Source organism: Triticum urartu, chromosome 4A, assembly GCF_056163025.1.
Source record: "Triticum urartu cultivar PI428250 chromosome 4A, HENAU_Tu73, whole genome shotgun sequence".
Lineage (NCBI taxonomy): Eukaryota > Viridiplantae > Streptophyta > Magnoliopsida > Poales > Poaceae > Triticum > Triticum urartu.
In genome coordinates, this window is record NC_141876.1 from 483,199,909 (window position 1) to 483,271,997 (window position 72,089).

The window sequence follows — 72,089 nt, forward strand, 5'->3', positions numbered from 1 at the left end:
ATGTAAATTCAGTGTTTCCTTTTTGTAACTTTTCGGTCTCACCGAAAGAGCAAATCGGTCCCACCGAGTTTGCCTGACCAACTCTCTGGTTAGCTAGTTACCAAAATCGGTCTCACCGAGTTTGTGTAATCGGTCTCACCGAGATTACGTTATGCCCAAACCCTAACCATATCGGTCCTACCGAGTTGCATGTCAGTCCCACCGAAAATCTCTAACGGTCACTAGGTTTACCTTTTCGGTCCGACCGAGTTTATTGATTCGGTCCCACCGAGATTGGAAAACTGTGTGTAACGGTTGGATTTTGTGTGGAGGCTATATATACCCCTCCACCTCCTCTTCATTCGTGGAGAGAGCCATCGGAACACATACACAATTCCAACTCATATGTTCTGAGAGAGAACCACCTACTCATGTGTTGAGACCAAGATATTCCATTCCTACCATATGAATCTTGATCTCTAGCCTTCCCCAAGTTGCTTTCCACTCAAATCTTCTTTCCACAAAATCCAAATCCTATGAGAGAGAGTTGAGTGTTGGGGAGACTATCATTTGAAGCACAGGAGCAAGGAGTTCATTACCTACACACCATTTGTTACTTCTTGGAGAGTGGTGTCTCCTAGATTGGCTAGGTGTTACTTGGGAGCCTCCGACAAGATTGTGGAGTTTAACCAAGGAGTTTGTAAGGGCAAGGAGATCGCCTACTTCGTGAAGATCTACCGCTAGTGAGGCAAGTCCTTCGTGGGCGATGGCCATGGTGGGATAGACAAGGTTGCTTCTTCATGGACCCTTTGTGGGTGGTTGCTTCTTCGTGGACCCTTCGTGGGTGGAGCCCTTCGTGGACTCGCGCAACCGTTACCCTTCGTGGGTGGAGCCCTCCGTGGACTCACGTAGCCGTTACCCTTCGTGGGTTGAAGTCTCCATCAACGTGGATGTAGGATAGCACCACCTATCCGAACCACGGGAAAAACATCCGTGTCTCCAATTGCGTTTGAATTCTCCAAACCCTTCCCTTTACATTCTCGCAAGTTGCATGCTTTACTTTCCGCTGCCAATATACTCTTTGCATGCTTGCTTGAATTGTGTGATGATTGCTTGACTTGTCCTACAATAGCTAAAATCTGCCAAGAACTAAAAGTGGGAAAAGGTTAAGTTTTTATTTGGTCAAGTAGTCTAATCACCCCCCCTCTAGACATACTTTCGATCCTACAACTGCTCCGAGCGCGGAAAGAGTTCGGGGGCACGTAGCTGTCATCGCTCGTCTCCCGAGTCTCGTAGAGCTCAGGGGAGCTGCTGGACTCCCAAGGGCTGGTGCTGCTGGAGTGGTCACGAGCGGAGCGCGCATCAGCCTCACGCCCCTCTCCGGAGTAGCACTCCAGGCGGCGGCCCTCGACATCGAAGACCTTGAAGAAGAGCGTGGAGACGCCGTCGTACTCAAGATGGATCGCAAGGGTGCCCCTCACATGGCAGACTCGCGCGATCTCGCCCCAGGCACGGGTCATGAAGATCTTGCTGGAGGGGACCGCTTCGATCTCCACTCCAGTCGCAGGAGCACCGCTGTCGGAGTAATGGGCCACGGGTAGGCCAACCCGAGCCCCATAACCTTTCAAGACATCGGGGCAGGCTGCGCCCCTCAAGACCACAAGGCGAAGAGCCGCCTCCTGGGGAGTCTACGGCAAGGCGGCCGACTGCCCGCTCACGGCCGAGTCCCAGGGGCGACTTCCAGAGAAGCCAGATTTGGGGAGTCGGCCGGCGACTCCAACAAACCGTGACCTCACCGAGGGGGGCGGGGCAGGGGCATGGCTACAATGAAGCCCACTCCCCGCCCCTTACCAAGGGCAGGCATGGCTACAGCACGCCGTACTTGGGAAGATCTCCCTGCGGCGTGCCACTGTTGCGCGGCCGGCCCTGACATCAGCACCACTGTACCTAGTCCTGCGCCCACGACGGCTTGTCTGTACGGCCTGGAGGCAGCAGGGCCCACCAGTCAGCGAGACCTCGGGAGACGGCGGGAGAGCCGCCAGTCGGACCCGTCGGGAGTCGGCCCGGGGGAGTCGGCCGAGCCCTCCCCCGGGGCCCACGCACCATTAATCAAGAAGAGATGGGGAGTGGCCACAGTGATCGCCCGCCAGGCGGCGGGGCTGTTGCCACGACCTCATGACCAAGCTTGCGTTATCAGGAGCACGGCTACAGTAATCAGCAGCCGGCAAGACCTGCCCGCGGCGGACGCGGCCTGTCGGCTCCGTAACAGACCAGTCGGCAGGGCCCACCAGTCGGCGGGCCCCAGCAGTCGGCAGAGAAGTCGGAGGTCGGAGGCACTAACGGCTGGGCCCGCGCCCAGTCGAATTACCCTTGTACCCCTAGGGGTAGGCCTATATAAACCCCCCAGGGCACCCATGCAAAGGGTTGGATCCCAGTAGTTCTACACCACACCAGATAGAAGGAGAGAGCTAGCCTTGCCCTCTTCTACCACCAGACGCAGCTCAAGGAGCAACTGTGTAAACACTTGACCATAGTGATCATGCGGAGACCCCGTAGAGCAGCAGTAGGGGTATTATCTCCCCGGAGAGCCCCGAAGCTGGGTAAGATTCGCCGGCGTGCATGTCTTCGCCTCATCCCGTTTCCAGGCACCGGCGACATTCTACTCGCCCCCACCATGATAAGCCATCCGTTGGCATATGTCGCACCAAACCCCCGACATTTGGCGCCCACCATGGGGCCTGTTGCACTGCCGTCCAGAGATCTGTTCTGGACGGGAACCCTTTTCCTCCATGGCGAGCGCAGCCAGCCAGGCACGCCAGACGAACTTTGTGTCGACGCGCTGCGCGGCATTGAGATCGCCTGCGCAGCCAGCTCCTTGGCCGAACTTGTCGGCAAGGTCCGCCTCTCCGACGAACCTGCGTCCGACGCAGGCGCAGGCGGCCCGAAAACCTCCTCGCGGGCCTCCTCTATCAACTCCACGTTTCCGGCGAGCCTGCCGTAGACTTGGAGTCCGTAGGCTCCACCGACCCGATGCTGGTCGACTCCGACACCCATGCGGAGAGCGACGGAAGCACCGTCACTGAGGTGCTGGTCATCAGTCATGACGAGTTCCCTGGCGGAGGGGCGCCCGACTCACTTGGCGCGGTGCTACAAGACCTAGCTGCGCCCATTCCGGAAGATGCTGACGCAGAGACGTTAGAAGCGCGCCGCCTTCAGCTTGTTGAAGGCGCGAAGAAGCTGGCCAGCATGAGACGCTTTTCAGAAGCTTACCAGCGGGAGATGGATCGCGCTGTTGGCGGCTCGCCGGCCCCGGCAGGGCCCAGCCGCCTTCGCGCGGTTCAGCAGCGCGGCGTAGCCCTCGCCATCCTGTTTGGGGCTAGCCGCCCCATGTATGCCATGCCAGCGGAGAACATCCGAGCCGCCCAGGCAGCGGCGGATGAGCTGGACAATTTCGAGGACGAAGAGCGCCGCCTCATGATGGAGCGAGTCCAGCGGCTCCTCGACGCGGCCGCCGCGCAGAACGAGGCCGACTGCCACACGGAGGCGCCGCAGCGGCCAAACGACGACCTGCATCGAGATCAAGGCGCGACGTCTCGGACACCGACTGGCGGTGCCCGAGGAAGAAAGGACAAGGAGCCGGCTGTCAGCCACAGTCGGACTCGGATTACCATAGAGCGCGACCGAGACGGCCGCCCGAGAGCAGTGGAACAATGGGACGACTGTCCGCCTCCCCCTCCCCGCAAGGAGAGGCGAGTCTCCCTGCCGCCTGTTGACCATCCAACTCTCGGTGACCGCCTTGGCCGCCGAGAGGGAGTTGGAGAGAATGACGCCCGCCACCGGATCGACCGACTTCACCGGTCCCTGGACGCTGGAAGAAGAAGACGAGCTGGGTCCGCCTTGTTTCGGGCCCCGCATTCAGGACGAGCCCTTTCCCAGAGGGTTCACGCTCCCAAGAGACACACCCAAGTATACCAGCTCCGTGAAGCCGGAAGACTGGCTAGTCGACTACTCCACGACTGTCAGCATAGCAAACGGCAACAAGCGTGTCGCCGTAAAGTACGTTCCGCTCATGCTCCAGGGCATGGCCCGGACATGGCTGAACAGCCTAAAGCCCCGCAGCATCAACAGCTGGGTCGACTTCACCGAAGCGTTCGTCCGTAATTTCACTAGCACGTACAAGTGTCCTCCCAAGCCTCGTCAGCTCTCCTTGTGCGTGCAAGGTCCTGACGAGTCGACCCGCGACTACCTCACGCGTTGGGCTGAGCTCCGGAACTCCTGCGAGGGCGTACACGAGGTGCAGGCCATCGAGTACTTCACAGCCGGGTGCCGAGAAGGCACCCTCCTTAAGCACAAGCTCCTCTGCGACGAGCTAGAAACCCTCGACGAGCTGCTGATCATAGCGGACAAGTACGCTACGGCCGACTCCTCCATGAAGACGGAAATTCAAATCAGCACGGCTGGCAAAGTAGCTCCTCAGGCTCCAAGAACTCCAGCCGCAGACGCCGGCCGGCAACAACAGCAGGGCGACAACAAGCGCAAGGCCCCGCAGCCGGCTTCCAGCAGCCGGCAGGTCCCGACCGTTGAAACCCAGCAGCTAGAAGAGCAGCCTCCGCCCAAGCGACAGAAAGGCGGCAAGCCGAACTGGTTGCCGGCCTTCTCCTACGAGCAGACTTTGGATGGACCTTGCAAGTTCCACAGCGGTGCGAAGCCGTCGAATCACACCACCCGGAAGTGCCACTGGCTCACCAGGATCGCCAAGGGAGACGGCCTCCTGCCACCCCCGCCTGCTGGGCAGCCGCCTCTGCCTCCGCCCCAGCAGTCGACAGTCAGGCCAGTCGGCGCAGTACAAGACGAATACCCTGAAGAGCATGGAGCCTACGTGGTGTTCACCAGTGTGGCTGATGATCGACGCAGCAGGCGGCTGTAGCGACAAGAGGTGAACGCAGTAGCCTCAGAGACGCCAGAGTTCATGCACTGGTCTGAGAGGCCCATCAGCTGGAGCAGGGCTGACCACCCAGAAGTGATGCCGAGTCCGGGCTCCTACGCCTTGGTCCTAGACGCCACCTTTGCCATGGACAAACGGGCCGCGCGTTTTCGCGAGTTCTGATAGATGGAGGCAGCAGCATCAATATCCTGTACAAGGACACCATGGAGAAGTTAGGAATCAAGCAGAGACAGCTTCAGAACAGCCGGACTATGTTCCACGGCATTGTTCCTGGGCTTTCCTGCTCACCAATCGGCAAGATCCTGATTGACGTCCTCTTTGGGGACAAAGATCACTTCCGAAGAGAGTCTGTTTGGTTTGAGGTAGTGGACCTTGAGAGCCCATATGGCCCGCCTTGGCCAAGTTCATGGCGGTCCCCCACTACGCCTACCTCAAGATGAAGATGCCTAGTTCCAGGGGAATTCTGACTGTGGCCGGCGACTACCAGAAGTCGTCCGCTTGCGCGGCCGAGAGCAGTCGGCTGGCCGAGTCCCTGGTGATTGCAGCCGAGAAGCGACTCCTTGAGCGAGTTGTGGCGATGGCCGGCAAGCAGCCGGAGATATCACCCGACCCGAAGGAGTCGGAAGCCGAAGATTCGTTCAAGCCGGCCAAAGAGACAAAGACGATACCCTTGGATCCAGAGCGCCCAGAGTGGTATGCCGTCATAGGTGCAAACCTCGACAGCAAATAGGAAGGCGAGCTCGTCGATTTCCTTCGTGAGAATCGGGACATCTTCGCATGGTCTCCCAAGGACATGCCAGGTGCACCGACGGATTTCGCCGAGCACAAGTTACACGTCCGATCTGATGCAAAGCCGGTCAGGCAGCCCCTGCGCCGCTTATCAGAAGAGAAGAGAACAGTTGTCGAAGAAGAGATAGCGCGACTCCTAGCAGCCGGCTTCATTATGGAAGTTTTCTTCTCGGAGCGGCTGGCAAATCCGGTCCTGGTGCTAAAGAAGAACAAGCAATGGCGAATGTGTATTGACTACACGAGCCTCAACAAGGCCTGCCCCAAGGACCCATTTGCTCTACCAAGAATTGACCAGGTGATAGACTCCACAGCCGGATGCGAGTTGTTGAGCTTCTTGGATGCATACTCAGGATATCACCAGATCAAGCTGAATCCGGCTGACAGATTAAAGACCGCCTTCATTACGCCATTTGGAGCATTCTGCTACCTCACCATGACGTTCGGCTTAAGGAATGCCGGCGCCACCTTTCAGCGTTGCATGCAGAAGTGCCTCCTCAAGCAGCTCGGCAGGAATGCCCATGTTTACGTGGATGACGTGGTGGTGAAGACGGAAAAGCAAGGAACACTGCTGGAAGACATCAAGGAGACCTTTGAGAACCTGCGCCGGTTCCAGATCAAGCTCAACCCCGAGAAGTGTGTCTTCGGAGTACCAGCCGGCCAGCTGCTAGGTTTCCTGGTCTCTGAACGCGGCATAGAATGCAACCCAGTAAAAATCAAGGCCATCGAGAGAATGGAGGTACCTAGCCGACTGCTGGATGTGCAGAAGTTCACCGGCTGCTTGGCGTCCATCAGCCGATTCATCAGTCGGCTGGGCGAGAAAGCTCTCCCCTTATACCAACTCATGAAGAAGACCACTTTTTTCGAGTGGAACCATAAGGCGGACGAAGCTTTTCACCAGTTGAAGAAGATGCTGACTACTCCACCCGTCCTGGTGGCTCCGACTCCCAAGGAACCTATGCTCCTGTACATCGCCGCTACCAGCCGAGTAGTCAGCACACATTGTCATAGAGCGCAAGGAGGAAGGCAAGGCGCTACCGGTCTAGAGACCAGTATATTACCTGAGCGAGGTACTGTCGACCTCCAAGCAGAACTACCCCCACTCATTCCGTCTCCGCCACCTGCTCATTCCGTCTCTCCCAAGGGTGACGATGAGGTGGTGTCACAAAAGACCGTCCCCAACCAGGGGGCTTCCGGAGATCATCGGGGTGGTGCCCCGGGACGATTCCTCAATTGCCCTGGACGCATGGGGGAAAAAGCCCCTGTGGGGACTGGCGACGGGGCCAGGTTCCCTTTGGACCTAAGCCGGATACCATTCCGGAGACCTATAATGCTCTGGAGTCCAGCGAACGGCATGCCCCGAAAGGAGGGAATGTGCCTGTTCCGCCGGTGACCTCTATCCAACTAGAGGCACCGGATAACCTGCTGGAGGCTCTACGAGGTGCCTCTATTGTGGATGCACACCACACCCTTATGGGCACGGTAATAGAGAAGGTCCAGTTCGTGAAAAGCGGACTGACCAAAGCATGCACTAGCCTTCTATCAGGCTTTGAGGTAAGTAATGCGTTTGTAGGAAGAATATCATAGTATAGACAGTAGCTCCTGATGCTCTATTTGGTGTTCAGAAAGAAAAAGCCGAACAGAGGATCAAAAAGAGATATCGCATGAGTCTAACATAAGTTGTCTTTGTGAATAAGCAGGTGTCGCTGTAGGCTGCCACCGCTCATGCTGTAGAGGTCTCCGGACTGAAGCGGAAACTAGAGCGGGCTGAGGAAGAGCTCGGCCTCGTAAAGAAGCAGCTAGAGGATAGCTAAGGTATGTGCTGACATGCTGGTACCTTTTTAAGAAAAAATTAATAGTCCATCCAGACTGAGTTGTCATGACCTTTACTAGGGGCTACGACCGAGGTGGCAGCCCTCAAGAAGGCCTTGGCCGAGGCCGAGGACAAGGCGGCCAAGGAACGTGCCCAAGCATGAGTCCCAGGTCGGCGAGGTGCAGCAACAGCTCCAGGACGCGATCAAGAGATTTGAGTCCTTGGAGCGCGATTGTAAAGCCCAAGAGTCCGAATGAGCGAAGGCCCACCGAAGCGCACAGGATGCACGAGCCGAAGCCCAGAACGCCCTCCAGGAAATTCAGGCGGCCAAGGAGATTGCGGCGGGTAATTCTTTCACCATGCAAAGCAAGTATGTAAAAGAAACATTCCATGTACTCAAGGTTGTTAGAATCGTGATTTTGAATCGGATCGGAGCTCCGATGGTAGGATCGTAAATCATAGAATCTTCACTATCAGGATCGTAGAAACGTAGATTCTATGAAGTAAAATCATAGAATCGGAGGGGTTAGTTTGGATCGTAAAGTCGTAGAATCATATAACGGAATCGCGATTCTGACAACCTTGCATGTACTTATCCGAATTCGGGTTTTCCAGGGGCATTTGCGGATCTACCGCGCAGTATATCGGATGCTGCCGAGCATTACAGAGCCGAAGAAAGGATGTCTACGGAGAAGCTATTCTGGTCCCAGTATCTTGGACCCGAACATCCGTTGCCCTTCACCGACCAGCTGAAGTAGTTGGTCGAGCTACACAAGTCGGTAGAGCTAGCCATGAAGGACCTGATAGTCCGACTGTGGCCTGCCGAGCCTGTACCTAGCAGTTATTTCGGACTTGTTAAGCGGCTTGTAAATGCTTGTCTGCGGCTCGAAACCGTGAAGTGGTCGGTCTGCATTGAAGGTGCGCGTATGGCCTTTGCCCGCGTCAAGACGCATTGGGCAAAGCTGATAACCGAGGGCCTGCCGGAGGGCAAGGAGCATCATCGACCCGAGCTCTATTTTGATGGCGTACTGGAGGGGTCCCACCTTGTGGCGGAACAATGTTCGAAGGATATCATTTTCCCATGAGAACATTTGTATTATCCTGTCCTGTAATATGGAACAATGATGTTATGTATTATAATGCTTGTGATTTACATTTTACCTCCTGTGCGGCCGTTTATGAAATCTGATGGTTGACCAGTCGTCGGCTTCTGCCCCCACGTAGATAGTACGAGGGTGTTCGAGATAAATCTAAACACTCGTTACTCCGCATTCTGGCCCTTAAAGGAGGCGTTTAGCGCAACGAACAAGGCATTCAGACTATGCGGCCTTTACCGCCCTCACTTAGCGTCTTAGCCACAGGACTTTGACAATTGAAAAGGTTGGCGAAGCCCCTGGTATTCGTAAGGCCGAACTAGGGGCGTTATACACTACTAATCGGAGGGACCGATTCTTCGCACGAAGCGGAAAAAATCTCTAACGATTTGGAACCTCTCGAACAGCTGACCGGCTCTCGCGGCATCATGACAGTCGTCAGTTTTCGGCTTTCTCTACTAAGGTGCTCGTCCGGAAGAACTGGGACACAATCGCAGTAGTTCTCCCTTTACTACCCTAGCCGATATAGCTGAACATAAGGTAGTAAGCATAGGAGCCGGGCAACCCAACTATTGACCAAAGACATGATTCTGAGCCGATGCATATAATGCTATAAGTTTGGGGTGCCGAACTATACTGAAAAAGTGTTCAGGATTTTATTGCCGTAGAACGGGGTGTAATGAAGCCCCTGTCACACTGATACATACCATAGTGTACCATGTAATAAGTAATATGCACAAATGTGAGGAAACAGGAAAGATTAAGTAAAAAGCTGACGCCACCATTTATTCATCATTGTGGTGTAATTGGTACGTCGAGGCATACTTTGTGCGAGTAATGTGATAAGCAGGTAAAGCTTTTTAACATGTCGCAACCAAGGGCAAGCTACGTGCAGGTATGTAAAAAAAGTATGGCAATCGTTAATAGAGACCACCTGGGGATTCCCTTGTATGTTGGAGCTTCTTGCCTCCTTGGTGTGTTCTGCAAGCGGGTCGTCCATATAGACCTCGAAAAGAGAAAAGACCTATGATAATAAAAAGAAAAAATAAAGGCATGCGAATCTCAGGGTCGGTCAAGCCGCACTGTGGATCGTGTCGGGTTTTGGGTTCCGACAGAACCTTGAGGTTCGAACACTAGGGTGCGCGCGGAGATCTCTCCCCTACCGATCTACGTCTGATCCTCTCGTGCAAACTAAGATGAAAATGATGAAAAACACAAGAGACATGGGGTTTATACTGGTCCGGGCCACCGTTGTGGTGTAATACCCTACTCCAGTGTGTGGTGTGGTGGATTGCCTCTGGGATGATGATGGACAATACAAGGGAAGAACAGCCTCGCGAGAGGTGTTCTTGAGCCGGTGCGATGAACTGCTAGGGTGAGTTCAGTCGCCTCTCTCTCTCTCTCTGCTGGGGTTCTACCAGATCTTTCCCCGGGGGTCTCCTGGGGTGTCTACCTGTCTCTACTCTATGGTGGCTAGCTCTATTTATAGAGGCCCTTGGCCTCTCCCCAAATAATGAGCGGGAAGGGCGCTGACAATTAGCCATTTCGAAGGGGAAGATCTAGTAGAAGTTATCCTGACCAAAGGTGGTCTTCGGCTGCCAAAAGCACTGGCGATGACGCCGTCTTGGGCTCCACGGTGACCTCCGTCCTGCCGTTCGGCTGGTCTTGCTCTCATTGCACCGGAATGGTAACCTTTGCCTGATGCCTTCGCCTGTGCTTGCCCCCTTTGCACCAAATGGGAAACAAGGACACTGCGCAGGCCGGCGCCCGCCTGGCGCCCGCCTGGTCTTGATCGTCATGGCTTGCGTCACGGGTTCCTTGCGAGGTACCCCTGCCTTGATCTCTCCGCCTCCTCGCGAGCCTGCCTGATGAGGCTGCCTCTGAGGAAGCTTCCTGTCTCCGCCCCGCGAGGCTTGGCCCCTCGCGAGGGTCTTTGAGCTTGAGCTGATGAAGATGGGCCGCGCTGGGGCCCTGCTTGAGCCACGCCGCAGGCCGTAGGCAGGCAAGTCTGGGGACCCCCGTTCCTAGAACGCCGACAGTAGCACCCGGGCCCAAGGCGCGCGCGGGCTTGGCTTAGCAGAGAAGTGAAGGGGCAAGCGCGAAGCGCCGTGGGCCCTAACAGCCTGCGGCCTTGGGCGCCGCGTGGAGGTTGATTGGGCGTGGGCGTCTGCACTTCCCACGACGCCTTGCTGCACGCCCGGCTAAGCGGACCCGTAGTTGCATACAGTTGTTCCTCCTTTGGCCACCCGCTCGCCTCCTACCTTTCCTCTTCTCCAAGCTCCAACCTCCGCCGCCAATCCGGCCCGAGCTCTTCCCCTTCCCCAACACCATGGCGCCGACAAAGAAGGGAAGGGGGAAGAAGCTCGCGCCTTCGTCCTGCGCACCTCCAGCGGCGGCCCCCGCCGTCGATCGGTCAATCATACTCAACCTGGAAGCCTTGGACAAGGTCCACTCTGCCCTTGCTTCCATCTTCAACGAGTGCGGACGGACCACAGTTTGGCCCGCATCCCGCACCTTTCTTGCTAGGACCGTCACGGAGGTCTGATTCTTCGCCGATGCCCTATGGGCAGGTCTGGTTCCCTCCTTTTCTGCTTTCTTCAATGTTGTGCTCTCCCATTATCAGATCCACATGATGCACCTCGGGTCGGAGTCCATTACCCTCCTTCTATTGCTCTGCTGCGACACTTCTTCTCTTTGCGCCTGAGCGATCCCACTCAGTGCTCGGGGTGTGTAAGCTTCTTCGCTGTGCCCGAGACGGCTGCTTCAGGGATTGACTTCGGCCTTCCGCCTTCTCAGGCCAGGTTCAGAGAGCGGTGGCTGTACGTGGATGTCAGGGTGCCTAGCCCCTTGCTCTCGCACCTGACCTTGCCTGCTGTTCCCAACCCTGGCTGGGGTCATGAACCGCTCGCGAGCCCCCGGCTCGCTTTCATCCGGCGCCGCTTCGAAAGTTTGAGGGCGCACAATGTGACAGCGCCCAAGGTGGCGAGGGAGTTCCTTCTGTGTTGCATTGCTCCTCTCCAGTGCCACTCTCGCCGGATGTGGGACTTTGTGGGGCGTGGAGACCGCATGCGGCTTCAGGAGGAGGATTTGGCGCCCGAAATGCTACGGACAGTGCTTCAGGTCTTGACTGGTGACCCTTCCCCAAGCAGCCTACGGAGCGGTGGCGTCCTTCTGTACCTTTGTTCTGGCAGGGCCGATTTCATGAAGCAGATGCCCAGCTTCGACGAGTGGGGGCTGCGCCCGGCTGGCCTCACGGGGCCACGCGAGAACCCAGTTGTCGTGGTTGCTGCCCCCGCCGCCCACAGCGGTCCCTCCCCAGGAGGCACAGTGGGAAGAGAGCCGGCGGGGGCCGAGGTAGCTGATGTCGAGGTGGTGGCGCCGTGTGAAGCCTTGAAGGCGGCATCCCCCGAGGCCCGCCCTGGTGTGGCGGTTGATGCAGGGTTTTGGCCTTCGGCTCCTGAGGCTGGGGCTCCCCAGCCCCTAGACGTTCTTCGCGAGGCGACGCCCGACGGTGCCCCCAAAGCTGACTCCTCCGGCGCCGACAATCCTGAGGCTTCTTCTGCGCCCCAGGCCGACCCCCGCCCCAGGCGCTTGGGTCGGTTTCGTGTAGACTTCAAGGCCCTTCGCAAGAGGAAGGAGGCCTCAGGCGGCAGCGACCGCCCTTGCCGCTTGTTGAAGCGCAGGAAGTACTTTGCCATGGACGAGTAAGCCTTCTTCTTTCCCTGCTCACTTGCTCTGTTATCCTTGTGGTTGACCGTGGCCCTTCAGGTCCCGCCTTGCTGAGTCCGTCGAGTCGACCCAGGAGCCAGCCCCAGCAGCTTCGCCCCCTTTGCTGGCTCCGGGTCCGCCGAGCTCAGGTGGCGCCCTCGCCGCTGGACCAGTTCGTGGAGTGATCTGCTCCATAGGGCGCCTCGAGCTTGCTCGCCCGATGCCCTTTCTTCGCGAGTCTTCTTGGGGCACGTCAGGCTTCCCCGTGCCCCTTCTCTGGTCATAGAAGGCGAATGACTGAGGTCCGTCCTTGGCTCCTTCTCCATGGGTGGATCGACACCGGGCCGGACTCTCAGGGCGGTCCATCCGGCGACGGCTGTGGCGGTAGCCCCCTGCCCCACGCCTGGAGGGGGCTTACCGTCTTGGGGCCCTCTGCATGCTCCAGCGGAAGAAGGTGATGTGGAAGAGGTGCTCAGGCGTGCTCGGGAGCGTCGTGCCCTTCGTGAAGAGCTCCTCCAGGGGGCGGCGGATGCGGTGAGCCGAATCGGGGCACAACTTGCTGACGAGGATGCGCGCCTTGAGGCCAAAGGTTTGTGCCTTGTTGAGGAGAAGTGCAAACTAAAGGTTGTTGTAGCCCTCGCGCGTCATCAACGTCATCTTGACAATGCGAAGGCTAAGGCGTCGCTGGCAGCTTCGCGGGAGGCCTGCTCCCTGGCCATTGAGGAGGCTCGGGAGGTAGACCGGCGGTGCAAGGATGCGGAGGAGCACGCACGGGAGCTCCAAGCCTGGAGCAACTCCCTGGAGCAGCAAGTGGAATTGCGCCAGGCGGCCCTTGAGTCGATGGGGGCGGCCTCTGTCGACCGGGTGGAGCATCTGAAGCGCGAGGAGGTGCTGACGCTGGAGGCCGCCGAGCGCAACCTTGACCTTGAGCGGTTGGAGACGAGGGAGCGCCTGGTGGCCCAGGCGGAGGATGACCTTGCCGCGCGCGAAGCCCGAGCCCAGGAAGAAGTCGATCGCCGCGTGGCAGAAGCTTGCTCGGTCCTCGAGCGCGACCAAGGGACGAGGTTGGGGCTGATCAAGGCCGGGGCCGAGGGCAGGACCGCAGCCCTCAGGGCCAAACTGACCGGAGCAACGCGGCGTGAGGACTCCTCCGCAGCCGCCCTCGGCGTGGCGCAGGCAGAGCTGTCCTCTTCCTGGGCCGAGCAGCTTCTTCTTCAAGAGAGGGTCAATGACGCCGAGGCCGTCGCGCAGCAAAGTGAGGACGAGCTCCGTCGGCGGCGGGTTCTGGAGCATGTGCATGCCCCCATGCTTCAAACGCTCCGAGAGAGGGCCAACACAGCTTTGGGCTATGTCTGCGAGGCTACTGCTAGGGAGCCGCACGAGGTTAACTACGCCGGCAACCTCCAATTTTTCACTGATGTGGTGACACTTCTGGAGAACCGGTCCGAGAGGTCCCGCTGGCTTGTCGAAGAGAGGAGCCGAGCCTTGCTCGGGTGTGCCTTCTCCCGTGTCTTCAGCTATCTGTAGGACAGGGACCCCACTTTGACTTCGACGTTGCCATCGCACCCATGCCCATTGCCGTCCGAGGTGACCTGGCGCGGTGGGTGGAGGACAACATGGACGCCCTCGTCAGGGCCTTCGCGTCTGATGACGACGGCGTGGTCGTGGTCGCCAATGAAGGCGACGTTGTGGACGATCCTGGCGATGATGGGGATGCTGGCAGCGGTGGTGACAATGTCGACGACGCCAGTGACGCTTCTGAGGGCGCCCCAGAAGACGTGGTGAGTGATATGTCCGACTGACCGCATGTCTCCGCAGTTTATCCTGCATGAAGAAGACTCGGGCTTGGCCCTGAAGAATATAAGAGCATTTTGGGAGGGGAGGCCCCTCATGTAAAGATTTGTAATCTGTACTCTGGTGAGCACAACGTTATGCGTGAGTTTAGTCGCTAGCCCGGTGATTGTTCGGTTGATTTGTTTACCTTCCGGCCCTGGCGTGCCCTGAGCGGGCCTGCAGGGGGATGCTACGCCTTCGGCGTCCCTCGATTAACCTGCTGATCCTGTGACGAGGACCTCCAGAGAGGGTGCGGAGACAGTGCTCCTGGTTGTAGGCGTGCCTGGCCCGACCCGGCTCACGAGGGGCTCGTGAGGGGGGCAGCTGACGCTAGCTTGGGGTGTAAATCCGAAACCAGAACACGAGAGATTGCTCGAACGAGACTAAACACCCCCTCCCCGAATGCACGCAAGCTTCGAACTCAAATACATCTTAAATCCAAACCAAAGAAACTTGCTGACAAGGAAGAAGCAAAAAAGCAAAAAGGTGGAAGAAAAACAAAAAAGCCGCGTCCGGCGCCTAGTCTAGTCTTCGACGTCTTCTCACCAGCGCGAAGCTAAGTGCTGCCACTGGGCGTGGGCGGGAGCCCCAGGGCCTGAGGCCGGCGCTCCTGAGACTCCGGGGCGTGTACAACCCCACTCATTATTACGTGAGAGTGTCACGGGGTGGCGAGCTTCACAGGCACTGGGCCTTCTTCACAGGTACTAGCCTTGCTTCACATCGCCAGACGAGGGCCCCGCCTTGCGCCTCACTCTGCCGCCATTGATGGCGACCGGAAACCAAGGACGACGCCAATGGGGTAGAGCGGTCGCCAGCGGTTCCCCCGACGACCACGGGTCCTCCGCCGGGGGCAGGCCATGGGGCACCTCCCCGGCAGAGGGCCTACCTCCGGAGAACATCTTGACCCGACCGCCGCGAGGGGGAGCCCGGATCTCGGCCCCTTTCCTGCAGCCCCCTGCACCCTCCTCCCGAGGGATAAGAGGCTGCAACGTTGGGGCAGCCATCTACTGCGGCGACCTGTACCTCCTGTGACCCATGGTTAGCGTAAGCTTGCTCCCGAGGGATGAGTGGTACCCGATAGTTGCCGCTGTCTGCGCGATTGTCGATGCTCTCTTGGGGTTCCTGAAAGAGCTCGGCTTCTGGCGCCTCCTCGTCCCAGCCGTGCCCAAGGAACGAGCCGTGACCTTTTCCAGCTCGCGCCCTTGATCCACCATGCGGGGTACGTAGGCCTCCGGGGCGACCACCTCGTGGACCTCGCTGTAGCGCCCCGCATGCCACGCAGTCTGGCTTGGGGTGTCGCCTTGTATGTGATGACGCGGCGGTCCGCCGAGGCCAAAGGCCGCGGTGCGCATCCCTTCGTTGGCCTGGGGAAGGGCCCACGCGATCTGCCGCCCGGTGCTGGCGGAGGTGTTGGCGCTGGACCGGCCCTGGGGCCCGCCTGAAATCGCGTGGGCGCGCATAATGCCGTCGTGCGACCTGTCCTAGATCTGGGGCAGCAGCTGGATGCAGTAGGGGGGCGCTCCCAAGGCGGCGGCGTCCAGGAGCTCGGCCACTCGCTCCAACAACACATCGCGGCCGGCTTCAAGCAAGCGGCACCGTAGTAGCTCTCGGGCCACCATGAGCGTGGCCCTGGAGTTTGCCTGCTCCCGTCGGGTGTATGGTGCCGTGGCAGCGGCGTGGTTCAAGGCCCTTGCTGTGGCCCGCACCTGTCGTGGCGTGAGGGCAGGCGGCGTCTGGCCGCGTCGCCCGCGCCCTGCAGCGCCCTGTGGAGCACGAGCTGCCTGAGGCGCAAGGTTGAGGTCGCCCTGAGACGGCGACCCGGCGTGGGCAGGCCATGCCGCCCAGCGGTTGGCGTTGGTAGCCAGGTTGCTTGACATCTGGGTGGAGAAGCGGCGGAACATGACGCGGAGGAAGGAGCACTCCGGCACACCCCTACCTGGCACGCCAAATGTCGGGTTTCGGGTTCCGGCAGACCCTTGAGGTCCGAACACTGAGGTTCGCGTGGAGATCTCTCCGCTACCGATCTACGTCTGATCCTCTCATGCGAACTAAGATGAAAATGATGAACAACACAAGAGACACGAGGTTTATACTGGTTCGGGCCACCGTTGTGGTGTAATACCCTACTCTAGTGTGTGGTGTGGTGGATTGCCTCTGGGCTGATGATGGACAGTACAAGGGAAGAACAGCCTCGCGAGAGGTGTTCTTGAGCCGGTGCGATGAACTGCTAGGGTGAGATTAGTCGCCTCTCTCTCTCGGCTGGGGTTCTACCAGATCTTTCCCCGGGGGTCTCCTGGGGTGTCTACCTATCTCTACTCTGTGGTGGCTAGCTCTATTTATAGAGGCCCTGGGCCTCTCCCCAAATAATGAGCAGGAAGGGCACCAACAATTGGCCATTTCGAAGGGGAAGATCTAGTAGAAGTTATCCTGACCAAAGGTGGTCTTCGGCTGCCAAAAGCACTGGCGATGACGCCGTCTTGGGCTCCACGGTGACCTCCGTCCTGCCGTCCGGCTAGTCTTGGTCTCATTGCACCGGAATGGTAACCTTTGCCTGATGCCTTGGCCAGTGCTTGCCCCCTTTACACCAAAGGGGAAACAAGGACACTGCGCAGGCCGGCGCCCGCCTGGCGCCCGCCTGGTCTCGATCGTCATGGCTTGCGTCATGGGTTCCTCGCGAGGTACCCCTGTGTTGATCTCTCCGCCTCCTCGCGAGCCTGCCTGATGAGGCTGCCTCTGAGGAAGCTTCCTGTCATCCGCCCCGCGAGGCTTGAGCCCTCGCGAGGGTCTTTGAGCCTGAGCTGATGAAGATGGGCCACGCTGGGCCCCGCTTGAGCCATGCCACAGGCAGGCAAGTCTGGGGACCCCCGTTCCCAGAACGCCGACAGATCGCGAGCGATTTATTCGTCCATCAGTACCCATGAGGTTTTGAGTGCGTAATTATGTACGCGCGGCACGGATGCCCTTTCCTCCTCGGGGCTGGGATGGAGGCCGAATTAACTAATTTAGCTCTTGACGAACCGAGCTGCCCTTTTGCAGTGTAGTCCGGACCTTCTTGACGATGCCCAGGGGTTCGGCGGCCGGATTATGGTGCCGCTTGAGAAGGCTGCTCTGTACTTCTGCTGCTAGGGCTGCGGTATGTTCCTCTGTGCGGAGGGAACGTTCCGTGTTTCCATTTACTGTAATGATGCCGCCGGGACCGGGCATCTTGAGCTTGAGATAAGCATAATGCGGCGCCGCGTTGAATTTAGAGAATGCGGTTCGTCAGAGCAGTGCGTGATAGCCGCTGCAGAAGGGGACGATATCGAAGATTAGCTCTTCGCTTTGGAAGTTATCCGGGGAACTGAAGACCACCTCCAGCGTGATCAAGCCCGTACAGCGGGCTTCTATACCTGGTATAACTCCTTTAAAGGTAGTTATCATGGGCTTGATTCATGAGGGATTAATGTCCATTTTGTGTACTGTATCCTGATAGAGCAGGTTGAGGCTGCTACCACCGTCCATTAGGACTTGTGTCATGTGAAATCCGTCGATGATTGGGTCCAGTACCAATGCGGCCGAACTGCCATGACAGATGCTAGTTGGGTGATCACTACGATCAAAGGTGATCGGGAATGGCGACCATGGGTTGAACTTTGGGGCGACTGGCTCTACCGCGTAAATGTCCCTAAGTGCGCGCTTGCGCTCCCTTTTAGGGATGTGTGTAGCGTATATCATATTCACTGTTTTGACTTGAGGCGGGAATTTCTTCTGCCGCCCAGTGTTCGGCTGCCGAGGCTCCTCATTTTCGTCCTTGCTCTGCGATTCCCCTTCCTTGTTTCCGCTATTTACCTTGCTGGCTTGCTTAAGGACCCAGCAATCTCGGTTAGTATGGTTGGCCGGTTTGTCTAGGGTGCCATGTATCTGGCAAGGACGATCGAGTATGCGGTCCAAGCTGGATGGTCCTGCACCGTTCCTTTTATAGGGCTTCTTTCGCTGGCCGGATTTGGAGCCGCTGAATCCGGTGTGAACTATGGTGTCGTCGGTGTTATCGCCATTGCTTCGTCGTTTGTGTCTGTTGCGCCAGAGCTTGCTGGTGCTATTTTTGGCCTCGGAGGGGCCTGCTTCGTTGGCTGTGTTTGTACTGCGAGCCAGCCAACTATCTTCTCCCGCGCAAAAGTGGGTCATAAGTGCCATGAGGGCTGCCATGGATCATGGCTTTTCTTGGTCGAGGTGGTGGGCTAGCCATTCGCCACGGATGCTGTGTTTAAAGGCCGCTAGGGCTTCAGCATCCGGACAGTCAATGATCTGGTTCTTTTTGGTTAGGAACCTAGTCCAGATTTTTTTGGCCGATTCTCTAGGTTGTTGAACTATGTGGCTTAGGTCATCGGCATCGGGTGGCCGGACATACGTACCTTGGAAGTTGTCGAGGAAGGCTTCTTCCAAGCCCTCCCAGCTGCCGATGGAATTTTCAGGCAGGCTGTTCAACCAGTGGCGAGTTGGTCCCTTGAGCTTTAATGGGAGGTATTTGATAGCATGGAGGTCATCTCCTTGGGCCATGTGGATGTGGAGAATAAAATCTTCGACCCACACTGCGGGGTCGGTTGTTCCGTCGTATGATTCAATATTGACGGGCTTGAACCCCTCGGGGAATTCGTGATCCAGCACCTCATCTATGAAGCAGAGAGGGTGTGCGGCGCCTCTATATTGGGCCGCATCACGGCGCACCTCTGATGGAGTGCGTCTGCGGTTATCGGCCCGGGTGTGACTAGGTTTGTCACGCCCGAATAGGTAGCCGTCATCCCGAGTCAGGAAGCGTCCTCGCGATCCGTAGATTCATCTGCTGTGTCCTTCTCTGCTGTCCAGCTCCTGCCGAAGGTCGTATGTATGGTCCCGAGCCATTTTGTCCCTGTTTTTGCGAGGTGGTGGGCGGGCTGTTGTTCGGCCTGAGTTGCCGCTTTATCCTGACCGTGGGGTGGTCGGTCCGCCGCACTATCCCGACCGTGTGGTGGTCGGTCCGCATTGCGTGAGGGAGGTATGGGATTTGGTGCCTCCTCATCGAACTGAGGTAGCAGTTTACGGTTTGGGTAACTCTTGACTTGGCCCTCGAGGCCGTATTCTTCGGCTGCCAGGACATCAGTCCACCTGTCAATGAGCAAGTTTTGATCAGCCTGGAGCTGTTGTTGTTCCTTTTTCAGGCTTCTGACGGTAGCTATTAGCTGGCGCTTGAAGCATTCCTGCTCTCGGGGTGCCTTGGGCACGATGAAATCCTCGCTGCTGATGCTCTCCTCATCTTCGGAGACTAGACGATAACTATCATCATCCGAGTTATTGGGCGTGGCTTGTTTATCAGGGTAATCTTGCCCGTTGTCTTGTTCCTCCTGTTCGGATGCGGCTCCAACAGGGTCTTCATTGTTTTCAGCGTTGCCTAGAGTACCATTTTCTCTGTTGCCAGTGTTGTCATTTTTTGAGCGACGACGCTTAGAGCGGTGTTTGGGGCGCCGGCGCTTGGACTGTGTCTCAGAAGGTTTATCCGCGACTGGATCCCCTTTGTCATCGTCGCTAGCTTCTTTAGGTGTGTCGACCATGTACACATCATACGAAGAGGTGGCCGTCCAACGTCCAGTGAATGGAGGGTCTTGGCCTTGATCCATGTCGGCATCGTCGTCCATACCATCGATGTCTTCGGAGCCGTAATCGAGCACGCCAGTTAAATCATCGATAGTGGCTATGAAGTGGGTGGCGGGTGGGAAACAAAATTTCCCATCATCAGCCTCTGGCTCGAACCGAACATAGTTCGGCTGTGAGTCCTTCTCCAAGGACAAGTTCTTTAAAGAGTTTAGCACATCACCCAAGGGCCAGTGCTGGAAGATGTCTGCGGCACTAAATTTGAAAATCGATAACCGATCCAGCTCGGTGTCCGCAGGCGTACCCGATTCAGAACTCATAGCCGAAGACGAGTCGGAAGTTCCATTGACGTAGATATCGCGGGGTGCCGAGCCCGTGTGCGGATCCAACGCCGGGGACTCTGTGGCTTCGGATGGCATGATTTTCTCCAGTTCTAAGGCCGTTGCAGCAGCAGGGACCATCCGCTGGATGTGATCCAGTGACAGATTTTGGTCATGTTCATCGGAGCGAGGGGGAGTGATCACTGCGGTCTCAAATCCATTGAAGATCAAGTCTCCACGGATATCCGTGACGTAGTTCAAGCTTCCAAACCTGACCTGGTGGCCAGGGGCGTAGCTATCGATCTGCTCCAGATGGCCAAGCGAGTTGGCCCGTAGTACGAAGCCGCCGAACACAAAAATCTGTCCGGGGAGGAAGGTTTCTCCTTGGACAGCGTCGCTATAGACGATTGAAGGAGCCATCGAACCTTTCGTGGATGGTATAGTGGAACTCTAAATTAAAGGACCAATATCTGTGTCAAAACCGGTGGATCTTGGGTAGGGGGTCCCGAACTGTGCATCTAGGATCGATGGTAATAGGAGACAGCGGACAAAATGTTTACCCAGGTTTGGGCCCTCTCTATGGAGGTAATACCCTACATCCTGCTTGATTGATATTGATGATATGGGTGTTACAAGAGTTGATCTACCACGAGATCGTAATGGCTAAACCCTAGAAGCCTAGCCTATATGACTATGGTAACACTACAAAAAAATACACTTCTGTGATGATACGTGTTTGTCACAGTAGGTCGCATTTTTTGTCATGCATGTACATCCATGACAAATTTATGACAGAATCAAGATAGTCATACATGTGCTATCGTAGAAGTGTTCCATGACATTACCAAAATTATCATCATGGAAGTGTCCACTTCCATGACGATAAATCGCGCGTCAAAGAAATGCTTTCGTCAAGGGTGACCGACATGTGGCATCCACCGTAACGGAACGCCGTTAAGCTATCGGGTCGGGTTTTGGATCCGATAACCCGTTAACAGCCCCGACCAATGGGAAATTTCCACGTGTAAAATTCTTATTGGCTGGACGAAAAATGTGTCAGCTCGTCAGTGGGTCAGATAGGCGCCTATGATATGTCGACACGTGGCACAGCCCAACAGTGGCCCATTCCTGTGAAAAGGCCGGCCCGTTTGACTTGGTCAAAAGGTGGCGGGCCGGCCCATGGAAATCCTGTTAACGGCGTGTTCACATCTAGCCCATTTACAACACGCTAACCCAAGGCCCGTTACGCCCTATCTGAATTAGGCCCAGTAGCCTCATCTGGGCAATCCAATATGATTCCAGCCCGTTTTCACTTCTGGCCCATGTATGGCCCATGACGTCTTTTCGGCCCATATGAGGCCCTATGTAACTCTTGGCCTATTAACGGCCCATGGTGAAACTGGCTCATAATGAACAGTGTATCACTTTACACCCATTAACGGCCCGTGGTGAAACTGGCCCGTAATGAACAGTGTATCACTTTATACCCATTAACGGCTCGTTATTCCGCTGGGTCGTTTCCAGCCCATGTTATCTTTCGGCCTTCTCAGAGCCCATTTATTCTTGGGCTCATTTCCAGCATTCGTTTACTTATGGCCCGTTACTGTCATTTTCTGCTTGTGGGCCAAATTTAGCCCATGGTTACAGTCGGCCCGTTTGTGGTCCGTTAATACATTGGGCTGTTTTCATAGCATCATCAAATACGGCCTATTAACGATGGCCCATTACGGTCGGCCCATGAACGGACAATTCTAGCTCTAGCCCGTTTACGGCCATAATGCGGCATGTTATTGGCCCATGTTTAGCCAATCGATCGTACGGCCCGTATAAGGCCCATTGATGATACGGCCCGTAGAAGGCCCATTGTTTCTACCGCCCGTAGAAGGCCTACTGTTTCTATGGCCCGTAGAAGGCCCACTGTTTCTACGGCCCGTAGGAGGCCCAGTGTCACTACAGTAAATATTAGCCCATGGTTATTGTGGCCTAGTTTTAAAAAATAGGTTATTGCAGCCACTAGTTAACCGCGGAAAAAGAATTGCAATGACTACAAGCAAACAAATAAACAAGACAACAAGGAAATAAATAAGCAAGCAACTAACGCTAGGCTATCACGGCTATTACACATATTACATCCACTGGGCATCAAAGTTCGCCACCAGTGCAAATATAGGGAACAAAACAGCATATCATATACACTGGCCGTCAAAATTGGCCACCAGTGCAAATAAATGCGCCAGCAAAACAAGAGCATAACTGAAACAACTTCAGAAGAGCTCAAGAAACGTTATCCTGGGTATCCACCATGCTGGCAATAAGCTTAGCAAGTTGATTAGCTTTGTCCTGTTTGGCGCTAAAATCCTCCAATGCTTGTTGTTGCACCAAAAAGTATGCATCTGAATGCTCCAGGGACTTCCGCAGTCCTTCCGCTTCTTGTCGCAGCACAGCTGATCGATTTCTTTCAGCTTGTAGTTGAGACTCAAGAAACCGAACTGATTCAGATAGTGAGTTTGAATAGCTTGTGCAAGCAGTAGTGGCCAGTAACTCCAACACTAAACCAAGACAGGATGTGTCACTATCCTGAACCTTATCTGCATTACTTCCTTTGTCGTTGCTTAATAAGGCACTCTTCCCCAATAGTCTGTCAGCATTCTAAAAGAAGAAACAAGCAGACACATAACAAGTTTAGCATGTACTAGTATATGAAACTCATTTCGGTGAACTAGTTCATTAGTAAGGTGGACAGGATTAAACTATCAAGTCTTCTATTGCCAAGTACTAGTACAAAATAAAAGCATCAAACAAACATATATCTATGTCCTATGGTAGCAATGGAATCTTAAATTAGAACAGTTGTTCTTCAGGTTTAGGCACTTGTTCTACATGAACAGAGTACAGTAAGACGCAAGAATATAATACTTAAAAATAGAAATGAGCTCATAGACCTTACCACATTCTTGGTTCGGGACCAGTACAGAACAAGGCGTTCCCGGTCATCATCCAGTAAATGTGTCTCAGGAGAACGTAAGGTAGTTTGATGTGTTTCTTTGCCGGTGAAGTACGTTTTCTTCAGGTAATTCTGATACTGCCACCAAGCATTCTTGAAGATAGCAGAGGTATTAGCACAGGTTACCTCATCCTGAGTTTCCAAATCGGTCCTTCTCTATAGAGAAAAATGGAAAAATTTGATGTATTATAACCATCATGGAGGTAGGATGTATGGGACGAAGCAAAGTAATTGCCATGAATAACATTACTTACACATAACTCCTGGACAAACACCTGCAACTAGCATTTTCCTTCATCTTCAGTATAATATTTCCAAGATGGGAAGATACGCACATATGATTTAACAACATCAAATGCGATAGATGCTAAACTACGACTAGCTGGTTGTGCTTCCTCCACAGGAATAGGCATACTAACTGGTGGAGTTGGGGTTCGCCGTGATAGTACTGGCCCTTTGGGCAATGGAGCTGCCTTACTAACTGCTCTTGTTTGGGAGCTCTGTGGTGGAGATGGTGCTATGTCAACAGGAACTGGGTTACTATCGGCTGGGGTTGGGGTTAGATTGGGTGAAGCTGGTTCTCTGTCCATCGTAGTAGGGGTACAATCTGTGAGAGTTTGGGTTATGTGTGGTAGGGCTGGTTATTGTGCATGTACAGCCGGGGTGCTATCTCCACCAAGAGGTAGCACTGTTTTATTTGAAGACCGTGTTTTTAGTCTGCTAGATACTGGCATCACCCGCTCCAATTCGAATGGCTGATAAACAGGAAACATAGTTGAATGTACATACATTGTATGAGAGACAAATGCAATAGATAGTGTGGAAAAAAGAGGGCATGAAATAGTTGACATGTTTATTGTTTAACTAAAACGAATAGCATGACATAATTTCACATATATGAACATAATTCAAAGATATGATGAATAACTAAACAAGATCGCATGACATAATTCACCTACATGTTATCTAAGTAATCAGGATTGCATCATTTAATTCACATATGTGATTTATATGCTAAACAGAGGGCATTTGATATGATGTCTGAACTAAGAACATGGTTTTGAATATTGTGTATATGATGTCTAAACTATGCAATGCAAGACACCGTATGCATGATATGAGCAGTATAACCGTGCCAAGTTAGAGCATACACCTCAGTGGGGGAATAGGACTGGTCATCTGTCTCTGAATCCATCTCTGAGGAGCTATCGGGACCCAACAAGAGATCTGCTTCGACAGGTAGCACTGTCTTCTCTGAAGGCCTTGTTTTCACTCCAGATTTTTCCATCTCCCACCCAAATGGCTGATTCACAGGAAAAGTAGTTTAATGTACAAACATTGTCGACAAATGGAAATGTAATGAAGAAAAGGATGGGCAAGATATCATTCAAATATATTATGCCTGGTTAAACAGGATGGCATTGCACATTTCACATATATTATGGCTGGCTAAAAGACATGAGACTGCATAATTCCCATATATGATATAGAAACTAAACATGTGGCATTACAGAACATGTCTAAACTAAGCAGATGACATATATGATGTCAAAAGTAGGCACTTCAAGGCAACATATGCATGATATGACTAACATCATCATGCCAAGGTAGAGCAAACACCTTGGGGGGTAAATAGGAGTGGTCAGCGGCGTCCGAATCTACCTCAGAACAGATATCTTCCTCTAGATTACAATCTGGAGAGGGGTGGGGAGGGTTTTCCATTGAACCCACCATGGATCGATGTCTGCATGACATTGTATTGCCGCGCAAAACTCTTCTCTTTTTCTCTACATGTTCAGCATGATTGTGTATAATATCTGACATGCATACGAAAAAAATATGGTGAGATTATGTAAGGAGAGCATGCAGAAATTTAGAGTGATGGTAACAACCAGTGGATCGATGTTTTTCCATTGAACCAAAATAGCCCTAATGGATCGATGTGAATGTATAGTAATAAGTGATGCAACAAGTGTACAACCTCGTTGCCGTAGCCGTATCGACCTCAGCATCATTGGGTTGGTCGCTGAAGCAGTTGAGGCAGAGGTGGCTGTCGCAGGTGTGGAGGAAGATCTGAGGAATCTGTAGACGGCTTCCAGGCCACTTCTCTGTTGTGATGGATCGTTCTATCGTTGGAGCAGCTCCGGTGAGCCGTAAGACGTCAAGGCTGAAGCAGCACAAGACAGACATCGTCAATCTCAAGTGGGATTCTAATAGCATCTCCAATAGATGATGTAAAATGGATGTAAAATTAACATCACCAAAAACCACCTGACTACAACAGATTAGGTAAAAACTGTTGACTCTGAACTTAACTGCCAAAACTGAAATTTACTGTGGAATCTGAATGCTACTATCGAAACTGAACGCAATGGTAGCAGAGAGGCACTTGACATGTAGTTTAGGGAGGGCCTGCAGTTCATCTTCAACCTGCACCCCCCTGAGCCGCTAGCCACCACTGGCCGAACCGCCGGTCCCAGGGCCGCCTCGCCGCCCCAAAACAACTCGCCATCGCCGCCCCGGCCAGCCCTCTAGGCCCCCCTCCACCCCCACCCTGAACCCTAAGATAGATAGTGGGGTACCTCTCCGGCGAGCCCCCGTCCCCGCTGCTGGTGGTTCTTCGTTAACTCCGGCGAGCCCCCAACCCCTGAAAATCGACTGACCCAAAAGTTGATTCAGTCGACTGAAGTGTGGCTTAATCGGAGCAGAGCAGCAGCATGAGCGAGGGGGAGAGCAGCAGCAGCAGCAGCTGGGCGAGCGAGCGATCGAGCGAGAGCCGGAGCAGCAGCAGCAGATCCGGCTGGTATGGACGCCGCCGCCGAAGGGGCCTTGCACTGGGGGAGAGCCGCCGTGGAGATGTCGCCCGCGGTGCCGGCTTCAAGGTAGCCTCTCCACAGGGGTGCGGGATGGAGCACCGTCGGCGCCGGGAGGTTGAGTTAAGGAGAAGGTGTGATGCGATGAGTGTACAACCTCTTTGGTTGCACCGAGTAGGCCTCGGCTTCGTCCGAGGACTCGGTGAGGATGCTGCATTTCCAGTGGAGCAGGTTAAGGCGACGCTGTGGGGATGGAGCAGCCGCGATAGATGAGGCGATCGTCGGAGCAGGTCCTTGGAGGTGGAGGACGGGGTGGCTGAACCGGCGGGACGGCGAGATGGACGACGGATCCTCATCCGGGGAGGTGGACGAGGGACGTCGAGCTGTTGCGGTGGACGACGTCGTCGGGGAAGAGGCTCCGGCTGGGCAGCGGTGACGTGGCGGACGGAGGAGGGTGGGGTTTCACGGCTGGAGCGGAGAGGTTATGGTGGCCTGGGATTTCGAATGGCGAAAAGGGGGCGATGGGAGGGGGTGAAGCATGACTTAGGAACGCGCTTGTCCAAAATGTAGGGTGTGTTACAAAAGTACCCCCCACCGATTTGAACTAGTGGCACTTTCGGCTCAGGGTTAGAAGGGGGATTTCACGTGTCAGGATTTGGCAGCTGGAGGGAGTTTTTGCGCGCATTATAATTTCGCGATAGCAAGGCGCGGGTTATGAAGGCGCCAGTTTTGGGAGCACGATATCTGAATTTTCGGGATATAACAAGACGCGGGTTGAATTTTAGGGACAAGCCTAATGTGTAGTAATATTGTACTTGTACGTACCAAATCAATTCGCACTTCCCTCAACCAAAAAGAAAACGAAAAAATAAAACTATTCACACCACACAAAGAGAGAGTCTTGCCCCATTTTACTATACAAATGCTATTCAAAGCTACTCCCTCCTTCCATCTATATAGGGCCTAATGCGTTTTTCGATGCTAACTTTGACCAAATATTAGAGCAATGATATATGACATGCAACTTACACAAAGCACACCGTTAAATTCGTCTGTGAAAGGTTCTTTCAATGATATAATTTTCACATTGTGCATGTCATGTACTATTAATCTTGTCAATAGTTAAAGGCGGTCTTAAAAATCTCATTACGCCCTATATAGATGGAAGGAGGGAGTATGAATCCATGTTATGTCCGATTAAATTTTTTCACTTGCTGTATAATGCATGTAACCTACTCATACCAACATTTTAGTGCATTCCAAATGTCTATACTACCACTGCAATTCGAACTAAATTTGAATTCGTTTCTCTATTTCAATAAGAATCTACAATCATGATTGTTGCCAACTTCAACCATCATAGTTTCCTTGCTATCCGCCAGATATAAATCAGACAGCCTATAATGCAGGATGGCAGGCACACCATCATCAACAACTCCGTTTTTTATAAGAGTAGAGATAAAATATATTAAATGTAGTATACCATGTTCATAACCACACCATGTGTATCACCGTTATATATATTCACACATCCGTCGGTTTGAAACACTATGATAAATTCTTCAAATATCCGAATTCGCTTTTTATAATGAAGTATATATGATCTCTATTCGTCTTTTACACCCACACAACCCTCTTATCTTTGTAGCTAGCGCTAACTTTCTCTTGTGCACGCACACACCCGCATCCCTCTCACCCTCCCTCGGCATTCTCTAGCTCCATCGCGCAAATTCGTCTTTTCACTTTAGGTCGTTCACCCACGGTGTGCGTAGGCCCCCCCCCAGCTCCTTCTTTACGGCACACATCGATCGATATGCCTCTCTAGCCAGGTGTGCCTAGCACAAACACAAGCTTCCCCTCTTCTCTTGTCACCATCCATGCCTCACTCCCACCACTCTTTTCATCGTTCTCGTACTCGCACACTCCTCCCCCTCGATATAGTATGCCTCTCGTACCACCTCCTACATGCATCCCTCTCTCTCTATCCTTCTCCTCGTGCCTCATTTGCTTCTAACACACACATGCATGTATACCGATCGATCTCCCAACATATACCTAGATCGACTTTAACTACCCCCCCATCGATCGACGTACCTCACAAGTTATGTCTCTCCTTTCTCTTACAAAGGGCAATTGATCTTCCTATGTAGTTACGTCTGCTTACCACAGCCACATCGTCCCCCCTCATCATTCATGCATGCCTCCTGACCCATCTCTCACACGCACGTGCACAGACAACAAGCAGCCATCTCCTCTCTTATTGATATTGCGGGCGTGCCCTCCGTTTGTCTAGCAAGCCTATCCCACCATTTGTTAGAAGCAACTCCACTACCACCCCCTCCAACACTCTAGATCTGTCTCTCTCCAAACCTTATTCATCTCCTGCACATATGCATGGATGCCGACCGATCTCCCTTAATACATGAGGCAGATCGATCTCCTTAATACATGAGGTAGGCCTCTCTCCTCCTCCACACATATACCAGCATTGTACCTCTATAGTTAATTGGGCCTCCCTCTTCCCCCACCACACACCGATAGTCGAGCGCTGCAGGTAGGTATCCATGCCACAGAGACAAACTGCACATGTCCCATCTCACGTTCCAGTAGGCCAGCCACTCTATATCTTTGACGTGGGCACACACAAATTCGATGGCACTCTTTATCGATCGCGCGCGCGCGCACACACACACACACACATCATCCCTCTCTTCGATTCTATGGACACCTCAAGCCGATGATACCTCCACTCTCTTCTCGTGGATCGCCTCCTCTATATATATGTTATATCCAGGACTCTATTTCACACACATTGGATATGTTAAATTTTTTGATTGACCCCCCCCCCCCACAAAAAAAACTCTCAAGAACCCACACACTATATCTCTCTAGGTTTGTATCTATCTCACACAACCCCACGTAGGTGGTGTACATATACAAGAAGAGAATAGGTGCATCGTGCACGTACTCACGCTTCGTGCCCAGCCACACCCGCGCGGGTACACGGTGGAGCTCATTTCTCCATAGAAGCTGAATTTGTTTTTGAAACATCAAGTGGCCAGAGACTCAAAAACTTATTTGCCCATTAGTGACTTGTCAGGGCAGTGGATTTTAGTTTATACGATAATGCTGCATCCACGTAAAGTAACGAAAGTTCTTACGTAAACTTCCTAGTAATTCCCTCTTCGTAGGTGCAGCATTACTCCTAACATTTGTAATATCAGTTTGAAACTTGTAATATTGCCGTGTCCTATTCCCGCGTTTTCAAAATCCTGCGAATCAAACAGGTCCTGAGTTGGTGATGATGTTGTGCCTCCCATCTTTCACCAATAGCCGTCGGATCTAGATCTGACGCATACAAACCAAGCTTCTCCATTTTTGCAAAAAGATGCCCGCACTTGTTCCCTATTTACAAACAACTCCTTGTCTCTCACAATCTGCCTCATCTCCTCCCCACCACATCTAGGAGTAGAAGGCCGTGGAAAAATCTGGCGTGATGGCCGCTGCCGGAGCTGTCCACCCTCAATCTTGGTGTTTCGTGCAATGCACGGGCATCTACGCACGGGAAATTATGTCGAACAGGGCTAGTTGTAAGAAGGCTAGCTCTACAGCCATGATGATAGTGACTGCAGACGGTGAGGCTGACTATGGTATGCCGAACACGACGCCTATACTCAGGTGTCATCTCCGGCGCAGGGTATTGTCACTTCACTGTGAGGAGCAGCACGTAATAATTTGACCAACGGATAGTACAGTGCTAGTACTCCTACTACTACTCCTACATTGGTACTACTACTACTAGTACTAGTAGTGCCACCGTCTGGATTTAGGACTACTACCACGTCCATCTGGATTTTAGTATTTGACTAGCAATATCTAGTAATGCATGTCACCAAAAATGTACTACTCCCTATGTAAATAAATACATGGTGTTTTATTCCTATCGACGAGAGAACTTAATGATTGTTTGCTACTCCTAACTAGAGTACTAATAGGATTACATGCAATGAACTAAACACTGCATGTCATGTTTGGTAGTCTCAAGTCATTGAAAGCATGCACGGCCCACATGTCTCATAGGTTGATATGTCACGAAATAAGAAACAAGGAGGGAGTTAATGCACCGTGCCTAAGTATTTTGGGATTATTTGGTTTTCGTAAGGTGACTAACACAATATTTTGTTTGCATGCATTAACATTTTATTAGTTAAATCAAAGGTCAAAACCTGGCGCAAAATGCAAAGGGGACCAATAAACCAGTAAACATCAAACTTCTCTCATTTGGCCCCAACTAGAGGTCCGGTGAGATGACTATACTGCACCGACACGGAGGGGGACGCAGCTTCATTGACTTACGGCAACTGTCTTTGGGTGAATGACATGTGGCCCCAGGGGGTGGCTGGCCCACCTATCATACAGCCAAAGGCAGGTGCAGTAGAGGGCCGAGGAGTAGTACGAAATCCTACACACCTACGCACGCTAACCAAGGGCTGAGTGATCACTCGAATCGCAAGGTCGGTTGACTAGAAGCTACGCTAGACCCATGGAGGCGATGAGCGCGAGCATCAGCCGGCTGTGCCAGATGGTCCACGACGCCGGCCTGCGGCCCGGCACCGAGGAACGTCTCCAGGTAGTATTGCTTGAGGCCGCCAGGGCGAGGGACCGCTTGGACGACAGCTTCGTATCCTTGTTCGACGAGGTCCTCGTCGGTTTCCTCGACAAGTTCACCGTCGTCAAGAAGATTGCGGACGACTTTGACGTAAGCCTCCAGCCTACGCGCCCAGGCTCTGCGATGCCCGCCACCCTCAACGACCACTATGGTAACAACCTCTTCGACGCACTGGTGGCCCTGCGACTGCCCGCCGTCGCGCCAGAGAATGTCCACCTCGAGGTCGCGCTCGCCGCGCAGCGCCAGGTGCAGCAAGACACCATCGACATAATCACCCACGTCTACACGCAAATCGTCCACAAGGACTACTACATGCAAGAGGAGGCCGATAGGACGCTGGCCTTCTTGGAGCGCAGGGCAACCTTGGACGGCACTGTTCAGAAGCACATTGAGCTCACCGCCAACGCCGCTGCTCCTCACACATCGGTTGGTGACCCGGCGCACTAGGACGTGAGGATGTCGTTGAACGTTGATGGATCCGTATGTATTTTTATCTTTCCGTCAAATCCATGTAGTAGTATATGATACTACAGTAATTATCTTACCTTTCGCATCAACTTCATAATTTTCGTACGTACTCCATGCATGAACGGCGCCAGAACCAAACTTCTCATTACTCTAGGCAAAATCGTTATTTTCTATCTATCGGTCACGCCATGGAGCAGAACCAAATTTTACAAGTTACGAGTTCAAAAGGAAAAGCCTGCCGTGTTCGCGTCGCACCCCCACACGGTTGGTCCGGCATGCCGCTCAAGCGGGAATGCGTGCGGTGTTGCATTTTCTCTTACAAGTGGGATCGCAGTTGAGAAAACCGACTATTGGCAAACCCCCACCCCGCCCACCGCATGATGGCTGAGAAAACAGGAGGGAGAAGAGATGGTTGTAGCACGGACTCCAAGAAAATTGGTGTCGGATGGGACTCGTGTGGGTGGCGTGTGCCGTACTGCTAGACGTGAATGCTAGTTATGGCCCATGCCACCCCACCATATCGAGCCTATATCGAGGTACGTAGAACAAATTTCCTGCAGTCCGTGCTCAGCCCTCCAGTGGACACGCGGAGCCCATCATCTGTTTGCTCACATGCGGCCCCACATGTCAGTGAAAACGCAAGAGGACCCACTGAACCTGCACATCTTTCACCTCGACGTGCTGGTGATGAAAAACAAATCCAATAAAGATCTTCGGTGGCCGCTTTTGGAGTTACTCAAGAGTAGTAAGATTCTATTTACAGTTTAACCCAAGATGCACATCTCGTGGCTTCAACTACCACTCTATTTTCTTTCATGACATGGCCTGGATGCTGGATGTCCCATGTGTCGGCAAAAGGAGGAAGAACCCGACCAAATCTTCGGTTCTGCTCTCGGATTAGACTAGTTGTGCTAACTTAAAAATTTTATTGTGTACTCCCTCCGTTCCAAAATACTTGACTTCCATTTGTCCAAAAATGGATGTATTGTGCAACGGGGGGAGTAGAATGGATGCAAGTTTTTGTATTGGGAAGAAGAGTACATCCATATGTTGATAAAGCACAATTTAGTAGATGTTCTATCACTTTTAGCTAGCACAGAGGCTAGAGATGAGATTAGTGCACTTGTTGATACTCCTACTAGAATAGAGGCTAGACATGAGACTAGATGCGAGGAAGCAACGTCTACTTCTTTACACTCGAAGAAGAAAGAAGCACGCAAGATCGAGCCTCTGCAGATCAACAATGAATGCATCGAGAAGGCACTAATCCAACTTACATGAGTAGTAAAATGTATTCTTGTGGTTCTTGTTTTCTTTGGTCTTGCTTTTTTAGTCAAAATTATCATTGGAGTTCGTGCAAAACGGAGGTCTGTTTGGGGTCGTGCGTTGGAGTTGGCCTTACAAGTGGGACCGCAGTTAAGGAAACCGACTATCGGCAAACCCCCACCTCGCCCTCCGCGCGATGGATGAAGTTAGAGAAACGACGAGGTTGAAGAGATTGCTCTAGCACGGACTCCAAGAAATAATATGGTGTCAGATGGATGTCATGGTGGTGGCGTGTGCCGTACTCCTGGACGTGAATGCTTGTTCTGGCCCATGCCACCCTACTACTCCTACTACTTAGTCCTACTATATAGTACTAGTATCGAGGATTCGAGGTGCTGGTTACGTGCAGCGAACACATTAACATATGGCTACAGTAAAAACACCCGCCCAACGCGCGAAGCATGTGAAGCTAGTACAAATAGTGTACTACTATTGTTGATTGGCCTCATCCGATAACCTCTTGCAATGCACGTACAATTATGTATTCGGAAAATATTTTTTTGCCTCGTCGCACCACTCACTCAGAGAAGCGACTCGAAAGCCATCATAAATTTAGTAAGTTTATCACAGGCATATCATTTTATTACATACAACAGGTCGTCAACCCACATCGACAACGAGGATACATTATAAATACTAAAGTTTTCACCACACAGCAAATAACAAGCCATGAAATGAACTTCAACTCAACCATCCCGCGGCGTTGGAAACGCTTGCTTTGAACCACAAGTGATTCTCTGGGACGGGCCATCCATTGTCGATCTGGAGAGCAACGCAGGACTGATCATCCAGGCTGAAGCGGCCTACTATATCAGTACCAGTGTAGGGAACCACCCAAATGTCCAAGGTATAGACACAGTTGCTTCTCATAAATGTGTCAACAGCAGTTGGATCGCCTTTCACCATCATCGGATAGTTTTGTCCAAGGAAGAGCGAGTTTTCTCCAAGACTATCAATTCTGTGCCAGGGAGAAGGAGTTGGCGCTAGCACACTAGTATCCATCCCGAATACCATGCAATGGGTGTTGGAATTGGTCCGGAGAGTGCGACCATGGGAGACACCTGCTTCCTTAGCAGTAACATCATCATTGGGCTGTATACACACAAGAAGAGGTGATCCATCGGAATTAGTTGCCAGACGCCACAGAGTATATGGGCGCTGCTCGTGATCATCACCATCGGCATCTCCCCCTTGGTTATAAAAATTTTCAAGTATAGGTGGTGGGATGTTCACAGGACCTTGGAAACATAAGAAGAAGGTTAATTAGTAAAGGGAAACTTGCTAACCCGCATGCATGTGGATGAAACAATTATAATTATGGTGGAAGACAAATGTACCGAAACTACGAGGATACCATGAAAAAAGAGTGCCACGAGTGGTGGCAGCAAACACAAGGCCCTCATATTGAATTGCATCACAATACTCATTCGTGCACAGAAACTGATTTTTGAGCAATGTCCATCGAGTCAAACCACTAAGGATGGCAACAAGCTTGTCGAAGATAGCAACAACTTCATAGTTGTTGTAATTCCAAGAGCGGTTGGGAACTTGACAAATTGCTATCTTCCATAGAAGACAGTCACCATGATCGTATTTGAATGCGCGTACATTACCGGTGTGCTCAACCTCTGGGCAGTGTGCTGAGATTTTTGGAAGTGGAACCCGGTGACGAGTGTACACATTCACAAGTTCCCACTCATAGTTGGACCCAATGTAAACAACCCAATCTCCATTTGCGCCCGGCAAAGCCTTGCCCTCAAACGATGGAATCTTAACATCATGTGTATCATTATCAAGCGGCATCAACTTGCACAGGGCGAGGCCTCCGTTGTGCCGGCACCAGTCATCAGGGTCACGGCGAAGAAGATAGGGGAGATCAAACCGCCCCTTGACTCTTGGGTTCTTTGTAATGATGTTATTAGTTGAGTTGAGAATGGGCTTGAACGAACCTGCCATGCTAGGCGAGGTGATGACGTCGCACCGATCAATGAGTTCCTCCACCATGTCATCTTTCAGATCGTGGCAAGAATAACGGGGTCGTTTGTGGCCTGTTCCCTCCATGGAGAAGACGATCGAACAATGGCAGAAGAAAGGGTGAAGGGCTGAAGGAAAATGGAGGAGGGAGAGGAAGAGCGTGCGACAGCAGTTCCAAATCGAGAGGGAAAGGCGAAGAGTCGGTGGACGGTTGCGAGTTTGCCACGGTTCACGAAGAGGCACCCCGGCCTACACGTCTGTTCAGAAATACTCCTACTACTCGCCGTCGTCTCACTGATATGTTGGAACGGGACCACATGTCAATGAAACATGGTGTGTAATTTCTCGTGCAAAATGCGATATGGCCGCGTTGGCCCGAGGTGCCGCATTAGTTATCGACCTTTATTTTTTTAATGGCGTGCCAATCAGTTTTGATGCATGACTAACTGGTACTGTACGTGGAGAGGATGACAGCAGGGACCCGCCAAGGTCATGGTAGTATGCAAGCAAGTGCCTCCTTATTTCAAGCCAATAAAAAATGGCTCCTCCTAGTGGATTTCTGACATCTGGTCCCATGCCATTGCCAACATAGTCAATAAACGAGAGAATTGCACAACGAGCGGCTGACACCAGGGACCCAGTAGCTCGCCCAGTTATTTTTGTTTTGGGTTAATTTGATAAATGCCACTCCAAATCTGGTGTATCCAAAAAATGCCACTGCAATTTCCAAACTTTGAAAAATGCCATTTCATGCCATTTCTAGTGGCATTTTTCAAAGTATGGAGTGGCGTTTTTCAAAGTTTGCAAACTGCAGTGGCGTTTTTCAAAGTTTGCAAAAATTGCAGTGGCATTTTTCAAAGTTTGGAAATTGCAGTGGCATTTTTATGAATCGCCATAATTGGAGTGGCATTTATCTAATTTGTTTTTGAGACGGAAGTAAGGTGTCAACTGGGCTGTGCGGGACACTCCGGCCTGTCTAGACAACCTTTTCTTTTATGTTTACCACAGACCAGCCCAGTAGTTTTTTTTTTCTTTCTGAAAATGGCTAGCCTAGTTCTTTTGTGATTTGTCAAGGAAGTCGCTTTATCAGGCCTGCTGGGCTGCAAATCTTTCAAGATGAGGAGAGCTTCATTCGGTTGGCCGAGAAAATGGCCTATCAGTAATGAGAAATGGGCTGTACATTTTTAAAACACATCAAACCGGCAATTATTTTCAAATATCTTTTTTTTCATTTCGAGATTTTAAATTGCATTGATTTTTATGCGTGGACAATTTATTGGATTTTATATTGATATACATTTATTTTTAAAATCAGTCTAAATGTGACTCGAAATTTCGGGATTAAAAACAGTTCAGACCGCACCGACATATGCAAAATTTCGTATAATTTTTTAACCGTGGCCACAATATGGGCTATAATGCTAACATAAAGAATATGGGCTCCAAAAAAACCCGTAAGAATTAGCAAATGGGCTGTAAATTATTTGAAATAATGGCAGATGGGATGTATGCTGTTTTCCACAGATTTGAGGCTTTCCACAGATGGCCTGTATACTGTTGGATGTCCATCCAACGGCCGTCGTGCTTCTTCAATCTCTGCTCTTCCTGCTCCAGCCGCTCAAACAACCGCCGACGGAACTGCCTGCTCCCTCCTCCCCGTGGCCGGCTGTGCTGCCGCGCAGGGCTCATCGCCTCACCGTACTCCCATCGCTAGCCTAGCCATCCCTCTACTCACCCACACCTGCTGTTATTCTCCGGCGACTTAGACGAACTAGTAAACCCTCATACAGTCGTACTCCCCTCCACGTGGGAAACAAAAACAACGGTCGAGTCTTCCCTGCCTCCGTGTCGCTCCCTTCCTAGGCCTCGCCGTCGTCCACCGCCCTAGTGCTCTCGGCGTGGCGTGGTCAGCGTGGTCAACGACCGACATGCATCTGAAGTGGACTGTATGTGGAGAGGCTCACAGCTGGGTCCATGGCCGCACACAAGGAAATGCCTCCTTATTACGCGTAAAATAATGATTTCCTCCACCTGACATCTGGGACCCACCAAAACGGCCTCTGTATTTCGCAAAAAAACGTTACCGCCGTTGACAGCTCAAACCCACCAGCTATATCTTCGCAGGCAAGGAAGTGCCTCCTTATTACGCACAAAAAAATGAATACTCCCCCTGCTAGCTGGGACCCAGTATAGTGGGCCTACTAAGTTGACGGGGACGAAGGGCTTTGTCAACTTAGTCAATATGCACGATTCTAGCTCGACTGGCCGTACGATGTCCATCCAACGGCCGTAGTGCTTCTTGAACCTCTGGTCTTCTTGCTCTAGCCGCCCAAAGCAGCGCCGGTCGTGCCGCCTGCTCCTGCCTCCCGTAGCCGGCTGTGCTGCCGCGGAGGCCTCACCGCCCCCATACTACTCCCACCGCTGGCCAAGCCATCCCTCCACTCCACTCACCCACACCCCCTGTTATTCTGCGGCGACGGCAGCGCAGCCGAACCAGTGAACCCTCACACTCCTCTCCGCGTGGGCATCCACTAGCGCGTCTTCCCCTGCTCCGCATCATCCCCTTCCTAGGCCTCGCCGTCGTCCACCGCCGTGGTTCTGTCGGCGCGGCGTGGTCAATGTGGTCAACGACCGAATTCCATCGGAAGAATACTGTACGTGGAGAGGCTGACAGCTGGGTCCACGGCAGCCGCAAGGAAGTGCCTCCTTATTACGCGGAGAATAATTATTCCTCCACCTCACAGCAGGGACCCACCGGACGCCCACCAGTATATCACGAAAAAATGTTTTCCCCTGACTGATGGGACCCACCCGACGGGCCACCGTATTTCGCGAAAAAAATGTTCCCCCTGCTGTCACCTCGGACCCACCGGAAGTGCCTCCTTATTACGCACAAAAAAATGAATACCCCCTGCTAGCTGGGACCCACCTTAGTGGCAGGCTGACTTGTGGGCCTACTAAGTTGACGGGGACGGAGGGCTTTGTCAACTTAGTCAATATGCACGATTCTAGCTCCAGTGACCGTACGATGTCCATCCAACGGCCGTAGTGCTTCTTCAACCTCTGGTCTTCTTGCTCCAGCCGCCCAAACCAGCGCCGGTCGTGCCTCGTGCTACTACCTCCCGTGGCCAGCTGCGATGCGGCGGAGGCCTCACCGCCCCCTACTACTCCCACCGCTGGCCAGGCCATCCCTCTACTAACCCACACCCCCTGTTATTCTACGGCAACGGCAGCCTCACACCGCAGCAAACCAGTGAACCCTCATACTCCTCTACGCGTGGGCATCCACTGCCACGTCTTCCCCGGCTCCGCGTCGTCCCCTTCCTAGGCCTCGCCGTCGTCCACCGCCCTGGTGCTCTCGGCGCGGCGTGGTCAACGTGGTCAACGAACGGTTTCCATCAGACGTGGACTGTACGTGGAGGGGCTGACAGCTGGGTCCACGGCCGCAACAAGGAAGTGCCTCCTTATTACGTGCAAAATAATTATTCCTCCACCTGACAGCGGGGACCCACCGGACGGGCCACCAGTATTTTGCGAAAAAAATCGTTTCCCCCTGACTGCTGGGACCCACCGGACGGGCCATCGTATTTCGCGAAAAAACGTCCCCCCCCCCCCCCCCCCGCTGTCAGCTCGGACCCACCGGTAGTGCCTCCTTATTACGCACAAAAAAATGAATACTCCCCCAGCTAGCTGGGACCCACCTTGCTGGGAGGCTGACTTGTGGGCCTACTAAGTTGACGGGGACGATGGGCTTTGTCAATTTAGTCAATATGAACGATTCTAGCTCCAGTGACCGTACGATGTCCATCCAACGGCCGTAGTGCTTCTTCAACCTCTGGTCTTCTTGCTCCAGCCGCCCAAAGCAGCGCCGGTCGTGTCGCATGCTCCTGCCTCCCGTGGTCGGCTGTGCTGCCGCAGAGGCCTCACCGCCCCCTACTATTCCCACCGCTAGCCAGGCCCTGCGGCGATGGCAGCCTCACACCGCAGCCAAACCAGTGAACCCTCGTAGTCCTCTCCGCGCGGGCTTCCACTGCCGCGTCGTCCCCTTCCTAGGCCTCGCCGTCGTCCACTGCCATGGTGCTCTCTGCGCGGCGTGGTCAACGTGGTCAAGGAACGACTTCCATCGGAAGAGTACTGTACATGGAGAGGCTGACAGCTGGGTCCACGACCACAGCCTAGTTTTCTTGTGATTTTCCAAGTAAGTCGCTTTGTCAGGCCTGTTGGGCTGCAAATCTTTCAAGACGAGGAGAGCTTTCATTCGGCTGGCCGAGAAAATGGCCCATCAGTAATGAGAAATGGGTTGTACATTTTTAAAACACATCAAACCGGCAATTAGTTTCAAATATCTTTTTTTTCATTTCAAGATTTTAAATTACATTAATTTTTATGCATGGAGAATTTGTTGGATTTTATATTGATATACATTTATTTTTAAAATCAGTTTGAATGTGAGTCGAAATTTTGGGATTAAAAACAGTTTGGACCGCACCGAAATATGCAAAATTTCGTATAATTTTTTAACCGTTGCCACAATATGGGCTGTAATGCTAACAAAAAGAATATGGGCTCCAAAAAAACCTTAAGAATTAGCGAACATGGAGAGGCTGACAGCTGGGTCCACGGCCGCAGCAAGGAAGTTCCTCCTTATTACGCGAAAAATAATGATTCCTCCACCTGACAGCTGGGACCCACCAAACGGGCCAGTGTATTTCGCGAAAAAAATGTTTCCCCCTGACTGCTGGGACCCACCAGCTACATCTTCGCACGCAAGGAAGTGCGTCCAGGAAAAAAAATGATTCACCCCCTGACTGCTGGGACTCACCAGCTACATCTTCGCAGGCAAGGAAGTGCCTGACAGTCGGGACCCACCTGGTCGAAGCGTACATAGCGTTGTCATTCTGGTCGCGAATGTGTACGTACATACTGGTCGATGTAGAGGCACGCACGTATCATAGTAGAGGCGCGCACGTGTCGTAGTAGAAGCGCGCACGTAGCATGTACACGTACGTACAGCGGCCAGGGTGCAAGAAAGAAAATACGGCCACGTATGTGTACATACGGGCGGGGTCTCGAACGCCTACTCGCGCATATGTACGGCCAGGGCTCGTGTACATGGCTGGGTCAGAACGGAGAAACAGCATCGTCGTCGTGTTCATGGGGAGGCAACGGAATGCATCGTGTTCATGGGGAGGCAACAGAATGTGTCGTGTTCATGAGGAGGCAATGGAATGCGTCGTGTTCATCGGGAGGCAATGGAATGCGTGGGAGCCAACCGGCTGGGTCGGAACGGAATGCGTGGTCGTGTTCATCAGGAGGGCTTGGACGGAACATGCGATGGAAACGAGGCCTGGCGTACCGCACAACGGAGGAAACGGACCTCCTATGTTCGAAACGGGGTCCTGTTGATCGGGAGGGGTCTGGCGTACCGCAAAACGGAGGAAACGGACCTCCTACGGTCGAAACGGGGGTCCTGTTCATCGGGAGGGGTGTGGCGTACCGCAAAACGGAGGAAACGGACTTGTGTTGGAGCGCTACGGTCGAAACGGGGGTCCTGTTCATCGGGAGGGGTGTGGCGTACCGCAAAACATGACTCCACGGGATACTGTTCATGTCCATCGTCGACCCCCTCCAGCCTCCACGAGCTACTCTTCATCCACCGTCGACCTCCTCCAGCCTCCACCTGCGACTGTTCATCCACGAGCTCCTGTTCATCCAACCTCCACCGCGCGCTACTCGACCGGCTACTATTCAACCAGCCCTCTCCACGGGCTCCTGTTCAACCACCCCTCCACGGGCTACTGTTCATCCCGCCCTCCACCATCTACTATTCATCCTGCCCTCCACGGGGTGGTCCTGTTCATCCAGCCCTCCATGGGGTCCTGTTCATCCAGCCCCAAACGGCTCGATCGATCGAGGTCCTGTTCATCCAGAGGCAACACCACGGGGTCCTGTTCATCCACCCCCACCAGGAACTGTTCATCCAACCCCCCCCCCCCCCCCCCGCAACGCTCACTGTTCATCCAGAGGCAGCATCGATCGACTTCAGTTAGCAGCAGTAGCGAAGGAATCGCTCGATCGGGTTCAGTTAATAGCCATCGATCGGTCGCTCGGGTTCAGTAACGCGTAGCCTGCAGTGCAATCGCTCGGGTTCAGTTAGAGCCCAACGCCTCGCTTGGGTTTAGTTAGAGCCAACGCCTCGCACACACGCACGTACGTGTACGAGAGAAGCGTGCATCGCTCGGCCCCCGACCTCCCACCGTAACCGGGAACTCCCCGAAATATTCCTCGCCCTCGCTTCTACCATGGGTTTTTCCATCATGGACGGCCCAAAGAATGTCATGCAGCTGCGTCTCCGGCCCGCCCAGGACGAAAAGCCTATTTTCTGTCATGATTTTTTGTCATAGAAGTAGGAGCCCACCACATCTATGATGATACCGGGTTTTGTCACAATTATCGTCATAGAAGTGTCATATGTATGACAGAAAAAAATTCATTCGGCCCAAAATGTCACGGATGTGTCTTTTTTTGTAGTGTAATGAATGTGTCCTTTCCGGACTATCCCCTCTGGTTTATATAGACACCAAGGGGACCTAGGGTTTACATAGAGTCGGTTACATAAGAAGGAATCTTCATAGTCGGTCGCCAAGCTTGCCTTCTACGCCAAGGAGAGTCCAATCCGGACAGAGGTATAGTCTTCGTTCTTCATGTCTTCACAGCCCATCAGTCCGGCCCATGGATAATAGGCCGAATGCCCGAGGACCCCTTAGTCCAGGACCCCCTCACCCGTTTTTACCATGAGAGTCCACCATACCTACCTATGGATTGAGTAAGATCCTTCAAGTAAGTTGTCATGGGTGCATGCAATAAAAAATGCTCTCTAAATATGTATGACTTATTAGTGTGAAGAAAATAAGCTTTATACGATCTTGTGATGTGGAAGAAATAAAAGCGACGGACTGCATAATAAAGGTCCATATCACAAGTGGCAATATAAAGTGACGTTCTTTTGCATTAAGATTTTGTGCATCCAACCACAAAAGCGCATGACAACCTCTGCTTTCCTCTGCGATGGGTCTATCTTTTACTTTTATCTTCTACCTTATATAAGAGTCATGGTGATCTTCACCTTTCCTTTTTACATTTTATCTTTTGGCAAGCACAATGTGTTGGAAAGATCCAGATACATATAGCTAATTGGATGTGAGTCTGCATGAGCTATTATTGTTAACATTACCCTTGAGGTAAAACATTGGGAGGCAAAACTATAAGCCCCTATCTTTCTCTGTGTCTGATTAAAACTCCATACCCATAAATATTGTGTGAGTGTTAGCAATTGTGAAAGACTAAGTGATAGTTGAGTATGTGGACTTGCTGAAAAGCTCTTATATTGACTCTTTCCTATGTTATGATAAATTGCAATTCCCTCAATGACTGAGATTAGAGTTTGTTAGCTTTCAATGAAGTTTATGATTCATACTTGAAATTGTGATTGAATTGTTACTTTAGCATAAGAGCACATATGACAATATATATACAGCCGTCTATTCTGATAATATTATCAGAATAGTTATTCTGATAACACTTCCGCACTGCATGCTCAACGCGAGGGCACTGCACTTTCTTTAGCAAGAGCACTGCATTACATAGACTAGTGAACTTCGTGTCGGAAAAACCTGCGCGTAGTGTTTTTTCGGAACTGTTTTCGCTCTAATTTTTTAACCGCTTATCGGAACGAGGTGTGTAATATACCGTTGGAAAGCTACGGATTAGATGCAACTTTTCCATGTTGAACACTTTTCGAGATTCCCCGCGGTTTAAGAGCAGTTTCAAAAATGGTGCGGCCCACAAAGAGTGGCAGCGAGCGTTTTTCGCGTTTTTTTCTAAACCGCTTGTCGGAATGAGGCAAATGATACACCGTTGGATAGATATCGTCGAGGCGCATCTTTTTGATAACTATTGTTTTCTCTAATTCATTATGGTTTAAGAGCAGTTTCAAATTTACTAAATCGCGGAATTTTGTTTTTCAAATTTTCGGTACTGTTTTCGCTCCAGTTTTTTAACTGTTTGTCGAAATAAGGCATGTAATATACCGTTGAAAAGCTATGGACGAGGCGCAACTTTCATATGTTGAAATGTTTTTGAGATTCCTTATGGTTTTAAGTTAATTTTGAAAATGATGCTGCGGACGACGAGTGGCAGCGGCCGTTTTTCGCAAAATTTTACAAACCGCTGATCGGAATAATTCAAACGATACTCCGTTGGAAAGATATCGACGAGGCGCAAATTTTTCATATAGAACACTCTCTGTAATTCTTTACGGTTTAAGAGGAATTTCAAATTTATCGAAATGCGAACACTCTGTTTTTCGCGACACCCAAATCGACGTGAGTACTTCATCCGACTGAAAACCGCACTGCATCAGACGAAAACCGCACTGCATCAGACGTGTAAGAGAACTACATGGTTTCTTTTATTCAAACGTATTTTTTTGAAGGACGAGAAAATAGAGTCCACTTCACATCGGGTGTAAATCAACCACAACACTATCAAGAAGTGAACCGCATTACTTTTTTTCGCTTTCGTAACAATTTTTTTGCATTACGGGATGAACAACATCTCACATCCGACCGCACTGCTTCAGAATGAAAACTGTACTGCATCAGACGGGCAAGCGAGCTGCATAATTTCTTTTTGTCAGACGTAATTTTTCTCATCCGAGTTTTTGTTGTCTTTGTTTTAACTTTTTTATGAACGAGAGTGGACCGCAGAGAGTAGGGAAAGTGAACCACATCATATATCGAAGTGAGCCGCTTTACTTTTTTGTTGATTCGCTAAATTTTTCACATTTTTCATGCTAGGCGCAAGTGAGCAACATCACTCTTAAAAGTGAACCACGTCTGATGACCAAGTGCACTGCATGTGTTTGACAGAATCGACAGAGTTTTGAAATACACAAGCACATCATGCACTTCACACACGAGCCGTGCAAACCACAAGTAGTGCCCAAACATACCGTATCTACTTTTTAGAAAAAATAAATACATTTGACTGAAGTGGACCACAGTACTCCTTGAAGTGGTCTCCATTAACCCTTTTTTCATGAAAAATGAATCTCTCCAACATACCAAGCAGACTGCACGCCGTAGCAAGCCGAGCTGCAAGCCGAGCCCTGTGAGCTAGAAAATTGTGTACAGTGAGCTACATATCTAACAAAGTATGTGACTGCACACACACGCGCGGAGTACTGCATGGATGCGCCAGCAGACCATGATCAGTAACTGCAAAAACATGGCCAACAGAGCTACAACAATGCGGTGGTGGAACCCGTGCTCCGATTAAACACACATAGAGGGAGCACCGAAGTGCACGCATGGGGTGGACTCCGTGTGGCCACCCTCGGCTAGGCTGGAGGCAGCAGACCCGCATAGCCAGTCGTGTGACCATCGTTCTCCTCTCAAGCAAAAAATACCACCGATGAGATGCATGACTGGAGGCGCAGGGGCGTGTCCCCTTGATGCAGGACTGAACTGCATGCTCGTTGAATCAACACCGCACGCTGCCGCTAGCGATGAGCCGCACAAAACCATTCAAAAACAAAGTGAACTTCTCTTCTTGAGAAAAACACATGTGGCCTGCACCGCGGTCATCGATGGTTTCGACAAGAGAAAAATTGCAGCGTGACTCCCCTTACTGCCATCACCAGCGAGGGAAGGAGGAGCTTGGCGGAGGCAGCCGTGGCCCCGATCTAGATGAGGACAGGGCGTCGCAACAGCCGTGGCCTCCAGGGGAGATGTGGCTCGATGGGAAAGGGATTGGGTGCAGTCCTTTTTTCTCCCTGGTCGACGCGGCTGCCCCGGTGCCCACGGGCGAGACGGAAGACGGATCCGGCAAGGAGCACGAGGCAGACCACCGGGTCATGCCAGAGCTGGTAGGGGGCGAGGCACCGGGATGAGGGGTGAGGGGCGACTCACCTCACACGCGTCGCCGGGCAGGCACGGGAGGAGGATCCTGCCGGCTCAGGCGGTCGCAGCCGGGGCAGGTGTCCGGACGGGGGTGGGAGGAGCGAGGTGGAGGAGCATCCTGCAGGATCCGCCACGACCCGATAGATTCATCGCTAGGTAGGGGAAGGACAGGAGGTGGAGGGTGGCCGAGAGGCACGGGTGGTTGGCGGGGGAGGAAGAGGAAGGTGGGCGGCGGGAAGGTGGTTCTCCGGGGAAGGGAGGTGGGCACGGGGGAGGCCTTGCTCGCCTCGCACGGACGCAGCAGGTGAAGTGGCGGTGTGGGTCGCAGCCGGAAGAAGGAGGCGGGGTGGGGCGGGACTTCGGCGGAGCTGGAAGAAGGTGGAGGAGGGGGGTGGGCGCCAGGAGGGAGGCGGCCGCTCGGGATCCAGCGTGTGCGCCGCGCCAGAGCGCTGTAGTTGTGGGGGTGGGGATTGGGGGTGGTTGCGCTGGGGCGTGGGCATCGAGGAGAGGTGGGTGGCGACTTGACTGGGGAAGAAGGTGGGTTTGGTGGGGTGTTATCAGAATAAGCGTTTTTCTTATTAGAATAAGACTCTTAAGGGTGTTATCATAATAGACCCACCCTATATATATATGTTGTTGTTCTAAGAATGATCATGATGCCCTCATGTCCGTATTTTGTTTTTAGCGACACCTCTATCTCTAAACATGTGGACATATTTTTCGATTTGGCTTTCGCTTGAGGAAAAGCGAGGTCTAAGCTTGGGGAAGTTGATACGTCCATTTTGCATCATGCTTTCATATCGATATTTATTGCATTATGGGCTGTTATTACACATTATGTCACAATACTTATGCCTATTCTCTCTTATTTTACAAGGTTTATATGAAGAGGGAGAATCCCGGCAGCTGGGATTCTGGGATGGAAAAGGAGCAAATATTAGAGACCTATTCTGCACAGCTCCAAAAGTCCTGAAACTTCACGTAAGTCCTTTTTGGAATTAATGAAAAATACTGAGCGGAGAAAGTTCCAGAGGGGGCCACACCCTGGTCACGAGGGTGGGGGGCGCGCCCCCTGCCTCGTGGGACCCCTGGTGGCCCTCCGATGCCCATCTTCTACTATATGAGGTCTTTCGTCGAGGAAAAAATCATAAGCCAGCTCACGGGACGAATCTCCACCGCCACGAGGCGGAACCTTGGCGGAACTAATCTAGGGCTCCGGCGGAGCTGTTCTGCTAGAGAAACTTCCCTCTGGGAGGGGGAAATCATCGCCATCGTCATCACCAACGATTCTCTCATCAGGAGGGGATCAATCTCCATCAACATCTTCACCAGAACCATCTCATCTCAAACCCTAGTTCATCTCTTGTATCCAATCTTTGTATCCAAACCTCAGATTGGTACCTGTGGGTTGCTAGTAGCGTTGATTACTCCTTGTAGTTGATGCTAGTTGGATTACTTGGTGGAGGATCATATGTTCAGATCCATTATGCATTTTAGTACCCCTCTGATTATGAACATGAATATGCTTTGTGAGTAGTTACGTTTGTTCCTGAGGACATGTGAGAAGTTTTGCTATTAGTAGTCATGTGAATTTGGTATTTGTTCGATATTTTGATGAGATGTATGTTGTCATCCCTCTAGTGGTGTCATGTGAACATCAAGATCTTTGAACATATCTAACCCACTTTTCAAGGATGAAAGAACATTTTCCTAATGGAGCTGAAGTTACTCAAGCACAGGATGAGACCAAAGCATGCCAACCAATTCAACTCATGGTTGGTTCTTCAAGGATAGCTTCATTTCTCTTTCTTGGCAGCTTCTTCCTGCCTAGGTCTTTAGCTGTAGCTTTAGCATTAGCCTTTCTCTAAGTCTTCTTTTGGGTTTTTTCTAGCTTCTTAGCTTCTTAGCTTCCTCTCTTTTCTTCTTCTTTTTTTCTTTTCAGGGGGCTTCCCTCAAGCCCTTGTTGTCTTTTTTTCTTGTTGCTTTGTACTGTTGGACCTTGTCTTCTGATTATAAAAATTGTAGTGGGGTGTTTTGCCCTACTATTTATAGTTAAAAAAGAGGGAGGCATTGGGAAGTAATAAGTCGATGATGGGTTGCTAGAGTGACAGAATCTTAAACCCTTGTTTATGTGTTGCTTCGTAAGGGGCTGATTTGGATCCATATGCTTCATGCTATGGTTAGGTTTACCTTAATACTTCTGTTGTAGTTGCGGATACTTGCAATGGGGGTTAATCATAAGTGGGATGCTTGTTCAAGTAAGAACAACACCCAAGCACCGGTCCACCCACATATCAAATTATCAAAGTATCGAACGCGAATCATATGAACGTAATGAAAACTAGCTTGACGATATTCCCATGTGTCCTCGGGAGCGCTTTTCCCATTATAAGAGTTTGTTCCGGCTTGTCCTTTGCTACAAAAAGGATTGGGCCACCTTGCTGCACTTTATTTACTTTTGTTACTTGTTGCTCGTTACAATTTATCCTATCACAAAACTATCTGTTACCACTTATTTCAGTACTTGTAGAGAATACCTTGCTGAAAACCGCTTATCATTTCCTTCTGCTCCTCGTTGGGTTCGACACTCTTACTTATCAAAAGGACTACGATAGATCCCTTATATTTGTGGGTCATCATGCCCGCGCCGAGCACATCTTCGAAGAGGAAGGAAAATGGTAATATGGCAGAACCCTCGTCAAAGAGGTAAGGCCTTCCTTTGAGGAATACATCCTCTGATCGCCACATCAAATCGTGACGCCACTCGCCGTATTCTATCAGGAGAAGTATTCGCCGGATTGCGTCCGGGGATCCGGCCGGGCGCGCATCCACTAGTCGGGTTTCGGACCCTGCCCTGAGAACGGGGTCTGACATGGGAGCGACACCGAACTGTCCTCCCACAGAGGGTTCGAACGACATGTCCGTCACGAATTCTGAGGTGGAGAGCGCCATGAATCATCGTCGTCGGAGGGCCGCGCTTCATGACCCCGGCTTTTCAAAGGAGGCATTTGACGCCTTCAGCTCGGCCGATGCGTACATCCGAGCTGCTCGGGATGGTCACGAACCAGCATCTGAAAGATATGCGGGTAAGTTTTGACTTAATAATCATACACCAGTAGCCCCCGAGACTTAAAGCAGTTGATACAACTGACTTAAGGATCATTGTATAACCAGGTGCTTACGAAGAAGAACAACCTGCTATCTCAGGAGCTAGAAAAGTGTCGAACCCAGCTTACTGCTGCCAATGCCAAGCACCGGTCCACCCACATATCAAATTATCAAAGTACCGAACGCGAATCATATGAACATGATGAAAACTAGCTTGATGATAATTCACATGTGTCCTTGGGAGCGCTTTCCTTCATATAAGAGTTTGTCCAGGCTTGTCCTTTGCTACAAAAAGGATTGGGCCATCTTGCTGCACCTTATTTACTTTTATTACTTGCTACTCGTTACAAATTACCTTATCACAAAACTATCTGTTACCGATAATTTTAGTGCTTGCAGAGAATACCTTACCGGAAACTGCTTATCATTTCCTTCTACTCCTCGTTGGGTTCGACACTCTTACTTATAGAAAAGCTAAGATAGATCCCCTACACTTGTGGGTCAGAAACCTCACAGACGCCCGCGGCTTCCAACTCTGCGATAGTGCTTTGCGACCAGCCCGTCAAAGCTACGGGGATGGTCGCTAGCGCGGGCGCGGGGATGGGAGCTGGGACGGGAGCGGGGGCAGCAACCGCCGCGGCCAGCTCGTTCTGAGCCATGTCCATGAGGCCCCATTCCTCCAGATTTTCTATCTCCTCCGGCTCGGAGTCGACTTCACCAAACTTGAAGACTAGTGGAAGATGATCCTTTTGCGCCATGGTGTTGGTGAAGGTCTGCAAGAGCGAGTGGAATGGGAGGCGAACAGTAAGGCTGCTCGTATTAAGCCGCGGCTCGGGCGCCATTAATGGAGAGGAAGGCGGGCGGCATGGAAGTCAAAGCGCTCGCTTCCTAGTGAGTTCGCGCAGCGTACAGCTCGCACGCTTCCCGGTGAGCCTGCGCATTGGAGGACAGCTTGCATGCCTCTTGGTCAGCCTGCACACCGGACTATGCTCGCATGCCTCCCGTTCAGTCAAGCAGCTATCCGAATGGCACCTCCTATAGCCATTAAAACAAAGACACGTGGGGTCATGTGAATGGTATTCACAGTAGGGCATTGGCAAAGTTTATTGCAGAATGGACGCCAACCCCTGATGAGGAAATGACAGGGACAGTTATCCCCGCAAGTAATCGCCCCAAGAATGGATTATGTATTTTGATGGTGCTTTTTCCCTACAAGGTGCAGGTGCTGGCATGCTTCTTGTCGCCCCCTCTGGGAAGCACTTGAAGTACGTCATCCAAATGCATTTTGCTCGGGAAGAAGCAACCAACAACACAACAGAGTATGAACGGCTCCTTGCCGGGCTCAGGATTACAGCTGAATTGGGGATTAAGAAGCTGATCATTCGAGGAGATTCACACCTTGTGGTGAGACAAGTCAACAAGGATTACCAAAGTACATTGATGGAGGCATACATCGAGGAAGTGAGGAGGTTGGAGGAGGGCTTTGACGGATTGCAAACAGAGCACGTACCCCGTGCGGAAAACAACATAGCCGATCATCTCTCAAAGTGTGCCGCGTAGAAGCTTCCTGTGGAACCAGGGACTTCTGTTCTCCATCTCACCCAGCCCTCCGTATGGCCAGCAACAATGGCCCGAAAAAGGAGAAAGTTGGACTTCGGTAAGCCTCTCCCAGTAGAGCCGTCCGCTCCTGGCAGAGACCATGCCAGACTGCACCCTCTAGCTGGGTCCACGGACCCCGTGAATGAGGCATGTGCTCCCGCAATAGAGGAGGTGCCGCTAGTCCTCATTGCCGAGCCCCAGGCTCCAACTTGGGCAAGGCACCTTGTCCACATCCTCCAAACCGGAGAGCTTCCCGGCGACCAAGACAAAGCTGAAAAGGTAGCTCGGAGGGCCAGTATGTATCAGTTTCTCGATGACACTCTATACAGAAGGTGGCCCAACGGTGTGAAATTGAAGTGTGTCTGCCGGGAAGAAGGAAAGAAACTGCTGGCTGAGATACATGAAGGCATGTGTGGCTGCCACATTGGATCAAGGGCATTAGTTGGGAAAGCATTTCGGCAAGGATTCTATTGACCCACAACCCACCAAGATGAGGTCGAGCTAGTCACCAAGTGTGAAGCCTGCCAGTTCCATTCCAAGAAAACCCACCTGCCTGCCCAAGCTCTTCAAATAATCCCTCTATCATGGCCATTTTTGGTCTGGGGGCTCGATATCCTCGGCCCCTTTCCCCGACCAATCGGGGGCTTTGAATTCTTGATTGTTGGTATCGACAAGTTTACAAAGTGGCCGGAAGTGACTACCGTGAGAAAGGTGACTGCTCAGTCAGCTATCAAGTTCTTGAAAGAATTGGTGTGTCGTTTTGGAGTTCCGGCAAGGATCATTACCGACAACGGCACCTAGTTCACAAGTCGCGCCTTCATGCAATATGTTCATGCCCTCGGATGCCAGATCTCATTTGCCACTGTGGCACACCCCCGGAGCAATGGACAAGCTAAGAAGGCGAACATTGAAGTGCTGCGTGGACTCAAAACGAGAACCTTTGATACGCTGTAGAATCACGGCAGGCGGTGGATCGAGGAGTTGTCGGTAGTTCTCTGGTCCCTCAGAACGACACCAAACCGAGCTACCGGGCAGACTCCCTAATCCCTGGTCTACGGGGCAGAAGCAAGTTATCCCCATGGAACTCATTTATGGGTCGCCTCGAGTGCTTGCCTACGATGAAGTATCGCAAGATCAGCATCCACGTGACGATGCTATGCTACTCGAGGAGAACCGTCTCCGGGATGCTACGCGTGCTGCACGCTATCAGCAGGCCCTGCATCGCTATCATAGCTGCAGGGTTCATGCCCAGTGTTTTGAGGAAGGTGACCTTGTCCTTAGGCGGGTTCAGTCCGCCAAGGGTACAAACAAGTTGTCACCAAAGTGGGAAGGCCCTTACCGGGTAGTATGATTCACCAGAACTGGTGCAGTCCGTCTGGAGGCTAGAGATGGCATTCAATTTCAAAACTCATGGAATATTGAGCATCTCCGCAAGTTCTACCCGTAAGGAGCGGCTGTCGCGCCCTGCCCGGCAGCCACCCATTTGTACAGGCCTTGCCTCAACTGCATGTGACCCCTTGTACAAAGCTAGGGCGATGTCCCTGTGCAAGAGAAAATAAAGAAGCGCTATGGGGGGCCTCGACCAAGATTGCATGCATGCATGAGCATTCCAAGATCACTTCATAAGCATTTCATGAAAATTTGCATATCCATATAGATAGGATCGCATCCTGCATTCATTCTCATCTGCATGAAGCTGCAGGTTCCTGCCGAGGACTTGGCTTTGACAAGGAGTTGAGGAGATTGCCAAGCACTGCGATCCCCGACAAGCCAAACAGATAAGTTCTACATCCTATCCGTTAGTGTTCTGAAGCTATAACCTGTGCATAAGAAAACCTCGCCACTCTTTTGAGACTTAGGTGCTCCCATCCCTGACTCGAACGTTGCTTCGGCCAAGATGGTCGCAGTGGCCTTTGGTAAAAAGGAGTTGGTGGGGGCTGGTCCCTTTGTCTGTTGCCCGATAGACGCAACTCTCCGGCAGACAAAAAGGGTGCCGGCAGGATAGCCTGTTGGGGAAAACTCGTTTATTTACACTAAAGAGGCATCTTGCCTCTGCATGGACATACACATGCACTCGTTCCCGACAAGGTTCATCTTTTTCATTAATATGATGATACAAGTACAAGCATTACAGAACACAAACATGGACTTGAGGGATTACATTATTTGAATTAAAATTTGGCAAATGCCTACAGATTTAAGATTGAAAAAAGATAAGTGCTCCGTAATGCCCTTTCTTGTCCCTCTCCTCCTAGGCATGTCCGTGAAGGCGAGGAGGGCAAAAGGAGTGTCTTGGGCAGATGCCCAGCCCACCCCCGTCGGGCTCCAGGAGAGGTAGCCCGACGGGAGCAGGAGCACCGAGAAACGCGTCGATGGAGAGCACGGCGGAGGCGACCCATCGACCACCACCACCAGGGCCAGCAGGACACGACAGGAATAAAGGAGCTGTAACCCAAGAGGAAGCCTATCGAGGTCCAGCTGGAAGAGTGCTGGAGGAGCCCACGAGCACGATCCCCACCTCTGCATCCAACTCCCTGGCAAATCGCACTGCCGGGAAGGAGATGCGGATGCAGATGATGGTGCTGCCGCCTGATGATGATGGTGCAGATGGCGATCAGCCAGAGTCAGAGTTGTCGCTCTCCTTCCCGCTACCGTCGTCATTGCTGTCACTGTCCTCCTTGTCGCTTCCGCTCGAGGAGGAGCTTTCATCGTCGGTCGAGCTCTCCGCGCAGCACCCTCAGCAATCTCCGAACCGCCCGAAGATCTTGACAGAGAGTAGGCAACTCTCCATTAATTTGAACTGGAGAACGTGCCCCTCCGAGAAGCCGTGGGCATGGGCAAAGGTCTTCCAGCCATGGCGGAGGTACATGACGTGAGGGGCAAGGAAGTCGACATCAACCCACATGCTGCTGTTCCCACAGCCCCTCATGTGCAACCTCAAAGTGCGTGGTTGTTCGAGCTCCACCTCTCACGCAAAGGGAGTTGGAAGGCGAAGATGACCGCACAGGGGCTTGTACAACTTGATGATGAACTCCTGAGGTTGGTCCCCGACGTGGCCTTCCATCGGGGGAGGAGCCGCCGGTGGGGGCGCAGCCAAGGCGTCGCCCCGCCCTCCTCCTCCTCGAGCACCGCGGCGACCTCGACATCGTCCCCTTCCTCCTCCCCTCGTGGCGGGTCCCGCGATCCGGAGGGGGAGGGATGCGCTGTCGAGTAGAAACCCTCGTTGCTGCCGCTGGGACGCTACCATGCCCTCGCCCTCTCACCATGGCTAGGAGAGAAGGGTTGCGGAGAAGAAGAAGAAGTGTGTGCAGAGAGGCATCGCCCCTGCCCCTTTTTATAGGGGACGAGGCAGGGGCTGGCTCCTCGTACACGAAATGGCCACCCCACTCCTCCAATACGGCCTCTCTGCACCCTCTGTGGCTTTGAGAATCAAGGCTGACCCTCTGCTCCAACCATCAGTGCTCGGTTTTCGGCCATGGCACTCCTCCCCGTACCCTCCGCATCCACCACCTACCACACCCGATGCATGCGGAACACGTGGCAGGTGCGTGCAAAATGGGAGGCAAGTGGGATGGCAGTTTCCGCCCCGTGACCATAGGGCGAGGAGAAGCCACATGCCACGATCAAAGTTCTTCCACAGCATCATGCACGCCGCGTGGAGAAACCGGAAACTGGCCCAGAGTCAAGGCTAATGAAGGAGTGAAGAAGTCCTCAAGAGACTAGCCTCTTCAGCAACCCTGCCTGTGCACTTATTAGGCCCTACCCCGACGACGCTCAGCAACACGTTTGGGGCAGGCTCGGGGGCTTCTGTCGGTGCAACAAACCATGGGTCTATTGCCCATACTGTGCACAGGCACGGAGACGAGATTGAAGCACCAACCCAAGTCAGAGTAGAAGGGATTAAGAGATTCGAAGGACCAACATGCAGATCAGAGGGACCAAGATCAATCCAGAGAAGCAAGACACCATCAAGAGAAGGGCCTCCTTTGCAGGGTAGGCGAGCTCGGCAAGGGGAAAGGCCACCCATGGAAGAAGACGTCCAAGACGTCCCGACAGGGCCTGCCGGGACACACGAACGCAAAACCACCTCACCAACCACTCTGCCATGACCCACGTCGTCAATCAGTGCGATGTCAAGCCGCAGAGTGACTAAGTGGAAACCATTCACCACATGGCAGCCTCTCCCTAAAGGAAATACCTGCAGATGACACCTGTCCTGCGACGTGTCAAGCGAACAGGCGTGGGGCTGGTGAGATGGCCCGGCAAGCCTTGTCGGGCAACCAACAATGTGACATTGAGCGGTGCATTTAATGCACCCTGTCAGCCGACAGAGTTAGGTATGATAGCACTATTTGCTATCTTATCAGTGCATAATGACCACTTTGCCATTGTGGTAACCCCTTGACCTATAAAAGGAGGGCCATGGCAATCGTAGAAAGGGTTAGAGGTTGGATAACTCACACCCTCGTACGCGCATAGCCACCGTGGCCCTAAGGAAACCCCTGCCGGGCAAGTGTACTACGCTCCACTACCACATTTCCGCCATCAATCCAGCAAAGCAGGAGTAGGTTTTTACGCCTTGCGACGGCCTGAACCTGGGTAAAAATGCCCGCGTGATCCCTGCCGTGCTGCCCCACGCTCGTCTGCTCTTTGTGCAACGCGATGTCCCCCCCCCCCGAACCAGCAAGGGGCCTTCCGGTCCCATAGGTGGCCATGGTTTCCCGCGACACTTCTGGTGTTTTCAAACCTTTCCAACTTTCACGCAATACATGAGCGTGAGCCATGGGTATAGCATTATGGGTGGAATAGAATATGGTGTTGGAGTTTGTGTGGAGAAAAAAGGAGAAAGTCTCACATCGACGCGGCTAATCAATGGGCTAAGGAGATGCCCATCAATTGATGTTAATGCAAGGAGTAGAGATTGCCATGCAACAAATGCACTAAGAGCTATAAGTGTATGAAAGCTCAAACTAGAAACTAAGTGGGTGTGCATCCAACTTGCTTGCTCATGAAGACCTTAGGCATTTGTGGAAGCCCATCATCAGAATATACAAGCCAAGTTCAATAATGGAAAATTCCCACTAGTATATGAAAGTGACAACACACGAGACTCTCTATATGAAAAACATGGTGCTACTCTGAAGCACAAGTGTGGTAAAGGATAGTAGCATTGCCCCTTCTCTCTTTTTAGCTAATTTTTTATTTATTTTTTGTTTTTGGCTCTTTGGCCTCTTTTTTGGGGCTCTTTGGCCTCTTTATTTATTTAAGTCCGGAGTCTCATCCCGACTTGTGAGGGAATCATAGTCTCCATCATCCTTTCCTCACATGTGACAATGCTCTAATAATGATAATCTTCACACTTTTATTTATACTTATAACTCAAAATTACAACTCGATAGTAGAACAAAATATGACTATATGAATGCCTCTGGCAGTGTACCAGGATGTGCAATGGTCTAGCATAGCAAAGATATCAAAAATGGACAAGCCATGAAAATATCATTCTAGCTATTGGATGTCTACTATGCAACTTGTTCTTGTAGACTTGTGTTGGGCATCCAAGTGCAGAGTTTTGTAGGACAGTAGCAATTTTCCCTCAAGTGGATGACCTAAGGTTTATCAATCCGTGGGAGTGATGCGGCTTGAAGCTACATCGGTATTTCCCCAAAGAGGAAGGATGATGGAGCACAACGACTGTAGGTATTTCCCTCAGTGATAAGACCAAGGTTATCAAACCAGTAGGAGAACCAAGAAACAACACGTAAGCGGCACCTACACACAAATAACAACTACTCGCAACACGACGTATTAAAGGGGTTGTCAATCCCATTCGGGTAACGGTGCCAAAAATTGGCAAAACGGACGTGAATAAATTTTAGTGGATTGATAGATCGAACGCCAATAAAATAAATAAGAATAAAATGCAGCAAGGTATTATTTGTATTTTTGGTTTAATAGATCTGGAAATAAAAGAGCAAATAAAATAAATCGCGAAGGCAAATATATTAAAGAAGAGACCCGAGGGGCCGTAGGTTTCACTAGTGGCTTCTCTTGAGAAAAATAGCAAACAGTAGGTAAACAAATTACTGTTGGGCAATTGATAGAACTTCAAATAATCATGACGATATCCAGGCAATGATCATTATATAGGCATCATGTCCAAGATTAGTAGACCGACTCCTGCCTGCATCTACTACTATTACTCCACACATCGACCGCTATCCAGCATGCATCTAGTGTATTAAGTTCATGGGGAAATAGAGTAATGCAATAAGAACGATGACATGATGTAGACAAGATCCATCTATGTATAGATAGACCCCATCGTTTTATCCCTAGTAGCAACGATACATACGTGTCAGTTCCCCTTCTGTCACTGGGATCAAGCACCGTAAGATCGAACCCACTACAAAGCACCTCTTCCCATTGCAAGATAAATAGATCAAGTTGGCCAAACAAAACCCAAATATCAGAGAAGAAATACGAGGCTATAAGCAATCATGCATATAAGAGATCAAAGAAGATTCAAATAACTTTCATGGATAAAAAGATAGATCTGATCATAAACTCAAAGTTCATCCGATCCCAATTACAAACACACCGCAAAAAGTGTTACATCATATGGATCTCCAAGAGACCATTGTATTGAGAATCAAACGAGAGAGAAGAAGCCATCTAGCTACTAACTACGGACCTAAAGGTCTACAAAGAACTACTCACGCATCATCGGCGAAGCACCAATGGAAGTGGTGAACCCCTCCGTGATGGTGTCTAGATTGGATCCGGTGGTTCTGGACGCTACGGTAGCTGGAATTAATTTTTGTCGACTCCCCTAGGGTTTATGGAATATTGGGGTATTTATAGAGCAAAGAGGCGGTCTGGGGGCACCCGAGGTGGGCACAACCTACCAGGGCACGCCCTGGTGGGTTGTGCTCCCCTCGGAGCACCCCCAGGCGCTGCCTTGGCCCATTGGGTGTCTTCTGGTCCATAAAAAATCTCTGTGAAGTTTTGTTGCATTTGGACTCCGTTTGGTATTGATTTCCTACGATGTAAAAAACATGCAGAAAACAACAACTGGCACTTGGCACTATGTTAATAGGTTAGTACCAAAAAATGATATAAAATGATTATAAAACATCCAAGATTGATAATATAACAACATGGAACAATCAAAAATTATAGATACGTTGGAGATGTATTAGGGAGGTGTAGGATGAAGATGGTCTCTCTAACCAACCTTGCAACCGAATAATAAAAAGTCTCTTATGTCCCCAACACACCAAATACAATGGTAATATGTATAGGTGCACTAGTACGACGAAGAGATGGTGATACAAGTGTAGTAATGATATTATATATTGATTTTTCTAATAGGAACAATAAAAAACAGCGAGGTAGCAATTGATAAAACGGAGCACAAACGGTATAACAATGCTTGAAAATGAGGCCTAGGGTTTGTACTTTAGCTAGTGCAATCTCTCAACAATGCTAATATAATTGGATCATATAACCATACCTCAACGTGCGATGAAGAATCACTCCGAAGTTCCTATCTAGCGGAGCACATAAGAAGAAATTGTTTCTAGGGTAAGAAACACCTCGAAGCTATTCTTTTCGATTGATCTATCCAAGAGTTCGTACTGAAATAACACCAAATTATTTCAGATTCATAATACTCAATCCAACACAAAGAACATCAAAGAGTGCCCCAAGATTTCTACCAGAGAAACAAAGACAAGAACGCGCATCAACCCCTATGCGTAGATTACCCCAATGTCACCTCGGGAATCCGCGAGTTGAGTGCAAAAACATACATCAAGTGAATCAATATGATACCCCATTGTCACCGCGAGTATTCATTTGTAAGGCATATATCAAGTGCTCTCAAATCCATATAAGTATTAAATCTGATAAAACAAAATCTCAAAGGGAAAACTCAATTAATCACAACAAGATAGAGAGGGAGAAACACCATATGAGCCGACTATATTAACAAAGTCCACGATTCATAAAGATAGTGACATCTCAAGAACACAAGAGAGAGAGAGATTAAACACATAGCTACTGGTACAAACCCTCAGCCCCGAGGGTGGACTACTCCCTCCTCATCATGGTGGCCGGTGGGATGATGAGGATGGCCACTAAAGATGATTCCCCCCTCCGGCAAGGTGTCAGAACGGGGTCTAGATTGGTTTTCGATGGCTACAGAGGCCTGCGGCAGCGGAACTTCTAATCTAGGGTTACCCCCGAGGGTTTTTGAATTTTTGGCAATTTATAGGGCGAAGAGGGGGTGCGGGAGGCCACAGAGGTGGGGACAACCCATCTGGGCGTGCCTGGGCCCCCAGGCATGCCCTGGTGGGTTGTGCCCCCCTCGGGGCATCCCCCGAGTTGCTTCTCTGGCCCACTGGATGTCTTCTGGTCCATAAAAAAGTTTCATGGTGTTTGGGCTTCGTTTGATATTGATTTCCTACGATGTAAAAAACAAGCAAAAAACAACAACTGGCACTGAGCACTGGGTCAGTAGGTTAGTCCCAAAAAATTGATATAAAGTTGCTATAAAATGATTGTAAATAGCCTGTCGGATTTTGGGTTCCGGCAAAACCCTTGAGGTTCGAACACTTGGTTGCGCACGAAGATCTCTCCTCCCTCTAGCTCACGCCCTCACCGCAATCTCAAGGCTTAGCGCGTCAAAATCGCAGAAGAAAGGGACACAAGATTTATACTGGTTCGGGCCACCGATGTGGTGTCATACCCTACTCCAGTGTGGTGTGGTGGATTGCCTCTTGGGCCGGGGATGAACAATTACAAGGGAAGAACAACCTCCTGAGGAGAGGTGCTCGTGTGCTTGGCGAGCTTGATGCGGTCCAGGATCCTCCTCCCCCTTCTAAGGTGGCGGCTAGCCCTATTTATAGAGGCCCGGGTCCTCTTCCCAAATATTAGGCGGGAAGGGATCCCATAACGGCCAGTTTGAAGGGGGACAGCTAGTACAGGCTATCCTGACAAAAGATGGTTGATACGTCTCCAACGTATCTATAATTTTTGATTGCTCCATGCTATATATCTACTGTTTTGGACTATATTGGGCTTTATTTTCCACTTTTATATTATTTTTGGGACTAACCTATTAACTGGAGGCCCAGCCCAGAATTGTTGTTTTTTTGCCTATTTCAGTGTTTAGAAGAAACGGAATATCAAACCGAGTCCAAACGGAATAAAACCTTCGGGAACGTGATTTTCTCACCGAACGTGATCCAGGAGACTTGGAACCTGCTCCAAGGAACAAAAGAGGCGGTCACGAGGGTGGGGGGCGCCCCCCCTAGGGCACGCCCCCTGCCTCGTGGGCCCCTCGGTGCTCCTCCGGCGCACTCCTTCCTCCTATATATACATACGTACCCCCAAACGAACAGAACAGGAGCCAAAAACCTAATTCCACCGCCGCACCTTTCTGTATCCACGAGATCCCATCTTGGGGCCTGTTCTGGAGCTCCGCCGGAAGAGGGCCATCATCACGGAGGGCTTCTACATCATCCTAGCCCCTCCGATGAAGTGTGAGTAGTTTACCTCAGACCTTCAGGTCCATAGTTAGTAGCTAGATGGCTTCTTCTCTCCCTTTGAATCTCAATACAAAGTTCTTCCCCTCTCTTGTGGAGATCTATTCGATGTAATCTTCTTTTTGCGGTGTGTTTGTTGAGACCGATGAATTGTGGGTTTATGATCAAGTCTATCTATGAATAATATTTGAATCTTCTCTGAATTCTTTTATGTATGATTGGTTATCTTTGCATGTTTCTTCGAATTATCCGTTTGGTTTGGCCAACTAGATTGGTAGTTCTTGCCATGGGAGAAGTGCTTAGCTTTGGGTTCGATCTTGCGGTGTCCTTTCCCAGTGACAGAAGGGGAAGCAAGGCACGTATTGTATCGTTGCCATCGAGGATAACAAGATGGGGTTTATTTCATATTGCATGAATTTATCTCTCTACATCATGTCATCTTGCTTAAGGCGTTACTCTGTTTTTAACTTAATACTCTAGATGCATGCTGGATAGTGGTCGATGAGTGGAGTAATAGTAGTAGATGCAGAATCGTTTCGGTCTACTTGTCACGGATGTGATGCCTATATACATGATCATGCCTATATATTCTCATAACTATGCTCAATTCTGGCAATTGCTCAACAGTAATTTGTTCACCCACCGTAGAATACTTATGCTCTTGAGAGAAGCCACTAGTGAAACCTATGGCCCCCGGGTCTATTCTCATCATATCAATCTCCATCACTTTAATCTTGTTTTGCTTTTTTACTTTGCCTTTACTTTTTACTTTGCATCTTTATACCAAAAATACCAAAAATATTATATCTATCAGATCTCACTCTCATAAGTGACCGTGAAGGGATTGACAACCCCTAATCGCGTTGGTTGCGAGTAGCTATCGTTTTGTGGAGGTACGAGGGACTTGAGTGTGGCCTCCTACTGTATTGATACCTTGGTTCTCAAAACTGAGGGAAATACTTACGCTACTCTGCTGCATCATCCCTTCCTCTTCGGGGAAAACCAACGCAAGCTCAAGACGCAGCAAGAAGGATTTCTGGTGCCATTGCCGGGGAGTCTACGCAAAAAGTCAACATACCAAGTACCCATCACAATCCCTATCTCTCGCATTACATTATTTGCCATTTGCCTCTCGTTTTCCTCTCCCCTAATTCACCCTTGTCATTTTATTCACCCTCTCTCTCTCTATCCTCCCTCTCTATTTGCCTCTTTTGCCCGCTTGCTTTTTGTTTGCTCATGTGTTAGATTGCTTGTTTGTCACGATGGCTCAAGATAATACCAAATTGTGTGACTTCACCAATACCAATAATAATGATTTCCTTAGCACTCTGATTGCTCCTCTTATTGATGTTGAATCTTGTGAAATTAATACTGCTTTGTTGAATCTTGTTATGAAAGATCAATTCGCCGGCCTTCCTAGTGAAGATGCCGCTACTCATCTGAATAGCTTCGTTAATTTATGTGATATGCAAAAGAAAAAAGATGTCGATAATGATGTTGTTAAATTGAAGCTATTTCCTTTTTCGCTTAGAGATCGTGCTAAAGCTTGGTTTTCGTCTCTGCCTAAAAATAGTATTGATTCATGGAACAAGTGCAAAGATGCTTTTATCTCTAAGTGTTTTCCACCCACTAAGATCATCTCTCTTAGAAACGATATTATGAATTTTAAGCAACTTGATCATGAACATGTTGCACAAGCTTGGAGAGAATGAAATTAATGATACGTAATTGCCCTACTCATGGTTTGAATTTGTGGATGATCATACAAAATTTTTATGCTGGATTGAATTTTGCTTCTAGAAATCTTTTAGATTCGGCCGCGGGAGGCACTTTTATGGAAATCACTTTAGGAGATGCTACCAAACTCCTAGATAATATTATGGTTAATTATTCTCAATGGCATACTGAAAGATCTTCTAATAAAAAAGTGCATGCGATAGAAGAAATAATTGTGTTGAGTGGAAAGATGGATGAACTTATGAAATTATTTGCTACTAAGAGTGTTTCTTCTGATCCTAACGATATGCCTTTGTCTACTTTGATTGAGAATAACAATGAATCTATGGATGTGAATTTATTTGGTAGGAATAATTTCGGTAACAACGCTTATAGAGGGAATTTTAATCCCAGGCCATATCCTAGTAATCCTTCTAATAATTATGGGAATTCTTACAACAACTCTTATGGAAATTATAATAAGATGCCCTCTGAATTTGAGAATAGTGTTAAAGAGTTTATGAATTCACAATAGAATTTTAATGCTTTGCTTGAAGAAAAATTGCTTAAAGTTGATGATTTGGCTAGAAACGTTGATAGAATTTCTCTCGAGATTGATTCTTTAAAGATTAGATCTATTCCTCCTAAGCATGATATCAATGAGTCTCTCAAAGCCATGAGAATTTCCATTGATGAGTGCAAGGAAAGAACCGCTAGGATGCGTGATTCCAAAGATGCCTTTAATAAAGCGTGTTCCTCCAAATCCTATGAAAATCAAGATGAAGATCTAAAAGTTATTGATGTGTCCCCTTTTAAATCTTTATTTTGCAATATGAATCTTGATGAAACTGAATATGATCTTCCTTTACCTATAAGGCGTTCTAAAAATTCGGAGTATTTAGATCTTTATGATGAAATTGATGAAAGTGGGATTGAAAGAAATAAAAATCTAGATGTTGCTAAACCCACTTTATTGGATTTCAAGGAATTTAATTATGAAAGTTGCTCTTTAATTGATTGTATTTCCTTTTTGCAATCCGTGCTAAATTCTCCACATGCTTATAGTCAACATAAAGCCATCACCGAACATATTGTTGATACCTTGATGCAATCTTATGAAGAAAAACTTGAGTTCAAAGTTTCTATCCCTAGAAAACTATATGATGAGTGGGAACCAACTATTAAAATTAAAATTAAAGATCATGAGTTTTATGCTTTGTGTGATTTGGGTGCTAGTGTCTCCACTATTCCCAAGACTTTATGTGATTTGCTAGATTTCTGTAATTTTGATGATTGCTCTCTAAACTTGCATCTTGCGGATTCTACTATTAAGAAACCTATGGGAAGGATTAATGATGTTCTTATTGTTGCAAATAGGAATTACGTGCCCGTAGATTTCATCGATCTTGATATAGATTGCAATCCTGCTTGCCCTATTAGTCTTGGTAGACCTTTCCTTAGAACGGTTGGTGCGATTATTGATATGAAGGAAGGGAATATTAGATTTCAATTTCCATTAACAAAGGGCACGAAACACTTTCCTAGAAAGAAAATAAAATTACCATATGAAACTATCATGAGATCCACTTATGGATTGCCTACCAAAGATGGCAATACCTAGATGGGGTTTATTTCATATTGCATGAATTTATCTCTCTACATCATGTCATCTTGCTTAAGGCATTACTCTATTTTTAACTTAATACTCTAGATGCATGCTGGATAGCGGTCGATGAGTGGAGTAATAGTAGTAGATGCAGAATCGTTTCGGTCTACTTGTCACGGACATGATGCCTATATACATGATCATGCCTAGATATTCTCATAACTATGCTCAATTCTGTCAATTGCTCAACAGTAATTTGTTCACCCACCGTAGAATACTTATGCTCTTGAGAGAAGGCATTAGTGAAACCTATGGCCCACGGGTCTATTCTCATCATATCAATCACCATCACTTTAATCTTGTTTTGCTTTTTTACTTTGCCTTTACTTTTTACTTTGCATCTTTATACCAAAAATACCACAAATATTATATCTATCAGATCTCACTCTCGTAAGTGACCGTGAAGGGATTGACAACCCCTAATCGCGTTGGTTGCGAGTAGCTATCGTTTTGCGCAGGTACGAGGGACTTGAGCGTGGCCTCCTACTGGATTGATACCTTGGTTCTCAAAAACTGAGGGAAATACTTACACTACTCTGCTGCATCATCCCTTCCTCTTCAGGGAAAACCAATGCAAGCTCAAGACGTAGCAATGGTCTTTGCCTGCCAAAGGCTCTGGTGATGACACCATCTTTGGCTCCACGGTGACCTCCGTCCTGCCATCCTGCTGGTCTTGGTCTCGTTGCACCGATATGGAAACCTTTACTTGATGCCTCGGGACTCCGCGCCTGTGCTTGCCTCTTTAGCACCAAAGAGGAAACGAGGACACTGCACGCGCTGGCGCCCGCCTAGCCTTGGTTGTCATGGCTTGCGTCACAAGAACCTTGTGAGGTGCCCCTTGTCTTGATCTCTCTGCCCCTCGCGAGCCAGCCTGGTGAGGCCGCCCCCGAGGAGGTCTTGTGTCGTCCGCCTCGCGAGGCTTGACCCCTCGCGAGGGTCTTGAGTGTTTGCTGGTGAAGGTGGGCCGTACAGGGCCGCTGGTGGAGCCACGCCGTGGGCCGCAGGTAGGCAAGTCTGGGGACCCCCATTCCCAGGATGTCGACAGTAGCCCCCGGCCCAAGTCGCGCTCGGGCTTGGGGGCAAGTGCAGAGCGCCGCGGGCCTCAACAGCCCGCAGCCTCGTTTGACGCATGGCGTTTGATTGGACGTGGGCGTCTCTGCTTCCCCATGCTGCCTCAACAACTGCCCTACTTGATGAGTCCTTGCTGCATGTAGAAAAAGATCATTATTACCTTAGATCGTGGAGGTCGGTGGTTGGCCTCCTCTTGGTTATAAAGGGGAAGGGGGGAGCGGAGCCCCCGTCACCCATCTCTTCCTTCGCTCCTCCTTCTTCCTTGCTTCAATGATACTCATGGCGCCGGCGAAGAGGTTCTCGGCCACGGAGAAGGGGAAGTCCCGCCAGGAGGGGCCGGCGAGGAGGTTCTCAGCCGCAGAGAAGGGCAAGGCCCGCTAGGAGGGGCTCGGCTCACCGCCACCCAAGAGGGGGCGTGGTCGCCCTCGCAAGCATGCCGCAACCCCCGCTGTGGCCCCTCGCGGCAGCGGCGGCGCCTCCCCCCGCGGCGGGAGTCACCCAGGTCATGGCAGTCCTGTCGATGAAGCGAGGCGTGCCATGGTTGCGTGGCCTCCTCGGCCGCGCTTCCATTCGGCGGAGGTGATGCCGGAGTTCATCATGTGGTCGGAGAACCCGACTGGCACCTGGCTTCAGCTCCCACGCTTCTTCGCCGGTGAACTGCCGGCCACGGGTCTAGGCGGTCTCTGGCTGCAGGCGGACGGCTGCTGCAGCAGGGCTTCATGTGTCGCAGTGGAAGTCTTCGCCGCGGGCAACGCAGCCCTGGCCCATGGCTGGCAGACGTTTGCCCCCGCACGCGGCCTGGGCAGGCGGTGCACCCTCCACTTTAAGTATGGCGGCAACGCAACCCTCTACGTGAGGGTATTTGGGGAAGATGGCCGCCGCGTCGGGTGCTGCCCCGAGGACAATGATGGAGACGAGGTGCTCGCTTGGCGATGGTCGTGATGAGGATGAAGGTGGCTTCGTCCTCGGTGCTGGCCGCGGCTCGTCCAGCTACGACGGCTCCTCCTCCAGCGACAGCTCCAGCAGCGGCGACTATGGCCAGCCACCATGCCTGTTTCAAGGGTGGTAGCGGGTCGTCTTGTCACCGCGCTCCAGTGAAGCACAAGGAGGGGTCTGGCTGAGCCCAGGGGAGCGCCATGGGTCTGTCCTCGCGAGCTGCTGCGGGGGCACGCGCCACTTTTGTTTTGTTCTTTCCTTCCTGCATTTAAGAAGAAACAAGTATGGGCTCTGCAGGGGCGTGTAATGAACCGTGATTTCCAAGTTGCTATGTTATGTTTATCGTCCCTGCATCCTGTTGTGGTACCAGTGTTTTATGTTGGCGTATAGAGATAACTTAGCTTGATGTGTCTGAAGTAGTTTCCGCCTCGTGAGGCGCGCATCTCCCAGCGCCCGGCGAGGCCTCCTTTGCTCGGGAGGCGTCTAGGAACTGCAAACTTTCGTTAGGAAACTCTTATTCTTCCGAATGCTGGTCGCAGGCGCCTTCGGCCATGACCCAGTGCTTCGTATTGCGGTACTCGAGGGGCACATATTGAGAGAGGTGTGCCAGTTTGCGGGTTCGGGCGAGGGTGCCTCGCGAAGAACAGAAAAAACGCTCACGAGGGCACCTGTCCAGCCCCCTCGCGAGGCATGCGAGGGAGAGCACGGGCCAAAACAAAGATCCAAGGAAGAGCAAAGGAAAAGGTGATCGAACCAAGAGGACAAGAAAAACTAGAATGCGAACTTCCATTAAGAAAAAGGGGCAAGCCAACTACGGAAAGCAAATGAAAAGTCGCGTCCGGCACCTAGTCTAGTCTTCTCACCAGCGCGGAGCTAAGTGCTGCCACTAAGACGTGGGAGGAAGCCCCCGAGCCCTGAGGGCGGCACTCCTGAGACTCTGGGGCGTGTACAACCCCACTCATTATTACATGAGAGTGTCACAAGCGGAGACCTTCACAGGCACGGGGCCTTGCTTAATGGGTAGAACTTCAGGAGGTGCTGGATTTTCCAGGCATTCTAGATGGGGATTCCGTCCTGTGTCTCCAGGTGAGCAGCGCTAGGTCTGGAGACACGGGAGATCCTAAACGGGCCCTCCCACATGGGCGAGAGCTTGTGCAGCCCTTCCGTGGAGAGCACCCGCCCCAGGACGAGATCGCCCACCTCGAGCGTCCAGCAGCGGAAGCTGCGACAGTGGTACCATCGCAGCGCCTGCTGGTACCTTGCCGCTCGAAGCGAGGCTTCATGACGCCGTTCCTCCCCCAGCACAAGGTCCTCCCCCCCGCATGGCATCCTACTGCGTCTCATCAAATGCCAGGACCCGCGCGGAGCGATGCTTGACCTCGTGAGGGAGAACCGCTTCTGCTCCATAGACGAGGAAGAACGGGGTTTCGCCTGTTGTCTTGGTGGCGGTGGTGCGGATGGACCATAGCACAGACTCGAGCTCGTCATGCCAGACCTTGCCGCAGGCCTCGACCTTCTTCTTGAAGGTCCTGGTCTTGAGGCCTCTAAGGACCTCTGCATTGGCACTCTCGGCTTGGCCATTGCTCCTGGGGTGTGCCACTGAAGCGTAGCAGATCCGCGTTCCAAGGTTAGTATAGTATGCCTTGAAAAGATTGCTAGTGAACTGCGAGTCGTTGTCAGTGATGATACGATTAGGGACCCCAAACCGGCTTACGAGACCCTTGATGAACTTGAACGCGGATCCGGCCGAGATGGTACGAACAGCTTCTACCTCCGCCCATTTGGTGAACTTGTCGATGGCGACGTAGAGGTAGCGGTAGCCCCTAGGCGCCTGAGGGAACGGGCCTAAGATATCTAGCCCCCAAACTACGAACGGCCATGAGAGCGGCATGGTCTGGAGGCCCTGAGCTGGCTGATGGAGCTTCTTGGCATGGAATTGGCAGGCCTAGCAGGACTTCACCAGTTTGGTTGCATCGTTGAGCGCCGTAGGCCAGTAGAACCCGCTGCGGAACGCCTTGCCGATGAGGGTTCATGATGACGAGTGGTGCCCGCAGTCTCCGCTGTGTATGTCAGCCAGAAGCTCGTTCCCCTGTTCCCTGGAGATGCATCGTAAGGAAACATCATTTGGCCACTTCCTATATAACTCACCGTCCGGGATGCAGTATGTCGTAGCTTGTCGAGCCACGCGCTCTGCGTCCTCCTCCTTCTCCGGCAGCGTCCCTTGTGTCAGGTACTCCTTGAACTCCTTGGTCCGGCTCCCCTCCTGAGGCTCGAGCGCCAGGAGCAGGCGCGCTCTGAGATCGGGCCGCCGGCTGGGGCTCCTGATACGTCTCCGTTGTATCTATAATTTTTGATTGTTCCATGCAAATATTCTACAACTTTCATATACTTTTGGCAACTTTTTATACTATTTTTGGGACTAACATATTGATCTAGTGCCCAGTGCCAGTTCCTGTTTGTTGCATGTTTCGCAGAAAATCCATATCAAACGGAGTCCAAACGGAATAAAAACCGACGGAGATTTTTTTTGGAATATATGTGATTTTTGGGAAGAAGAATCAACGTGAGACGATGCCCGAGGTGGCCACGAGGCAGGGGGCGCGCCCTGGGCCCTTGTAGCCACCCCGTAAGGCAGTTGGTGCCCTACTTTCTCTGCAAGAAAGCCAATATCTGGGTAAAAATCGTGTCCAAAATTCAGCCCAATCGAAGTTAAATATCTCCGGTAATTTAAGAAACGGTGAAAGGCCAGAATATGGAACGCAGAAATAGAGAGAGACAGAGAGACATATCCAATCTCGGAGGGGCTCTCGCCCCTCGCATGCCATGGATTCCATGGACCAGAGGGGAAACCCTTCTCCCATCTAGGGAGAAGGTCAAGGAAGAAGAATAAGGGAGGGGCCTCTCCCCCTCTCTTCCGGTGGCACCGGAACGCCGCCGGGGCAATCATCATCACCGCAATCTACACCAACAACTTCACTACATCATCACCAACTCTTCCCCCCTCTATGCAGCGGTGTAACCCCTCTTTTACCCGCTGTAATCTCTACTTAAACATGGTGCTCAGCGCTATATATTATTTCCCAATGTTGTATGGCTATCCTATGATGTTTGAGTAGATCCGTCTTGTCCTATGGTTTAATTGATGACCGTGATTGGTTTGAGTTGCATGTTTTATTATTGGTGCTGTCCTATGGTGCTCTCCATGTCGCGCAAGCATGAGGGATCCCGCTGTAGGGTTTCCATTATGTTCGTGATTTGCTTATGGGGGTTGCGTGAGTGATAGAAACACAGACCTGAGTAAGTAGGTTGTTTGCGTATGGGAATAAAGAGGACTTGATGCCTTATAGTGCTATGGTTGGGTTTTACCTTAATGATATTTAGTAGTTGCGGATGCTTGCTAGAGTTAAAATCATAAGTGCATATGATCCAACAAGAGAAAGTATGTTAGCTTATGCCTCTCCCGCAAATAAAATTGCAATAATGATTACTGGTCTAGTTATCGATTGCCCAGGGACAAATGTGTCGGATTTCAGGTTAGGGCAGACCCTTGAGGTTCGAACACTGGGGTGTGCGTGGAGATCTCTCCCCTACCGGTCTATGTCCTATCTCCTCGTGTGATCTAAGCTGGAAACAACGAACAACACAAGGGACACAAGGTTTATACTGGTTCGGGCCACCGTTGTGGTGTAATACCCTACTCTAGTGTGTGGCGTGGTGGATTGCCTCAGGGGCTGATGATGAATAGTACAAGGGAATAACAGCCTCACGAGGGGTGTTCTTGAGCTGGTGCGATGAACTCCTTGGGTAAGTTCAGTCGCCTCTCTCTCTCTCTGCTAGGGCTCTATCAGATCTCTAGATGTCCCTCTACTCTGTGGTGGCTAGATCTATTTATAGAGGCCCTGGGCCTCTCCCCAAATAATGAGTGGGAAGGGTGCCAACAATTGGCCATTTTGAAGGGGAACATCTAGTACAAGTTATCCTGACCAAAGGTGGTCTTCGGCTGCCAAAAGCACTGGTGATGACACCGTCTTGGGCTCCATGGTGACCTCCATCCCGTCGCTCTGTTGGTCTTGGTCTCGTTGCACCGGAATGGTAACCTTTGCCCGATGCCTTGGCCTGTGCTTGCCCCCTTTGCACCAAAGGGGAAACAAGGACACTGTGCAGGGCGGCGCCCGCCTGGCGTCTGCCTGGTCTCGATCGTCATGGCTTGCGTCACGGGCGCCTCGCGAGGCACCCCTGCCTTGATCTCTTCGCCTCCTCGCGAGCCTGCCTGATGAGGCTGCCTCTGAGGAAGCTTCATGTCGTCCTCCCCGCGAGGCTTGGCCCCTTGCGAGGGTCTTGAGCTTGAGCTGATGAAGATGGGCCACGTCAGACCCCCACTTGAGCCACGCCACAGGCCGCAGGCAGGCAAGTCTGGGGACCCCCGTTCCCAGAATGCCGACAGTAGCCCCCGGGCCCAAGGCGTGCCCGGGCTTGGCCTGGCAGGGAAGTGAAGGGGCAAGCGCAAAGCACCGCGGGCCCCAACAACCTGCGACCTTGGGCATTGCGTGGTGATTGATTGGACATGGGCGTCTGCGCTTCCCCACGACGCCTCGGCGACCGCATGACTTGACAAGTCCCTGCATGCAGAGAGACCAGTCATGATTACCTGTGATCATGGTGATCGGCGGTTGGCCTCCTCCGGCTATAAGTACGGGGCTGCGTGAGCCCCTTCAGCCCATCCCTTTCTTCTTCATGGCTACTCGCCATTCCCATGGCTCCAAAGAGATTGTCGGCTGTGGAGAAAGGAAAGGCCCGCCAGGCAGGGCCTGACTCCCCCCCCGACCAAGCGCGGCCGAGGCCGCCCTCACAAGCATTCCACCGTCCCCGTAGTGGCTTCCCGCGGCCATGGAGGCGGTTCCCTACGCGGTGGTGAGCGCCCGGTTGCCGATGGGGGGCACGCCATGGCTGTGCGCCCCCCTAGGCCACACTTTCGCTCTGCGGAGGTGCTGCCAGAGTTTGTCGTGTGGTCAGCGGACCGAACCAGCGCCCGACTCTAGCTCTCCCATTTCTTCGTAGGTTAACTGTCGGCCAGCGCTCGGTGCGGCTTCTGGCTCCAGGCAGACGACTGCTGCAGCAGGGCCTCCTGGGCTTCGCTGGAGGTCTCCGTGTCTGGGAATGGGGTCCTGACCCGCGACTGGCAAATGTTTGCCCGCGTGCGCGGCCTGGGCCGGCGGTGCACCCTGTACTTCAATTTCAATGGCGACGCCACCCTCTACGTGAGGGTGTTCAGGGAAGACGGTCGCCGTGCTGGGTGCTGCCCCGAAGACGACTACCGCGGCCGCCTGCCCAGCCCCGGTACTGACCAGGATGAAGATGACGACAGTCGTATAGGCGGCGGTGCTCGGGGTTCGCTGAGCTTTGGTGACTTCCTCTTAGGCAGCAGCTCCTCTAGCGGTGGCCGCGACCAGCCCCCACGCCGTCGCGCCCGCCTTCGCTGTGGGTTGGTGCAGGACGAATCGCACCCATTTTGTTTTCCTTCTTTTTTTGCACAGAAATAGAAGGTAGTATAGGGCCCCGTGGGGGCATGTTAGAACTGCTGCTGTTAACCATCGCGCTGCTTCCGCTATTTCTTCGCTGTGTTTCTGCGCCGTGCACCCATGTGTGGGAATTATTTTAGCTCGGTGGGGCTTGACGCGGTCCTCGCCTCCCGAGGCCGTGGCCTCGCCGTGCGCTTTGTGCCCTACAAGGATCAGTAGGAGGGGTAACTTTCGGTCTTGGTTGTGGGGGCGATTGGCCCAGGTCCTGCGCTCGTGTCGCGATGCCCGTGAGGCACGGCCTGGGAGGGGTGCTCCCGCAGAGGACTCGGATGGGAAAGCTCCAAACGATCCAGGCAGAAAACACTCGCGAGGGCACCCGCGAACCTCCGTCGCGAGACTTGTGCGAAAGAAAATGAGGCAAGCGAGTGAAAAAGATAAAGAGTCACAAGCCAGGAACGTCAATAGCTTCAATAAAACTTCAAACGGGAATAAACGAGCCAACTGCAGAAAGCAAATGGAAAAGCCGCGTCCGGCACCTATTCTAGTCTTCGACGTCTTCTCACCAGTGCGGAGCTAAGTGCTGCCACTGGGCGTGGGCGGGAGCCCCCGAGGCCCGAGGGCGGCACTCCGGAGACTCCGGGGCGTGTACAGCCCCACTCATTATTACGTGAGTGTGTCACGGGCGGCGAGCTTCACAAGCATTGGCCTTCTTCATAGGCACCAGGACTTTCCCAAAATGCGGTAGCTTCACAGGAATTTGCCTTCTTCACAGGCACCGGGCCTTTCCCAAAACACCGCAGCTTCATAGGCATTTGCCTTCTTCACAGGCACCGGGCCTTTCCCAAAACACGGCAGCTTCACAGGCATTTGCCTTCTTCACAGGCACCGAGCCTTTCCCAAAACACGGCAGCTTCACAGGCATTTGCCTTCTTCACAGGCACCGGGCCTTTCCCAGGTGCTAGGCCTCGCTCAAGGATAGAACCTCCGAAGATGTTGAATGTTCCACGCGTTCTGGATGGGTACCCCCTCCATGGTCTCCAAGTGCGCGGAGCCAGGCCTGGAGACATGAACAACCTTGAATGGGCCCTCCCACATGGGAGAGAGCTTGTGCAGCCCCTCCCTGGAGAGAACCCGTCTGAGCACGAGATCCCCTACCTCAAGAGTTCGGGGGCGGATGTTGCGGTAGTGGTATCGTCGCAGCGCCTGTTGATACCTTGCCGCTCGGAGCGCGGCTTCTCGGCGGCGTTCCTCACCTAGCACAAGATCCATCCCCCGCATGGCGTCCTGCTGCGTCTCGTCGAACGCCAGGACACGTGCGGAGCACCGCCTGACCTCGTGAGGGAGAACAGCCTCTGCTCCATAGACGAGGAAGAACGGGGTCTCGCCAGTCGGCTTGGTTGCAGTTGTGCGGATTGACCACATCACGGACTGGAGCTCGTCGTACCAGCCCCTGCCACAGGCCTCCAGCTTCTTCTTAAAGGTTCTGGCTTTGAGGCCCCTCGGGACCTCCGCGTTGGCTCGCTCGGCCTGGCTGTTGCTCCGAGGGTGTGCTACCAAAGCATAGCATATCTGCGTTTGAAGGTTAGCACAGTATGTTTTGAAGAGATTACTGGTGAATTGCGAACCGTTGCTGGTGATGATGTGGTTGGGCACCCCAAATCGGCTCATGAGGCCCTTGATGAACTTGACCGCGGAGCCTGCCGGGATTGTGCGGACGGCTTCCACCTCAGCCCACTTGGTGAACTTGTCCACAATGACGTAGAGGTAGCGATAGCCCCCTGGCGCCCGAGGAAACGGGCCCAGAATGTCCACCCCCCAAATTGTGAACGGCCATGAGAGGGGTATAGTCTATAGACCCCCCGTAGGCTGATGGATCTGCTTAGCGTGAAACTGGCAGGCCTCGCAAGCCTTCACCAGCTCAACGTCGTCGATGAGCACTGTGGGCTAGTAGAATCCACTACAGAACGCCTTGCGACGAGGGTTCGTGACAACGAGTGGTGCCCGCAGTCTCCGCCGTGTATGTTCGCCAGTAGCTTCTTCCCTTGCTCTCGGGAGATGCAACGTAGGGACACGTCATTTGGTCCCTTCCTGTAGAGCTCTCCATCCTTGATGCAATAAGCTGTGGCCTGCCGCGCCACACGCTCTGCTTCCTCCTCGTTCTCCGGCAGAGTCCCTTGCATCAGGTAGTTCGTGAGCTCCGGGATCCAACACCCTTCCTGAGGCTCTAACGCCAGGAGCAGGCGTGCCTCTGAGGCCGAGCCACTGACCGGGGCTCCTGAGGCAGGCGGCTGAGGGAGCTCCTCCCTTGGTTGCGCCGTGCTCGACAGTGACGGCACCGCCGAGGGTTTGAAGAGCCGCTCCTCGAAGACGCCAGGCTCCTGAGGGAGCCGCTGAGATGCCCTCTTGGCAATGTCATCAGCTTCCTGGTTGGTGCCGCGGGGCACGTGTTGCAACTCCAGCCCCTAGAACTGTTTCTCCATCTTGCGAACCTCAGCGAGGTAGGCTTCCATGTGCTCGTCCTTTGGCTCGTATATCTTGTTGGAGAAGTTGACGAGGAGCTGCGAATCGCCCTTGATGATGAGGCGCTTTACCCGTAAGGCAATTGCGGCCTTCAAGCCTGCTATT